This window comes from Muntiacus reevesi, chromosome 3, assembly GCF_963930625.1.
Source record: "Muntiacus reevesi chromosome 3, mMunRee1.1, whole genome shotgun sequence".
NCBI classification, from domain to species: Eukaryota; Metazoa; Chordata; class Mammalia; order Artiodactyla; family Cervidae; genus Muntiacus; species Muntiacus reevesi.
The window spans coordinates 185963459-186035547 of record NC_089251.1 but is presented as its reverse complement, the minus strand read 5'-3'; the positions used below and the strand labels follow the sequence as shown (position 1 = coordinate 186035547).

Below are 72089 nucleotides of genomic sequence, written 5' to 3'. Positions count from 1 at the left end.
CAGCAGCTCCAGTGTGGCCCCTTTTACCCCGTTCTCCTCTAGCCAGGTTTCTCCCACATTGCTCAGGCAAGCCAGCAGAGACAGATTGCTCCACAGGGCCCTTTAAAGCCTCCAAAGATGAGTCATAGAAAGCAACACGGTGTAGTGGACATTTGACTAACAAGAAAGAGATCTGGACTTTAACCCAGATCTGGCATGTATTATTTGGGGTACTATGAATAAATCAGATTCTCCCCCTGAGTCCCATTTCCTCGACAGTCAAATGAAGGAACTGAACTATGTGATCTTGAAAATCTCTTCATTATATGCACCTAATGTAGTGGGATAATAAAGTCTTAGAGGATGAAAGGCCTAGTTGTGGTCATGTCAAGAACCATTTAGACAATATAAGTTGAACCGTCGTGTGTAAACTCTAGGCACTACATCATAGCCAGCCATCCACTCATCCATCCATCCAACCATCCATCCGTCCATCCATCTATTCATCCATACATGTATTCATCCATCTAATAAATATTTAGTTAACACCAATATGTATCAATAATGTCAGATATACAGATGATACCACCTTTATGGCAAAAAGTGAAGGAGAACTAAAGAGCCTCTTGATGAAAGTGAAAGAGGAGAGTGAAAAAGTTGGCTTAAAACTCAACATTCAGAAAACTAAGATCATGGCATCTGGTCCCATCACTCCAAGGCAAATAGATGGGGAAACAGTAGAAGCCTTTTTTTGGGGGGCTCCAAAATCACTGCAGATGGTGACTGCAGCCACGAAATTAAAAGATGCTTGCTCCTTGGAAGAAAATTTATGACCAACTTCAACAGCATATTAAAAACCAGAGACATTACTTTGCCAACAAAGGTCCATATAGTCAAGGCTATGGTTTTTCCAGTACTCATGTAAGAATGTGAGAGTTGGACTATAAAGAAAGCTGAGTGCTGAAGAATTGATGCTTTTGAACTGTGGTGTTGGAGAAGTCTCTTGAGAGTCCCTTGGATTGCAAGGAGACCCAACCTGTCCATCCTAAAGGAAATCAGTCCTGAATATTCATTGGAAGGACTGATGTTGAAGCTGAAACTCCAATACTTTGGCCACCTGATGCAAAGAACTGCCTCATTTGAAAAGACCCTGGTGCTGGAAAAGATTGAAGGTGGGAGGAGAAGGGGATGACAGACGAAAAGGTGGTTAGATGGCATCACCGACTCGATGGACATGAATTTGAATAAACTCCAGGAGTTGGTGATGGACAGGGAGGCTTGGTGTGCTGCAGTCCATGGGGTTGCAAAGAGTTGGACACGACTGAGTGACTGAACTGAACGGAATATGTGCAAGACATTTTGCTTGGCAGTGGAGACAGGAAGATGAATGTTATCCAGCTCCTTTCTGTAAGATGTTCACAACGCACCAAGAGAAAACCATCTATTTACAACATTTGATAATTTCAATAAAAATATGTTCATATCAGAGGTGTATTTTGGTAATATTTTGATTTTCAGAATCTTATACAGAGAAAGAGGAAAATAATTCTTGTAGTCGAAACAACTGAATATGTGTACATTTAGAGCAAAGGGCATTTCAAAAAGTACCACATGGAGATATAGGAAGGAGAGATTAAAACTGTTAATCTCAAGCATTGTCCCTTTGGGAAACACATGGTCATCCTTTTTCCCTAGCCTATCATACTTCCAGTTATGTATTTCTTATGTGTAATAATTACTCAGCAAGCATTTAGAAAGAAGAAGAGGAAAGAGAAGAAAATTCTAACTCGACTCTCCATACAACTAATCTGGTAGCCACCAATTTTCCCTCTTAGAAGAGACCCAAACTGGGAAGCCACAAACTTTCTAAGCGAAGGATACATCATTTTGAATTGACCAAATTTAATTAATCCAATATTATTAACTTACTTTCTTCAGTGTAAAGGTGATGCCTTTAAACCTGAAGTTCATCTTCATAAAAAAGCATTTATTTTTGAAGTTTCTGTCATAAACACTAATATGTTTACTTATTAGCATCTAAATTCTCCAGAGATGGCTTTAAATCAATACATTTCTGTTTTCAAAAAAAAATTTTTCCTTTATTCTTTTCAGTTTTATCAGAATCACCCAGCTTTAGGTGAATTGATTAAAAGAGAAAAAACAGCTTATACCAACAGAAAAACTCTGACCAACACTTTTCATTTTTGTTCTCAGCTTATACAGTTGAAGAGAGAAGTAAGTGAACAGTATGTGTTGTGTGCTAAGTCGCTTCAGTCCTGTCCAACTCTTTGTGACCCCGGGGACTGTAGCCCACCAGGCTCTTCTGTCCATAGAATTCTCCAGGCAAGAATACTGGAGGGGGTTGCCTTGCCCTCCACCAGGGGATCTTTCCAGCCCAGGGATCTAACCTGCATCTCTTTTGTTTCCTGCACTGACAGGCGGGTTCTTTATCACTAGCGCTACCTGGCAAGCCCATAGGCCTGTTTTAATAGTTTATCCTTACGTGTTTAGCTATTCAACAGACCTGGGTGAAGTCTGCTCCCCTCTCTGACTTCCCCGAAGCCAGCAAGCCGGGTCATGTGGCTGGCTGACCTCCCAGCACCACCTACCTCCACTCCATGAGATGCCATCAGATCCCACCCAAAGGAGCCAGTCATCCCCATGAAACAATGAGCGATTCTTATAAGACACAAGTGGGGCTCTGTTACTGTGGCACAGGAAGGCTTGATAAGATCTCCCAGCCACAGCATTCTTTTGTGTCAGCAGATGCAAGTGGGATGTTCCTTCTGCGGCTCTTACGGAGCAAGAGGAAGCAGGCTTTGAAACACAATGTTCATTGAAATTGGCTTTCATCTAAGGAATCCCATGGTGGCTCCTGCTTCATGATGTGCATTCTGTCTGCAGCTGAGCTCTCCTGATGCATTTCCGTTGTTTGTTCTCGGGGGAAGGCAGCACCTTTATGAGGCTCACTCACTCTTAGTAGGTAAAGGGCATCACATTGTGCTGGACAAAGCATTAAGTGTCAGGATGTCTCCAGTGAGTCTGGAGCGTAGAAGGAACATTACAAATAAAATTTAAAAAAAGTCAAAGCCTCCGCCATCCTGGCTCAATGATGAAGCACTAGCTCTGTCAGAGAAGAGACATAAAGCCTCCGGGATGACCCTTGGGCGGCACATGCATGCTTGGTGACTTCTGGAGCAGGAAATATTTGTTGCTTTAGTTATGACAGTGGGCACAATGCCACAGGCCACAAATAGTGGTACTTAACTATAGTCTGAATGCTGTGGGCACTCAGGGAATCTTCCCAGAAGCAAGTCCACCTTCATTATTTACCAGGGGGGCAACTCTGGTTCTTAAAGGACAGGAAAGGGGAAGAGGAAGTAATCCACAGCATTAAATCATGAGTAAGAAGTTTCTTCATCCTATTGTCCTGGTTTATTAACAATTCATCTTCTTTTCAGAGAAAAACATTCAGGATTCAATAAAGAGTTTCTGATGAAGAAGAGGTCTAAATCAGTACATGAAACAAGCCAACGCTGTTTAGTCCACTTTTCCTTTTTTAGACACCTCCTCCCACCTATCGTTGTCCTTCTCTGCCATACTCCACCTGTACCAACCAACTTATAATACAAAGGAACCTAAACAGTTAACTCACAGTATGGATAGAAGAGTGAAGATGAAAATTTTCCACTTCCACAGGACTTTAACTCTGCAAAAATATTGTTTTTCTTTTGACTCTCTAAACAAGCTGGTGAAGTTAGGTAGGCATTGTCTATTTCAGCAGTAGTGGGAATCAGCAGAGAGATAGAACAAGGTCAGAGACCCTTAAATCTCATAAAGAACTGGCAAGCAGCTCATGAAGGAAAATTCATGCATAGGGTTCCCAGCCAAGGCCTTGATCATCAAACTGGTTCCCCTAGGCATGTGGACAGGTGATCATCAATCTTCAATCTGACCATCAAGGCTGGCTAAAGTCTGTATGAGTCTATATAAACACATATGTCTATGTGTTTATGTGAAGGTAGCTGTGACAGAGGTACATACATACAACAGATACTGATATTGGAAAACTCGAAAAACCTGAAAACTATTTCTTGGAGGCCACTATACTTGTTCTAATCTAAAAGAACAGACATCAATTTTATAAGTGATGCAGGACACAAGAAAATGACAACCTGGGCAGTTAACTTTCCCAGGAAGGGAAAAGATTCAAAAGAATCCTAAGAAATCAAAATTCTAGCTAAACCCCTTAAGTAAAGTAAGTAAAGTCCCTCAGTCATGTCCAACTCTTTGTGACCCCATGGACTCTGTCTGTGCGATTTTCCAGGCAAGAATACTGGAGTGGGTTGCCATTTCCTTCTCCAAAACACCATAAGTAGAATCTAAAACTGCTCTCTAAATAGCTTATCTTTAGCTGAGCTAATAATGAAACTCTTGAATACCTGGAAATTTTGTGGAGTCTTCTCTGGGATATCCTTGGTAAAAGATTTGCCCAAATCTAGGTATTGTAAAAGATTCTGGTGACCCTTCCCCTATATCTGACTTGAAGAGCTCATTCCTGATTTCAGTAGGTTTCTGAAAAAGAGAATTTTTATTGGCAGTTGGCTTTGGATAGAAAGCACACGTCTATCTAACTATCACTTTTTATCTATCATCCTTTTCCTTCAACCATGGTTAAGAGAATAAAAAAGAAATAAAATCATAAGATGGATCAGTTCAGTTCAGTTGCTCAGTCATGTCTGACTCTTTCCGACCCCATGAATTGCAGCACACCAGGCCTCCCTGTCCATCACCAACTCTCAGAGTTTACTCAAACTCATGTCCATCCAGTCGGTGATGCCATTCAGCCATCTCATCCTCTGTTGTCCCCTTCTCCTCCTGCCCCCAATCCCTCCTAGCATCAGGGTCTTTTCCAATGAGTCAACTCTTCCCATGAGGTGGCCAAAGTACTGGAGTTTCAGCTTCAGCATCAGTCCTTCCAATGAACACCCAGGACTGATCTCCTTTAGGATGGACTGGTTGGATCTCCTTGCAGTCCAAGGGACTCTCAAGAGTCTTCTCCAATACCATAGTTCAAAAGTATCAATTCTTCTGTGCTCAGCTTTCTTCACATAATGAATAGCAAAACTTTGTAAAGGGGATTTCTGCATTGAGTGTGATATTCAGAGGTTCTTTCTAATTTTAAGATTCTATGACTTTAAAAATCCTAGGAGAACGATGCTAGTGCATACAATTTCCAAACATATATCGGTGTTCTCTGGGTTAGGGCCACATAAATAATATCCAGAAGAGATATCATATATTTTTTTAAAGCACATCTGATTCAGTTAATTAATTGATTCAAGTTTTATTGTGATATAATTGATGTTCAGTACTATATAAGTTGGGGCTTGCCTGGTGGCTCAGATGGTAAATGGAGACCCGGGTTCAGTCCCTAGGTTGGGAAAGACACCCTGGAGAGAGGGAATGGCTACCCACTCCAGTATTATTTCCTGGAGAATTCTATGGACAGAGGAGTTTGTGGGTTACAGTCTACAAGGTTTCAAACAGATACAACTGAGAGACTAACACTTTCATTTTTTTTTTTTTTTACTATATAAGTTGAAAGTATGCAGCATAATGATTTGATCTACATGCATCATGAAATGATAACATATTAAGTTTAGTGACCATCCATCATCTCATATAGATACAAAATGAAAGAAATAGAAAAATCTATTTTTCCTTGTATTGAGAACTGTGAGGATTTACTTATGCTTGAGATGATACTTAAGGCTTGAGAAGCAATTATCTGGGTGAAGAAGATAGGGGAGGAAATCTAAATAGAAGGACTATTATGAGAAATGTAAGGGGATCTGAAACACCAGGCACATTTGAAAAACTATGGTGGTGGTTTGGTGGCTAAGTCGTGTCTGACTCTTGTAACCCCATGGACTCCTCTGTCCTTAGGACTCTCCAGGCAAGAATACTGGTGTGGGTTGCTGTTTCCTTCTCCAGAGGATCTTCCCGACTCAGGAATCGAACCCAGGTCTCCTGCATTGCAGGCAGATTCTTTACCAAATGAACTATGAGGAAAGCCCAAAAAACTACAAATAACAGTATTTCTGGAAAGTTGACAATAAAGTAGAAATGGGGCAGGGTACATCTATAGTGGCCAGGCATGAAAACTGCTCTCAGACTTTAAAGTTTCTGTTAGGATATGGGTAAAAGAAATCAGAAGAGGATTTAATTCTTAGCATTTTCTGACTCCAGGAATTCGACAGTGTGAGATTTGGGATCAAAGCAACTGAAAAGGCAAGACTGAGGTTATACTAAGATCAAATGATTTGCTTTAAGGCAATGAAAGGCAGCAGCTAGAATTGCAGGCAGGGCTAAAACATTATTGACATCTTGGTCAGTAGGTTGTGGCCTCTTATGAGAACTTGAAACAGCATTAATGATATGACTCATTTTTTTTTTTCTCTTAGAAACCAATAGGACATCTACAAAGTCCTATATCCTGACTGCAATTCTGTGTGTCTAAGAATAAATGAGAAAAAACAAGAACACAAGAAAAAAGAGAAAAGGAAAGGATCAAACTCTGCAGGGTATTTGTAGCATACTGTTAGTGACCTCAAATTATGAGATTAAAGATGGAATGAAAATGAAATGGTTTTGAAGGTAGATATTTGAATACAAGCTCTTGAACTTGCTCTGTGGGAAGTAATGAAAGCAAAGATAACTTAAATTTGTGTGTGTTTAGAAAATCAGAAACAAGGAGGAATATTGAGACCACTCTTTGGTTGGGAAACTGATGGAAACAATTACTATTAAAATAATTTCAGAACAAGGCAAGAAAGAACCTCATTAAAATCTTTAATTATTAAAACCTCAATAAATAGAGTCCACCAGGCCTTTGGAGAGAAGAAGCTTTATGGATTTCTCAATGCCTCACCTCCATTCCATTCTTCCCAAACTGCATCTCTTAATGACTTAGCAAAATGAATTAGCAGGCAGCTCTGGAGCAACGAGGATCAGCTATCTAATTTGCAGGGCCCAGAACAAAATGACAATGCAGAATCTCTTATTCAAAAAGCAGAAAACAATGTACTATCACATTTAGAGATGAAACTTTGGATATATTTAGATATAAAGCTTTCCCCTTTCTTCCACCATCTTTCTCTTGACTTGTCATGGTATTGTATTAATTTTTTATTTAATGCCATTATAAATTGAGAAAAGATAAAACTTTAAATTCTTATCATGAATTTTATCATTCATCTTTCTATTATGCATGCCAGTCTTAAGTACAAAAGTAAAAGCACTAAAGTACTTTTATTTTATGTAATTATGTAATTAGTATTTTGTAGCTCATACATGAATATGTATTTTGTGGAAGAGTGAAAATGCTACAGGATACTAACTCAACTGCTTTTATTTCATTTCTCAATATTCATACATTCTACTAACACGCTATACCTTCAACTAATAGATGGGTAAAAAAGGACTAAACAGAAAGGTAATAATAGATCACTCTATATTTCTGTTTCCTTTATGTCATGATTGCTAGCACATGTGATCAGCTAGACACGAGTAAGGAAGGATGTGATAGAGTTCCTTACCTGTTCTTGTTTCTTAGAACTCCATTGTTTTCCATATACATTTGAAGCAAGTTCTCATGCAAAAGGAAAGCAGGACCTCTCAAGGCTGTCAGACTGCCTCCCCCCATCACTCCCTTAGTCATAGACCTAATAATACACTTTTCTTGTACTTGCTTTGAGTCCCACTGAATCCCTATGCTTTGCTCAAGGGTCATCATGAACACTAGATGAGAATGGGGCAGAATCGAGTCAGCAATCATGCACACTATACGTATCTTCCCTGCTCGCGCACGTGTTCCACTGTTCTTTTTGGTTTCACATAAAAAACATGAGTTTGAGAATAAAATTAAGAATCTTAAATTGGCAAAAGTAGAGCATTAAACCAAGCCCAAGGCTCTCCTGAGCACTTTGCACACCCATGAATCCTGCCCTGGGGGCAAAGGACTAATACTCCTAACTCTTCCTTAACTGCTGTCTTGGGAAGCTGCTTCTTCCCAATAATTATTTCTTATTTTGACCACAGAGCTATTTCAGAAAATCTTTTTGGGATCAGCAAAGTCTCCTCCAATTTATAATCCTGCCTCACAGAAATAAGGCCGCAAGACTAACAGCAGGGCAATTTATAATTCATCCTCTAGAAACTAGGGAGTAAGGCTAACCGACTGCAGGGAAATACACATGGAGAAATTATCTAGCTACCTGAGTCGAAGACTTTTTATTAAATTAGAGATGAAGATAGAAATGATTTGCATTGATATCTTAATGACTATTACCAATTTTAACCTCAGTCACTCAGAATTCTACAACAATGATTGCTATAGCTAGTCCATTGTCTATTTCTTATTTTGGGCAGAGGAAATCCAAGCCCATAGGGCTCCCTCATCAACCAGGAATCGAGATGGAAGAACAGGGCAAGAGGAAACAGGCTAAAGGTTACCCCTGGCTTTTTTCAATACAGGGCATAAGACACTGGGGCACAGCAAGCCTCTTCTTAGGAGATCATAGAGGAATGTAAAGATTGCTTCTTTCCTCCTTTGAGTTGCAACAGCAGCATTTTTGAGGAATACTGCCTTAGAATGTGGCTTATTTTAAAGAAATTTCTTGGTGATAGTATCAATATCTTATATGGCTTTTTGTATATGCCAGCTAGCATCTATAATTTTGTGTATGTTAAGTTAGAATGCCCTGTGGAAAAAGAGCTAATATTGAAGTACCCAGCATAAGGCATGCTGAACACATTTCCTTATCAGGAAAAAAAAAAAAAATGGGAAGGCACTCATCCAGGAACTCATAAAAGACACTGCAGAGAATGTCGATTGACTGTTTTAGCCTCTGCATCTGGAGAGTTATTTATAGCCAAATCTTGATTATCAGTGGTAAAAGAGAAAAAGGAAAGAATAGAGTATTGGAAACCATGCATCATTTGCAAACTTCATTTTAAACAGTGGTTTCTGAATGTCATTTTTCTATCAAAATTTCCACCAGACTTAACCAACAAAGAATCAATTGACAACTTGGTGTTTAACTTCTTTTTATGTCATCTGCTGACCTGCAGGAATAAATGTCAAAGACTGGATCAGAGCATTGTCGGGTAGTCATAAACAAACAAGGGATAACAAACAAAATGAGCTATTGCACATTGCTATGAAAAAAATGACTAATTGACTTTGACTTTACATAACTACATCATACAGCTATAGGATCTCACAAAGAACATGAGCCTAATGTTTGGAGAATAGTTACTTCATTTACCACTTATCTTTTAAATTTCAAATCATACCTTATTACAGAAATGTGAATTCACTCAAAATTAGCAAGAAGTAATTGGCTAGAAAATAATTGCTGATTCTTTACCATTTCTTCCCCTGCTGAATCATGATGCATAACTGAAAGGCCAAGTCTCGATGATTTTAGAAGGAAAGTTTCTGAAAAATCTACTCTGTATTTTAAGTCAGCTTATAAGGAACAGCTCACAAAATGGACCACCTGTTTGGACCTTTGACAAAAACCTTTGAACCCTACTTGAATGACAGAAATTCTCCCTGGAATGCAGTCTTGCTTTAATATTCAAATTAATTAACAACTGGTGATGTTTAGAATACCACAAATTTGTCTAATGCCTAAGGCATAATGGATGACATTTAGGGTCTATTGCCTATCAGAATCAGAGTCAGTCTATGCCCTCTAAGTTGTGTCTTGAATCCAGAAAGTCACACAATGAGCACATGATTCTAAGATGTATATCCATTGATCTTAAACTCCTTACCACATTTCCAAGGAATCACTTTCAACAAGGTATTTGACTTAGGCGCTTGTCACTCAGTCGTGTCCAACTTTTTGTGACCCCATGGATTGTAGCCCACCAGGCTCCTCTGTCCATGGGATTTTTCAGGCCAAAAATACTGGAGTGGGTTGCCATTACCTTCTCTAAGGGATCTTACCAACCCAGGAACTGAACCCACATTCTCCTGTGTCTTCTACATTGCAGGCAAACTCTTTACCTGCTGAGCCATTTGGGAAGTCAAAAACAAGCTATGGATGCTGTATTCAATTTCTTTCCAGTTAAAGTACATTTGAATGTCATTCGCTGAAACTTATTTATATAGAAACATTTACTGAGTCTATTATATCCCATGCTCTGTGCTAAGTGCTCATTTAATATTGACTCAAAAACCCATGATGCTAGTTTTATTTTCACACTCACGTGCCAACGAGAAAACAAGGACTCAGTGAATTATATAGTTGGCTAAGAACGCACATCTATAAAGTGGTGGAGATTGGACGTGACCCCATGTTTTCTTACACTGGGGCTTGAGCTCTTACTCATAGTTCTACATTGAACCCTACTTCATCGTACAAGAAGATGCTGTATTTGGTAGCATCACACAGGCTAGGGATAATACATTTTCAACAAACAGATTACTGAACTGTATAGACATCTTTCTCCTGCAATACTGGAGACCTGGGTTGAGAAGATCCCCTGGAGGAGGGCATGGCAACCCTTTCCAGTATTCTTGCCTGGGAAATCCCATGGACTGAGTGACTAAACACAGCACAGCATAGACTACGTAGGTCCAAAACGTTGGAAGATGCTACTATCAGAGCCTAAAAAGGCAAAATCAGGAAAAAGAGGGCAAAGGAAACAAACCATTGGCTCTGAGCAATAACACATATTTTTGAGAAGGTAAGTAGGTAGGTTGATTGATCAAGAAAAGAGAGGAGGTAATGGGTCTCCAAAAAGAATTGGTAGCTTACTACACACATGCTTGAGATGGCACTGGCATGATTTTTATTGCCACGGGGGTTGATTGCTAGTATAAGTACTTCCTCACTCTTGTATCTGAGAGTAGGTCACCAATATGAAATGTCCAATTTTCTAAAAGCAAAAAGTCACCTGTATTTCCCATTTCCCACTTCTCTTTCTCCACTCTTTCTAATTCCTACTGTTGTTCCAAGTCTGTTCAGAATAAAATGAATCTCTGATCTAGCCCACAGATAGAGTGGACACACCACTTATTCAAAGTAGTTAATCTCCAATCTAAAAAATTCATAAACTAAATTTCAGCCCCTAAACTATCGTGAAATCGATTAGACTCTCATCAATAAGACTCTTGTCAAAAGCTTAGGGTTAGTGTTTATTTGGCAGGACTACAAATCTAAGGGCTTCCCAGGTGGTGCTGGCGGTAAAGAAGACATCTGACTATGCAGGAGATGTGGGTTCTATCCCTGGGTTGGGAACACCCCCTGGAGGAGGGCATGGCAACCCACGTCAGTATTCTTGCCTGGAGAATCCCATGGACGGAGGAGTCTGGCAGGCTACAGTCCATGGGTTGCAAAGAGACGCGACTAAAGCAACTTAGCATGCACAGACCTAAGTGGCACCATCATTCCTGGTATTATTTCTCTCAGATAAGCAAGTTTTCAGGATTGAGAGTATTCTCTGGAATTATATTTTCAGTCCAAAACAAGAAAAAATGACACATAAATTTTGTGTCACAATTTTGATGAGATAAACGAATACTGAAGCATAACTTAGTAGCATGAGAATCTTTTGAGAAACTTGTTTTTTACTTGAAGAGAAATAATAGAGCAAGGGTAATTTCTGATCACTGAATGTAGAAGATATTATAATTATCAGTGTTTCTCCATACATGGATAAAACTCTAATTCTAGGCTGCTGGTTTAGAATGTGAGCTGTAAGTGGGCGATTTCTGTACATTCTCCCACACAAAAACTCTTAAAACAGAAGCAGAGGGATTGGGAAGTGAAAAGCCTTATGTTCAGATAGTAAGCTTTCATTTTGGTAATTTTACTTTTATTGGCCACATGATCTCTCCTAAAAAATGTAATTCATATTTACTTAAATTGTTTAGGTCCTAAAGTTATTTTTTAGTGAAAGACAGTGAATGTCTGAAAGAGTTGGATTGGGATCCAGATGGGTGATGGATTAAACTATAAACAGATATTCCTCTGTGGTTAGAAGTAATTCAGAAGTTGGACCTGACTTATGCTTGAAAACTTGCAGAGTTTTCAATACTGTTTACAGTAACATTATCATATAATTGTGGAAACAGCTTCAGTTGGTCACAATCTCAGCATCTGGTGTGACTTGTTTTATTTTTTCATTTTTTATGATATTAAGTGATAACATTTTGTAAAGTCACATTTCACTGTGGCTGACAATATCTTCTGAGCACAGAGCTTAACAAAACAAAGATGCAATAAGCGCATTGGCTTTGTTTCATATTTCATTTCCTTTTCATAGCTTATTGTTTTTAAGAATGGCGAGCCTTCTGATATTCCTTAGAATATAGAATTAACCAATTAACGTTAGATTATAGAATTAAGGTACGGTTTGCAAACATTTATACTAAAGTGAGTGAACAAATGACACTGTGATTTTTAACAATAATTAAGTAGCCATTTCATTGTTTTAAAAAATTGTTTAAAGCTTCTGTTTTTCAGGGAGCTGATTCTTTTTTGGCTGCTTCAGGTCTTAGCTGCAGCATGCAGGGATCTTCACTGCGGTGTGTGCGCTCTCTGTCGCAGCACATAGGCTTTTTTCTTGTTGTGGCTTGCTATCTTAGTAGTTGAGGCATAAAGGCTTAGCTGCCACAGCACGTGGGATCTTAGTTCCCCTACCAGGGATCGAACCGGCGTCCCCTGCATTGGAAGGTGGATTCTTAACCACTCGACCACCATGGAAGTCCCAAGTAGCCCTTTTGAAGCAGGCTTCACTTCTTTCACTTTCAGAGTAAATTAAGCTTGAGTTAAGATGGCTTGATTTTTCAAAATTATTTGACTCAATTTTTCCTTCTTCCGATTCTGAGATAAATATCACAACTTTCTTTTCATCCTTTCTCTGTTACATCAAAGAGTACCTATTTCAGAATAAAATATTTAGTGAAATAAAATAATGGTTGAAAGGTTGTGTTTCACAGAAAAACAAAATCACTGAGTTGTTAGAATTTTGCCATGTGCCGACTGAAAAAGCATTCACTGGATTTTAAGTGTATTTTCCACTTATGGAAAAAAACATTTATGGAAAAATAGCATTCACATGGGAAAAGAGAAAAATCAACTCATCACTGCTTCATCATCTCTACACAGAATGATAGATTGGGAAAAAGTACTCATTATTTTCCTGGCAAATAATCAAGGAAACAGAGAAATTCTAATGAAGAATATTTCTGTTTTAAAAGAGAAAGAAGAGGTAAAGTTTGAAACTACTGAAGACTAATTTCTGTGTAAAAGTCAGCTGCATACACTCAATAGCTGAGCTTTGTTCCCTCCTGGAGTCAGACCAAGGTTAGAAGTTTCAGTTTTGATTCCTCACTTACTGAAAATTGGGACACATTTTGTTTGTGGGAGTCCAGATACCTACAAACCTATCAATTTTTTAGCAAAATCAATGTTCTTGCCTATTACCTATGAAGAAAGAGCATAGCTGGAGGAATTCTTATAATACATTCGAACACAATCCACCTCACCCCACTTTATCCTTCTTTAGGTCAAACTACTGAGTCCCTTTGGAAATCAAAACAGACAACTACCACCACTACAGTAAAATTTAATAAGATATGTGAATGCATAGCAAAAATACATTTGCATTTTGATGTAAGTTATCTTTAAGACTTTCTCCAATATCTGTCCTCTTAGGGTTTGTCTCACAGTCTCAAAGTCAAATACTAGCAAGTGTGAATGTCAAACTATTTAAAAATAAGTTTAAGTTATAGTGATGAAAATAGAAATCGGTGAAAAATTTTTGGAGGGCAACTTGTCAATATTTATCCAGGTATCTCCACTGCTAGGAGATTTCTAGTTTCAGATCTGATGTGGAAAGACCTTGGAAGTGGTCACTCTCCTTTTTACAACAAGATAAAGCAGAACAAACTGAAAGTCAATGACTTTTCTTGGACTCGTTAGAGAACTGAGGTCACGGAATAGAGAATCACGTTTGCTTACCAGGAGCAGGTGCCACTGAAGTCACAAACACTTCCATGACAATTTTGACACATTGCTGGAGGCTGAGTGTGGCCTCGCCTGAAAGAGAGAAAGTGCTGGGAGCTGCAGAGTTAGAATTGAAATCTGCAAACTCTGAGTGCAGAGCATTTGGGGAGAGCCATCACTCAAGAGGGAAGTCAAAAACAAGAAGACCAGAGAAATTCAAAGTCCCTGGCATCTATTGCTACTTCAAACATGAAACACAACACAACTCCCTAGCAAATCAACATAAAACCTCACCCTAGGGGCCAACACACCTCAGTTCCTATTTATTGCCCAATATGATGTGTCTGACTTTCAACAAAAAATTATAAGGCAAGCCAAATGCAGGAAAAAACACACTCTAGAGAGACAAAGCAAACATCAGAACCAGACTGAGGCATGACACAGATGTTGAAAGGATCTGTCATGCAAGAAGAGACGGGTAATGTAAATGGGGAGATGTAAATTCTAAGAAAGAATAAAAATTAAACACTAAAACAAAACCATTGTGTTATGAAATAAAGAATAATTTTGAGAAGCTTACTAGCTGACTGGAAATGGCTGAGGAAAGAATCAATTAGCTTAATGTTAGGTCAACAGAAACTTCCCAACTGAAATGCAAAGAAACAAAAAGAAAAAAAAAAAAACACAGAATATAACATCCAACAACTGCAGTATAATTTTAAAAAGTGTAATATACATGTAATTGAAATATCAGAAGGTGAAGAAAAAGTGGAGGTACAGGAAGAAATATTTGAAATAATAATGGAGAAGTATTTTCCAAAATTAATGACTAACACCAAGCCACAGACCAACAACTGATAAAACAAACAAACAAACAAAAAATGCAGGATAAATACCAAAAAACAGACATCTTGAAATAGAAAAAGGACATTAGTTAAAAACTACAGAAGCCTGAATAACGTTTGCACTTTAGTTAATTTTAATTTATCAATATTGGTTCATTAATATAAAATAGACCACACTAACGTAAGATGTTAATGGGCAATATATGAGTTGTGTAGTATACGAGAATTGTCTATACTACCTCCACATTTTTATTTTTAAAATAACTAGTCCAAAATAAAAAGTGTATTTTTTAAAAACTGCAAAACATAAAATAAAACCCTTTTTCAAACAATCTTTTAAAAATGCACTACTAGCTATTTATCCTAAACATACAGAAATAAAAATATGCCATGAAAGATTTGCCACTAAGGCTTTGTAATTTAAAAAAATCTGACACCAAACTGAATGTCCATTAGTATCAGCTTGGTTAAATAAATTACATTTTATCAATAAAATAGCTGATTAGACAGTCATTAAGAAAAAGAAGTAGATTTATCTGTACTGCTCTGAAAAAAACTTCAAGGTGTAGCAAGTGAAAAGACAAGGTGAAGAACAAAATGCATTGTAAGATATCATTTAAGTATATTTAATTTTTTTTAATTTTATATTTAAATATTAGACAAGGCTTCTCACAAAAAATAGTCTATGTCCCATTCTTTATCATTTACTCTATCCCTGTGACAACCACTTACTTTTTTATAGCTTATTTCCCTCCATTTAAAAAGGTAATATGTTTATGCTGCTTTTTCTTGATTTTTTCAATCTCAGATATTTTCATTAATTTCATATTGTGGATGAGGAAAGTTTAACTGTCTTTCATCCCTATCCCACTTTTCAAGCATACTTTACTTCCTTCATTTTCTGAGTGAACTGAGAGAATATAGCAATTGCTCACCCTAAAATAAAGACACTTTTAAAGGGCGTAAAGCCAAAGGCCAAAGAGCATGGGTGGATTCACTATGAAACTAATGAAACCTAAATTTCAGAGCACCGCTTCCTGGGCTCTGGGAGATCTAGCAATGTGTCCATGTTGTCATATATTTTTGCAAGATTTGCAAAAGTAAGCCTTTTGTTTTTGTTTAATTTGAAATGCTGTGTCTTTCTACTCTGATTTCTCCTTCACCACAGTGTGCCTTATATTTGATGGTGACTATGGTCATTTTTGAGATCGGGTTAAGGAAGTTTATTTGCTTCAGGATGCATATTCCTGTGTTCCTTTTTCCTTCTACTTGAAAAGTGAGAAGTAGAATTCTCTTTTCATATTTCATCATCTAAAAATAAGAAAACCTGAATATATACATTAGCTGGTAAAGAAGCCTTGGACTCACCTTTCCCATTGGTCCACTGACGGAATTTTAGTTCTTATCTGTGCACCTGTTCCCAGATATTTGGTGTCAAATAGCTAAATCATTTCAAATAAACAACTCAGCTTTCAATCTTTCAGGCAGATACTGTGGAAAGAACCTCCCTGGATTTGAGAGCAACTTGAATTTCAATGATTTGTACTGTTGGTAAATTATTCCATTTGCTGTGATTCATTCATGCTGGGAGAGAAAATGCAATGTGCCTATTTCAACCTCCCCATGTTCAACAGCACTGATTATTGGTATTGACCCCTTCCTTTTCCATCATTCTTCTGCACTGCAATGAAATCAGTTTCAAAAGCTTTCAAATAGATTTTTATTTACTGAAGACTTTTGGCAACTGCTGTCTATATTATTCTATGCTTTTACTTCATTAAATAATTATACTGCTTGATTGTTTATTATATTCCTATACCAAATGTGTTGGGGATTAGGAAGGCAGTGTTTACAACATACTCTTTATAGCTAATTTAGGTAATCTATTTTTGAATTTTCTTTGCAGTGTTTTCATTGACTTTTCTTGTTAGAATACTTTTCTTCTTGGGACATTCCAGTTGTAACACAGTCTCTCTTTGTCCCTTTTATGAAAATGTCAATAGGATAGCTCTAATATTTCCTTGAAGTTCACCCACATTATAGCATTTTGGTTATATTTCCTTTTGTCTGAATTACTTCTTTGAATAAAAATGACTTTTCACAATCTGATCAGGAAAAAATATACTGAAATATAATGTGATTGATTGATAGACATGATGGTTTTGTCATTCTGGTTGCCATGTAAGTGGTCCACAGCAAGTGCTTAGTCAGGACAGATACTCTTGAACCAGGGACTAATTAAAGCAGTGGTCAGAATATTTCTCAGATTATTTTCTTATGTATTTAAAGTGTGAATTGACATGCCCAGGGAACACTCCCATCCTCCCAGTCCACCTCCCACTCACCCCTACCTTCATATATATATAACCCTTCCATGAGCTCTTCTCTGATGTTTTATCTTAACAAAAGGTATAGCTCTGTATCTTGAATACAGAGACAACTAGTACCTATGTAACACTGTGGTCATGACACAGATAAGGACTGAAGCTGACAAGCTCTAGGCTGTAAACAGCCCAATAGGAACACTGTTTGTACAACCTGTCCAACTTTTGGCAGGATTCAATACTGTGAAATTAGCATATTACAGCACTTCACTTTTAAGTAATATAATAATCTCCAGGATGCTTATTTAGAAGGGAACAGCTTTATGTAATTGATCGCCAATCTTAAACTAAAGCTCATTATCAGACCAAACTCATACTCTTCTATGAACACATAAACCCACTTGGCCTTTGGGTCATAACTGGGCAGGAAATGATATGCTACTGGCAGAATCCTATTTCTTACATTCCAAGACCACACACAGAAAATAATTATAACTGATCACTGATTGAATCCTGTGTGTCATGTTTGCTTCACAGGTTAATTTTATTCGGAATAGTATTTTGTAATAAGCTATCAGAATTATCCAAAGTATTACGTGCTCTTTTTACAAATCTCTGTGATTTTTTTGTAATTATGACCAAGCCTTTGGTCTTAACTAGGATGCATTGCTAATAACTTGCCATAGCACTTACTGTGTTCCAAGCATAAGCAGTAATTTCTGGCACAAAGCAGGATTCCTTCTTTTCAGTCAAGCATACCAACCATCCTGGGATCTCTTTATTCCTGTATCCTTTACCTTTAACCTGAGACTCTTGCCTGAGAACAATTCAAATCTGGAAACCTTTAGAGTAACTGTTTGATGACATCCTCGGGGAACTAAACCACAGTTGAGGGAAAAAAGAACCATGGCTATGGAGGTTCCCTTAAAAAACTAAAAATAGAGTTACTATATGATCCATCAATCCCACTCCTGAGTATATATCTGGAAAAGGACTCTAATTCAAAGATACATGCAACTCAAGTGTTCATTTCAGCATTATTTACAACAGTCAAGACATGGAAGCAAACTAAATGTCCATCAACAGATGAATGGATAAAGATGTGGTATACACATGCACCCACACACATACATATATATAATGGAATATTTACTCAGCCATAAAAAAGGAAAAAAACGCTATTTGCGGTCACATGGATGGACTTAGAGATTATCACAATAAGCAAAGAACATCAGACAAAGACAAATATATGAAATTACTTACATGTGGAATCTAATAAGATGATACAAATGAACTTATTTACAAAACAGAAACAGACTTATAGACATAGAAAAAAATATTACGATTACCAAAGAGAAAAAGGTGGGGGAGAGGGATAAACTACAAGTTTGGTATTAACAGATACACACTACTGGATATAGAATAGATAAACAACAAGTACTTACTGCATAGCACAGGGAACTATAGTCAATATCTTATAATAACCTATAATGGAAAAGAGCCTGAAAAGAATATACATATGAATAATTGAATATACATATAACTGAATCACTTTACTGTACACTTAAACATTGTAAATGAACTATATCTCTCTCTTTTCTTTTTAAAGAACCATGGTTGGTTTGAGTCAATTGATGCTATGGAAAAGAAATGAAAAAAAGAATATAAGTCCTTCCACTGTGAAGAAACAGTTCACACTAGGATAGAAGTGGGTAACAGTGGTGGGGAATGAAGTAATTTTAAGACACTCTTGAGGCAAAAATTAATATTCTCCAAAGTATTTTGGTAACAGGCACATTTAAAACTTTCCTGTGTAAGTGGGTTTTTGCAAATAAAAAACTAAGCCCAGAGGTCTGAAATTATGGGAACAAATCTAGTTTGTTTTATATTGTTTCCATAAACCTTAAAATATTACTATGAGAGGAAAAAAAGCTCATGGCTTTAATCTATCAGCATCACTGCATGGTAGATTTAAAAGGTTTTAGAGGATATCTTAGGGTTCTCAGACAAGATGAAGTCACTTCCTTCCTTTATATGACAGATAAACAGGCATTCCTTGGATTGCACAAAGTTTAAGGATTGTAGTCTAAAGGAAAGTGGCTAGACATTTTGTACAAAATAATGATATTGGATTTGCACCTAAGTGGGTTTGGACTTAGTTGGAAGCTGGCTGGGCAATGAATTGAGTGTGTCTGTCCTTTACAGATGATTTCTCTACAAAAATAGCTGGCGGCAGAGATGTGGTCTTGTTTGAGTTCAGTCTCACATCAGCAAAAGACTCTAGAAAATACAGGGAACTAGTGAAAAAAAGATACGTGTTCTTTGGGGATATCACAACATGTTTACTTCAGCTCTTTCTTTAATCCAGTAAAAGCATTGGCAAAATGTTTGGTATTTGAGGCAGGGTGGTGGGAGTTCAGTCACGATGTAACTAAAGACGGTGGGAAAACCAGTTTGAATAAAATGAGTTCCAATTTGAACCTTTGCCCATGCCTGGAACTAAAACTAAGTCAACCCACTGTTAAGTATAAAAAATGTTGAGTCATTAGCCTCATTTTTGTTTCATCTGTTTCAGAATATTTATAGGTATCCGCTTTTCTTTATACTCTTAAAAAATAGACTGGCTTGTGGTTTACCAGGTGCAGTTCTTAGCTTGCCCTACATCCTCCTGAACTTTAAAGGGATAAATATTAAATAAAAATTCTTATCAAAATATACTGACAAATTCAGTTTTTATTTGGTTCCCAATATACTTCTCAGAACTCTTCTATGATTTTTTATATATATTCTGGAAACAGTTAACTGCAATGAAATCTGCTTCGGTGGGTTTCATTTTAGAGACCATTGAATAATGGAAGGCTGAAACATACTTAGTATGAATCCCAAAGCCACTGAGTAACCACGAATTTTTCAGCACTGCAAAATAAAGCTTTTCAGTTCATCTAATTCTGTCTCCCTCTTTCCTTTTTCACATGAGAATATTACTTTTCCAACTTTTTGATTTCCCTTTTGATCCCCTCAGAGAGGCAAACTATCTCAGAGAAAATCTGCCCCAATCTGAGATAATGACCACTACAAAAAACCCTTATCAGAATTGGGTAGAGAGAACTTAACTGTGTGAAAGAGAACCTCAAGGGGGGAAATGGTTAATTTATGCCAAAGCAGGACTAAAGTTATTGACATGTATCTCCGCATATGTCAAGCAGCCATCCATTAATCAGTTTGAAGAATCCCTTCTAAGAAGTACTGTCCATTAAAAGGATGTCTACATCTTCTGAATAGAGGAGGTATAAAGGGATTTAGGGGGTCAGAGGTGTTTATTGCTTTTTATAGAAATAGGCTCATTTGGCGGGACTTCCGGCCGGCCGCACCCCACGTGCTTCCGCCCTGCCCCGGCCGCGCGCGTAACTAGGAGGCCCGCAGAAGATCTCTCCCAGGGCGCAGGGTTGAGATGGGCCCACTCAGGGCCCAGCAGCTGGCCGCAGAGCTGGAGGTAGAGATGATGGCCGACATGTACAACAGAATGACCAGTGTCTGCCACCGGAAGTGCGTGTCTCCCCACTACAAGGAAGCAGAGCCGGCCAAGGGCGAGTCCGTGTGCCTGGACCACTGTGTCTCCAAGTACCTGGACATCCGTGAGCGGATGGGCAAGAAGTTGACAGAGTTGTCTCTGCAGGATGAGGAGCTGATGAAGAGGGTGCAGCAGAGTTCTGGGCCTGTGTGAGGTGCCCGACAGTACACCCTAAGGTGCACCCCATCCTTTCCCACGTGTCTAATAAAAGCCCCCCCCCCCCCCCCCCCCCCGTTGGGTGTCATCTGTGAAGACTGCCAGGCCTGGGCTCCTTCCCGAGAGTCTCCAGGAGCCTGGAGTATGATGGAGCCCTTTCCTGGGCGGAGAAGGGTATTTGTCACAATGGCCTGTGACTGTGTGTGTGAGTGTATATATATATATATATATATAAACAAAGTTGTTGACACCAAAAAAAAAAAGAAAGAAAGAAATAGGCTCACTTATGGCCAATTTTACTTTAGCAAAGTAAGATGCATTGAAATCCCACCTCCCTCTCTGCCACACACATGTGCCTGTGTGCTTGTATGCACCCACCCACACACACAAGAATATTACTCAACCCTAAAAGAAGAATGAAGTCTTGCCACTTGCAACAACATGGCTGGACTTAGGTAAGTGAAATAAGTCAGACAGAGAAAGACAAATACCATATGATTTTAACTATATGCAGAATCCAAGAAAAACCAAACAATAAGCACAAAACAGAAAGAGTCGTAGACAGAGAAAACAAACCAGTGGCTGCTAAGATGGGAGCTGGGGAAGAGTGAAATAGGTTAACGGGATTAAGAGGTACAAACTTCTAGACATTCATTTACAGATAAATAAAGTTGTTATAGAGATAAAGCATGCTTGACTTTGAGGACTTACAGCTTATTATATCCCCATAAATAACATTTCAAAGAAGTGGGTCTTCCTCAGTTGTAGTGCTTTAATGAAAAGTAATAGAGACAAGTCACCAGCTAACAAACTTTCAGATATTCCTAAGAGTCTAAATCTCTTTCATATCTACCCAATTCAGTATCCTAACTTGGAAGATTTCTAAATGTTTAAGGATAATGAATAGTACCACCTTTGTACTTTCTAAAATATCTGCAATGACATTTCACATTTTATTTAGTTTGTTCATTTTTTACAATGAGTGCTATATATATATAATATATATTCCTATTCCCAATGAGTGATATATAACACACACATATATATATACTTATCCCCAACTTCTGGGACAATAGGAAGATTTATAATTTAATTATATTACATTATATATTAATATAAATATATAATAATATATACATAAACATATATTATTTGATTACAAATCTTCCTATTATCCCCAGAAGCTGGGAATAAGAATCACCCATATTACAAGCTTTTTGTCCTGTGGCAATAGAGATTTTATTCTGTACATGGGGAACAAGAATTGGCTTGCATTAAACCAAATCCATGGTAGAGAACATTTTCTAACAGAGTCCCATTGTATTCAGAAATCAAGATCACTAATAAAGACTCCAATAGAAACTATTCAACCTCCCGTTCAAATATTTTCTAAATTATTGGTCTCTCAGTGAGAACATTTTCCTTTGGCATAAACAGTGGCCATGAATAGGATGAGTGTTTGAACAGCACAAAAGTACCAGGTTTCTTCCTGTTACCCAAACAGCAATAAACACCACTGGTACAGAACCCACAGAGCAGCCTTGGTCACACAATGGGGCTTACACACGAGGGGCCAATTCTCTGATAACATGAATGTCCCAGCTGGGGAGACACCAACAGCCAAAGTTAACAGTCGCAAAAGAGCCATTGAACAAAAATGGAAGGGGTCCTTTTCCCTCCAAAGTCATCGCAGAATCCCAGAGAGCTACATCTGGGTGTCTGGGAATGAATCAAGTTATTGTATTAAATTGCTGAACACATGCTCTGTTACCCTTCCCCACCCCTACAACCAGTTCCCAGGGACACTGTCCTAATTTGTTTATCTTATCAAGGCCACCTGTCTGTACATGTCAGTGTCAGTGATGGAAGAAAACAAGGAATGAGTCTTTAAAAACCCTCAAGAACCCCTGATTGTCTTTTCCTCTTTTCTTTCCTTCTTTCTTTTTTCTTTTCTGGCCATGACATGTGGCTTGCAGGATTTTAGTTCCTACACCAAGTATCGTACCTGGGCCCCAACAGTAAAAGTGCCAAGTCCTAACCACTTTAGGACCACCAGGAAATTCCTAATAACCTCTGATTTTCTTCAAAGTCATTTGAAAGAAGTTAAGTGCAGAAATGATGACCTAATCTTTATTTATTGTTTTTCTCACTATTTTGAAATTTTTATTTTTATTTTTTGTTCTTCAAATTTTATTTATTTATTTATTTTAATATAAATTTATTTATTTTAATTGGAGGCTAACTACTTTACAATATTGTATTGGTTTTGCCATACATTGACATGAATCTGCCATGGGTGTACATGTGTTCCCCATCCTGAACTCCCCTCTCACCTCCCTCCCCATCCCATCCCTCTGGGCTGGTGCACTGGGATAACTTAATCTTTAAAAAGCATTAAGCACTTAGATATATCTTTTAAAAATATTATGTGTGTGTGTGTGTGTATAAACTCCAGAGGTAGCTGTCATTGTTTTCTCCACTTTTTCAAATGGGGAACTTAGTCATAGAGAGGTTAAATGAAAGATTTGTGACTGGGGTGTCAGCTCACATGTGTCTGGTTCCTGATTTTCTTCTGGGAATTAGGAAGATGACAACGAGAACAGTGACTTTCACACTTTATTTTTTGGACTGCAATTCACAAGAAGAAAGTATTTTATACTGAAACCTAGAACACAATTCATGTGCGTGCATGTATGTGTGTGTGGTGTGTGTGTGTAACAAAAGTTTTATGATATAATAAGCTTTCCTGCAGGCTGCAAACATGAATATTTCTAATTTATTCTCTGTAAAGAGAAAAAATACTATAATGATCTACTAAGCTGGTTTTACTCTACGAATCTCAAATAGGTCTTGAGTCAGATTTAAAAGACACTTCACAATACCTCCATCAAATGGCCTTGTGTGAACACTCCTGTTATAGGAATCTGATTTCTTTGTAACTATTTGATTTCTGAACATGTCTATGTGTGAAAGCAGGTCTATGTTTCTGCTATTTCCATGATAGCCTTCTAGATCCTAGGAAATGCTATCAAATCTCTCAAGAGTTCTCTCTTCTCTAAACTGGATACTCTCACTTTCTTTATTCCTTGTATGATAGATAAATCCAAAAAAGTTAGCCTAGGTACCCAACTAACACAATTGGCTATATAGTACTGTATTGTAATAGGTTTATAACACTTTTTTCACGGGGCTTCCCTTGTGACTCAACCGGTTAAGAAACCGCCTGCAATGCAGGAGATCGGGGTTTGTTCCCTGGGTTGGGAAGATCCCCTGGAGAAGTATTCTTGCCTGGAGAATTCCATGGACTATATAGTCCATGGGGTCGCAAAGAGTTGGACATGACTGAGTGACTTTAATACATGCACTTTTCTCACAAATAATATATAAAAAAGCAAACAGAAAAAATAAAGTGTTTTTTTATCTCACAGTACAGTACCTTGAAAAATACAGTAGTACAGTACAATAGCTGGCACACACAGGCTGGCATCGAGTGAACAGGCAAGAAGAGTTATTGACTGGAGGAGGGAGGTGGGTGGGAGACGGTAGAGCTGAAGGATTGTCAGCAATAGAAGATGGGGCGCAAGCTGCAATATCACGCACCCCTGACTTTGCTAGTATGGGTTCTGGTTCCTTGCTGAATTCAAATCTATCTACTCTCTTGGAACAAATGATCCAGTGGTGTCTGGGTGCTATGCTGTTCTTAGTTGCTCAGTCATATCCAACGCTTTGCTACCCCCAGGGACTATAGCCCGCCAGGCTCCTCTGTCCATGGGGACTCTCCAGGCAAGAATACTGGAGTGGGCTGTCATGACCTCTTCCAGGGGGTCTTCCCAACCCAGGGATCGAACTCAGGTCTCTCACATTGCAGGTAGATCCTTTACTGTCTGAGCCACCAGGAAAGCCCTGGGTAGCAGCTCCCTTATTCTCATCATACATGACACAGTATCATTGGATTGTATTATGAATGGCTGCTGCAACCTTCATGTACCATTCTACATTTTGGTCCTATGCCTCAAAAACTAATAATACCTCCTCAAATAAAGAAAATCCCCTTGCCATTTCCTGCACCATTAATCTCTTTGTCTCTTTAGTTGCTTCTTTTTCCTCTTGTCTCTCTTTGTCCTTTCTCTGGGCCTCCCATTCCAACAGGTCTTCATTAGTAAGCTTCATGTTAGCATCTTTGAAAGTTCACAATTTGAAGGTTCATATATAGGGGACTTATTGCAATTTCTATTCTTCCCACTCATCTTAGAATACACACAACTTTAAGATATTCCAGCTGTATGATCAGGACTCCAATCCTTTGTTTTAAATACCAAACCTATATTGGAATTAAGAGCAAAAATAGACAAATGGGACCTATATAAATTAAAAGCTTTTGCACAGCAAAAGAAACTATAAGCAAGGTGAAAAGACAGCCTTCAGAATGGGAGAAAATAATAGCAAAGGAAACAACTGACCTCTCAAAAATATAGAAGCAACTCCTGCAGCTCAATTCCAGAAAAATAAACGACCCAATCAAAAAGTGGGCCAAAGAACTAAACAGACATTTATCCAAAGAAGACGTACAGATGGCTAACAAACACATGAAAAGATGCTCAACATCACTCAATGAACTCATTCAGTTCAGCTCAGTCGTGTCTGACTCTTTGCAACCCCATGAATCGCAGCACGCCAGGCCTTCCTGTCCATCACCAACTCCCAGAGTTTACTCAGACTCATGCCCATCAAGTCGGTGATGCCATCCAGCCATCTCATCCTCTGTCGTCTCTTCTCCTCCTGCCCCCAAACCCTCCCAGCATCAAGGTCTTTTCCAATGAGTTAACACTTCCCATGAGGTGGCCAAAGTACTGGAGTTTCAGCTTCAGCATCAGTCCTTCCAATGAACACCCAGGACTGATCTCCTCGGGATGGACTGGTTGGATCTCCTTGCAGTCCAAGGGACTCTCAAGGGTCTTCTGCAACACCACAGTTCAAAAGCATCAATTTTTCAGCGCTCAGCTTTCTTCACAGTCCAACTCTCACATCCATACATGACCACTGGAAAAACCATGGCCTTGACCAGATGGACCTTTTTTGAGAAAGTAATGCCTCTGCTTTTTAATATGCTGTCTAGGTTGACATAACTTTCCTTCTAAGGAGTAAGCATCTTTTAATTTCATGGCTGCAATCACCATCTGCAGTGATTTTGGAGCCCCAAAAAATAAAGTCTGACACTGTTTCCACTGTCTCCCAATCTATTTCCCATGAGGTGATGGGACCAGATGCCATGGTCTTAGTTTCTGAATGTTAAGCTTTAAGCCAACTTTTCACGCCCCTCTTTCACTTTCCTCAAGAGGCTTTTTCGTTCCTCTTCACTTTCTGCCATAAGGGTGGTGTCATCTGCATATCTGAGGTTATTGATATTTCTCCCGGCAATCTTAGTTCCAGCTTGTGCTTCCTCCAGCCCAGCGTTTCTCATGATGTACTCTGCATATAAGTTAAATAAGCAGGGTGACAATATACAGCCTTGACGTACTCCTTTTCCTAGTTTGAACCAGTCTGTTGTTCCATGTGCAGTTCTAACTGTTGCTTCCTGACCTGCATACAGGTTTCTCAAGAGGCAGGTCAGGTGGCCTGGTATTCCCACCTCTTTCAGAATTTTCCACAGTTTATTGTGATCCACACAGTCAAAGGCTTTGGCATAGTCAAGAAAGCAGAAATAGATGTTTTTCTGGAACTCTCTTGCTTTTTCGATGATCCAGCAGATATTGGCAATTTGATCCCTGGTTCCTCTGCCTTTTCTAAAACCAGCTTAAACATCTGGAAGTTCTCAGTTCACGTATTGCTGAAGCCTGGCTTGGAGAATTTTGAACATTACTTTACTAGCATGTGAGATGAGTGCAATTGTGCGGTAGTTTGAGCATTCTTTGGGATTGCCTTTCTCAGGGATTGGAATCAAAACAGACCTTCTCCAGTCCTGTGGCCACTGCTAAGTTTTCCAAATTTGCTGGTGTAATGAGTGCAGCAATTTCACAGCATCATCTTTCAGGATTTGAAATAGCTCAACTGGAATTCCATCACCTCCACTAGCTTTGTTTGTAGTGATGCTTTCTAAGGCCCACTTGACTTCACATTCCAGGATGTCTGGCTCTAGGTGAGTGATCACACCATCGTGATTATCTGGGTCATGAAGATCTTTTTTGTACAATTCTTCTGTGTATTCTTGCCACTTCTTCTTAATATCTTCTGCTTCTGTTAGGTTCATTCCATTTCTGTCCTTTATTGAGCCCATTTTTGCATGAAATGTTCCCTTGGTATCTCTAATTTTCCTGAAGAGATCTCTAGTCTGTTCCATTCTGTTGTTTTTCTCTATTTCTTTGCATTGATTACTGAGGAAGGCTTTCTTATCTCTCCTGGCTATTCTTTGGAACTTTGCATTCAAATGGGAATCTTTCCTTTTTCTCCTTTGCTTTTAGCTTCTCTTCATTTCACAGCTATTTGTAAGGCCTCCTCAGACAATCATTTTGCCTTTTTGCATTTCTTTTCCTTGGGGATGGTCTTGATTCCTGTCTCCTGTACAATGTCACAAACCTCCATCCCTAGTTCATCAGGCTCTCTGTCTATCAGATCTAATCCCTCAAATCTATTTCTCACTTCCACTGCATATTCATAAGGGATTTGATTTATGTCATACCTGAGTGGTCTAGTGGTTATCCCTACTTTCTTCAGTTTAAGTCTGAATTTGGCAATAAGGAGTTCATGATCTGAGCCACAGTCAGCTCCCGGTCTTGGTTTTGCTGACTGTATAGAGCTTCTCCATCTTTGACTGCAAAGAATATAATCAATCTGATTTCGGTGTTGACCATCTGGTGAGGTCCATGTGTAGAGTCTTCTCTTGTGTTTTTGGAAGAGGGTGTTTGCTATGACCAGTGCATTCTCTTGGCAAAACTCTATTAGCCTTTTCCCTGCTTCATTCCGTACTCCAAGGCCAAATTTGCCTGTTACTCCAGGTGTTTCTTGACTTCCTACTTTTACATTCCAGTCCCCTATAATGAAAAAGACATCTTTTTTGGGTGTTAGTTCTAAAAGGTCTTGTAGGTCTTCACAGAACCGTTCAACTTGGCCGAGAGGAGCTACTCCACGTTCAAGGTCTGGAGGGGCGGCCATAAGAAGATACCCCTCGTCCAAGGTAAGGTGCAGGGGCTGCGCTTTGCTGGAGCAGCCGCGAAGAGATACCCCACGTCCAAGATAAGAGATAGCCAAGTAAGATGGTAGGTGTTGTGAGAGGTCATCAGAGGGCAGACGCAATGAAACCATAATCACAGAAAACTAGCCAATCTGATCACAGGAACATAGTTATGTCTAACTCAATGAAACTAAGTCATGTCGTGTGGGGCCACCCAGGATGGTCGGGTCATGGTGGAGAGGTCTGACAGAATGTGGTCCACTGGAGAAGGGAATGGCAAACCACTTCAGTATTCTTGCCTTGAGAACCCCATGAACAGTATGAGAAGGCAAAATGATAGGATACTGAAAGAGGAACTCCCCAGGTCAGTAGGTACCCAATATACTACTAGAGATCAGTAGAGAAATAACTCCAGAAAGAATGAAGGGATGGAGCCAAAGCAAAAACAATACCCAGTTGTGGATGGGACTGGTGATAGAAGCAAGGTCTGATGCTGTAAAAACAATATTGCATAGGAACCTGGAATATTAGGTCCATGAATCAAGGCAAATTGGAAGGGGTCAAACAGGAGATGGCAAGAGTGAATATCAACATTCTAGGAATCAGCGAACTAAGATGGACTGGAATGGGTGAATTTAACTCAGATGACCATTATATCTACTACTGTGGGCAGGAATCCCTTAGAAGAAATGGAGTAGCCATCATAGTCAACAAAAAAGTCTGAAATGCAGTACTTAAATGCAATCTCAAAAACGACAGAATGATCTCTGTTCGTTTCCAAGGCAAACCATTCAATATCACGGTAATTCAAGCCTATGACCCAACCAGTAACACTCATTATTAGAGAAATGCAAATCAAAACCACAACAAGGTTGCATTTCACGCCAGTCAGAATGGCTGCTATCCAAAAGTCTACAAGCAATAAATGCTGGAGAGGGTGTGGAGAAAAGGGAACCCTCTTACACTGTTGGTGGGAATGCAAACTAGTACAGCCACTATGGAGAACAGTGTGGAGATTCCTTAAAAAATTGGAAATAGAACTGCCATATGACCCAGCAATACCACTCCTGGGCATACACACCAAGGAAACCAGAACTGAAAGAGACACCTGTACCCTCAATGTTCATCGCAGCACTGTTTTTAATAGCCAGACATGGAAGCAACCTAGATGCCCAACAGCAGATGAATGGATAAGAAAGCTGTGGTACATATAAACAATGGAATATTACTCAGCCATTAAAAAGAATACATTTAAATCAGTTCTAATGAGGTGGATGAAACTGGAGCCTATTATGCAGACTGAAGTAAGCCAGAAAGAAAGATACCAATACAGTATACTAACTCATATATATGGAATTTAGAAAGATGGTAATGATAACCTTCTATGTGAGACAGCAAAAGAGACACAGATGTATAAAACAGAATTTTGGACTCTGTGGGAGAGGGCGAGGGTGGGATGGTTTTGGAGAATGGCACTGAAACATGTATATCATATGTGAAACGGATCGCCAGTCCAGGTTTGATGCATGAGACAGGGTGCTCAGGGCTGGTACACTGGGATGACCCAGAGGGATGGGATGGGGAAGGAGGTGGGAGGGGTGTTCAGGATGAGGAACACATGTACACCCATGGCAGATTCATGTCAATGTATGGCAAAACCAATACAATATTGTAAAGTTATTAGCCTCCAAAAAAATAAAGAAAGACAGAAAAAAAAGAGAATAAAAATAAATTTAAAAATATCAAACCTAGCTTTTCCTGTCCAGAGCTATATTTCTATTTCATCTTAAATTACGTTAACTTTTGGTGGTTGCATTTTCACTGTGATGCTTAATGAACTTGCCAGCTACAACCACAAAGTTTACTTGCTATGACAACGAAGCTCACTGTAGCCTAATGCCAACCTGATATAGTTATTTTCAATTATAAGTTAAATATTGACAAATTCTGAATATAGAACTTGTGCTACACATGTCAGAATATACAAAGGACAATCAAATCTTCACTTTAATCATTACCTTATTTTTGAGATTAAACAATCCCCTTTAGGTTTCCCCATTGCCTCAGTGGTAAAGAATTCACCTACAATTCAGGAGCCACAGGAGAAGCAGGTTCGACCCTTGGGTCAAGAAGATCTGGAGGAGGGCATGGCAATCCACTACAGTACTCTTGCCTGGAGAATTCCAAGGACAGAGGAACCTGGTGGGCCACATTCAATAGGATCACAGAGAGTCAGACAGGATTGAGCAACTTAGCGCAAACACACACACACACACACACACACACACACACACACACACACACACACACACACAATGCATCTTATCTTGGAATGATAAGTCAAAATGATGCCTGCCATTTATACTATTTTGTAGGTCAGCCATGCATACTTCTTTTTTTATAAATATGCTTTCAATATGCTTTTGTGACTTAAATTTTCCTTGCTTTTTCCCCTTTAATCAGGATTTTATTACTAAGGCAATTTTATTAGTAATTTTTCTTTCATTTTGACATTGAAACATTGATTTGATATTTCATCTTAGGGACTGTGCTTTTGTTTATACACATAGATGATTAATTCATATGCTTTTAATCCCAAAATCTTGAGATTGCTTCCCAGTAGAACTTCCCTTTTCTAAAAATAATATTTTTTTTCTGTTCTCAGTATGATACTGTTTTCAACAAGGAAGGAAACACAGATATATTCCAAAGATACTGATGAAAAGTTCTGTGAAATCCTTTTATTTAAATCACAAAATCTCAGGATAAAATTGGTGTTTAAAACTTGAAGCCATCAGTATTTTTAAGGGATTTTATTTTTTAGGGAATCTAGTTCACGTGAAAGGGGCTTCCCTGTTGGCTCTGCAGTAAGAAGTCCACCTGCCAATGCAGGAGACATGGGTTCAATCCCTGGGTTGGGAAGATCTCCTGGAGTAGGAAATGGCAACCCATTCCAGTATTCTTGCCTGAGAAATCCCATGGACAGAGGAGTCTGGTGGACTACAGTCCATGGGGTTGTAAAATAGTCAGACACAACTTAGAGACTAAACAACAACAGTTCACGTGAAAAGTAAATTTTGGATAAGTTCCCCACCTAAATAAAACTGTGGGAAAGTAAAATTTATAGCCTCTCCATGAGTGAAATCTCTCTCTAGTAGTTATGAAAAGACTGCGTGGGCTGAGGCTCACCCCCAGCCTCTCTCCACCTTCACACCACCACATTCTCTCCTGCCATAAAGCAACTCAGATTGCCAGTGGGAGTGATATCATAAGAGTGACAACTCTAAATTTGTGGTATTTTGTTTATTAAGAAAAAAAAAAAAAAAAGATTTCCCAAATGTTCTTGGCACCCAGTTTATAGCTGATGGCAGCACAGAAGTTTGTCATGACATTGCATTTGTCAGATTGGGAAATGCTGAGTCAGACAGTTATCCAAAGTTCTCTTTGGAGTGTCATTTGTGTACTAGGCACAAATGACAAACTACTCTGCATTCAACTTTTAGACCCAGGGTTGGTCCTGCCTTTAAACACAGACAGTCAGGGTCCTACCCCTTAGAGACACCCTCCTCTGGCCTCCATCCTCCCTGCAAGGTGAAGGAAATGTGTTTGCCCAGGTCCCACTCCTAAACCAGACCGTACTCCAATTATTTCAGTTCAGTTCATTTCAGTCACTCAGTCGTGTCTGACTCTTTGCAACCCCATGAACTGCAGCATGCCAGGCCTCCCTGTCCAGCACCAACTCCTGGAATCTGCTCAAACTCATGTTCATTGAGTTGGTGATGCCATCCAACCATCTCATCCTCTGTCGTCCCCTTCCCCTCCTACCTTCAATCTTTCCCAGCATCAGGGTCTTTTTAAATGAGGCAGTTCTTTCCATCAGGTGACCAAAATATTGGAGTTTCAGCTTCAACATCAGTCCTTCCAATGAGTATCCAGGACTGATTTCCTTTAGGATGGACTGGTTGGATCTCCTTGCAGTCCAAGGGACTCTCAAGAGTCTTCTCCAACACCACAGTTCAAAACCATCAATTCTTCAGCACTCAGCTTTCTTTATGGTCCAACTCACATCTATACATGACTACTGGAAAAACTTTAGCCTTGACTATATGGACCTTTGTTGGCAAAGTAATGTCTCTGATTTTTAATAATGCTGTCTAAGTTGGTAATAACTTTTCTTCCAAGGAGCAAGCATCTTTTAATTTCATGGCTGCAGTCACCATCTACAGTGATTTTGGAGCCCCCAAAATAAAGTCTTCCACTGTTTCCACTGTTGCCCCATCTATTTGCCTTGGAGTGATGGGACCAGATGCCTTGATCTTCGTTTTCTGAATGTTGAGCTTTAAGCCAACATTCGCTCATTAAGCCAACTTTTTCACTCTCCTCTTTCACTTTCATCAAGAAGCTCTTTAGTTCTTCTTCGATTCCTGCCATAAAGGTGGTGTCATCTGCATATCTGAGGTTATTGATATTCCAATTACTTGGGAACAGGAATCCCTACCTAATGAGCTGACCCCACTCCCAGGGATGGTCTAGCCTCTCTCAGGTCTGCCTTCCATAGTAAGAAAGCCCTTCTGAAAATGCTGGCTCTTATGGCCAAAGGACAGTCAAGGAGTGACTGCAGAATAAAGAGAAGGAGGAAGAATATTGGACAGAGTTTGGATGTGCTCTTATAAAGGATGAGGAAACCAACCAAGACTGAGATGACAAGGGGAGGTAGTCAGGCTGGGGTGGTACCTTTATTTCTATGGTTGCTTTACTCCTGAGCTGCCAGGAATTCACCAATGATTATTTCTGCTCTCAAGAAGTTTTCAGTCTGATCAGAAAGATAAACACATAAATCAATCATGTTAGCCCTACACAGTGAATACTATGTTTAGGATTCTTTGAGATACCAGAAGAGAGCTGCTTAAGCCAGTCTGGCATGAAGATGTAGGGATTGACTGGGAAGGATCAACCTTAAAGGATGAACAAGGTAAATTAGAAAAGAGGGAATTGGGGTGAGAGGACAATGGGATTGCAGAAGTTCTGAGAAAGAATACTACTAGGAAAGGCGCTGAGACACGAAACAGGAAACTTTCTTACCCTGCAAGGCTGGGCTAAAGGCCCCCCCTCTCTGCTCTCATATCAAAGTTGTGTGTTTCCCACACATCTGGGAAAGAGTAGCAGCTGAACATAGGCGTGTTTAATTGACACAGTCGTGATGTAGGAGGTTCTTGGAGCAAAAGTCCTAGGTGGAAAGAGTGACATGAAGAAGGGTAGAGGTCCTGGCACATCTTGGCAAAAGTTGTTTCCAACACCTTAGAGATTAACCTTATTTTAGGAATGAGAGCTTTAAATGTGAGGCTGACACGACTGGATTTCACTTTAGTAAGCAGAGTGAAGGATTATTTGAAAAGCACTCAGACACAAATAACCAGTCAGTGGGCAATTATTATAGTCCAGGAGAGAAATAGCAAGAGCTTGCCTACATTGAAATCTCAACATATACATGGCCATATCCCTTGCTTGCCATACAGTAGGTGCTCAGTAATTAATTGTCGAGTGAATGAAGTCAGTAACAATAAGAATGGAGAGAGGAGGATATATTTAGAAAATATGGAAATCATAGGGATCAAATACAGGATTGACAGGGTTAGTGGTCAAAGATACCCTCAGGATGTCATGTTGAGTCTTGGACAGATGATGCCAATGACCATGAAGGGATGTCTTCTGAGGGTGAGATGATGATACAAGTTTGGGACAAGTTCAGGTCTAGGTGCTTGAGGATCACCCAGTAGAGATAACTCAGACAATAAATATAAAACTTAAAAAAAAGGTTACAAATGATGTTTTGTGTCAGAATGTCTGGACATTTGTTAAAGCACAGATTCCTGAGTCTCATTCCCAGATAGTCTAATTCACAAAATATAGGATGAAGTCTGAGAATGTCCATTTTGAATATACCTCCTAGGAGATACTAGTGCAGGCTATTAACACTTTATTTTTCTTGAATTTTTTTTTTTTTTTTTTTTTTTTTTTTAGAGTTTTGTTTACTGGTTAGAGATCTAGATTTGGGAACCAATGACATAAAGATAATAACAACAAGCACTGACTACTTGCAACGTGACAAACTGTTATAAGCACTTTACTATTGTAACACATACACACTTCACACCTCTATCAAGTAGGTATTAGTCTCTGCATTTTGCAGATTGAAAAACTGAGCCTCAAATAGGTTTGTGAGTATGAGAGATGAGAGTTGAACTTAGGCAGCCTAAGTTCATGGCCAGAGTGTGTGTTCTTAACCATTACACTAGTCTAGCCTTCAGATTACTATCATATTTGCTGAGACTAATTAATAGTGGCACAGGGAGGGAGGGAGGTTACTTAAGAAGGTGTCACATACACGGGCTAAATACTGAATCCTGGAGAATCAAGAATATGAGTGGCAGATGAAGGTAAAGGATTAGAAGAGGTTGAAAAATATTTGAACCCATACTGGCTTTTTTTTTTTTTTAATTTTATTTTTTTAATTTTTTTTATTTTTCAGTGGGTTTTGTCATACATTGATATGAATCAGCCATAGAGTTACATGTATTCCCCATCCCGGTCCCCCATCCCACCTCCATCTCCACCCGATTCCTCTGGGTCTTCCCAGCCCACCAGGCCTGAACACTTGACTCATGCATCCCACCTGGGCTGGTGGTCTGTTTCACCACAGATAATATACATGCTGTTCTTTCAAAACATCCCACCCTCACCTTCTCCCACAGAGTTCAAAAGTCTGTTCTGTACTTCTGCGTCTCTTCTCCTGCCCTGTATATAGGGCCATCGTTACCATCGTTCTAAATTCCGTATATATGTGTTAGTATGCTGTAATGTTCTTTATCTTTCTGGCTTACTTCACTCTGTATAATGGGCTCCAGTTTCATCCATCTCATTAGAACTGATTCAAATGAATTCTTTTTAACAGCTGAGTAATATTCCATGGTGTATATGTACCACAGCTTCCTTATCCATTCGTCTGCTGATGGGCATCTAGGTTGCTTCCATGTCCTGGCTATTATAAACAGTGCTGTGATGAACATTGGGGTGCACGTGTCTCTTTCAGATCTGGATTTCTCAGTGTGTATGCCCAGAAGTGGTATTGCTGGGTCATATGGTAGTTCTATTTCCAGTTTTTAAAGAAATCTCCACACTGTTTTCCATACTGGCTGTACTAGTTTGCATTCCCACCAACAGTGTAAGAGGGTTCCCTTTTCTCCACACCCTCTCCAGCAATTATTGCTTGTAGACTTTTGGATAGCAGCCATCCTGACTGGCATGTAATGGTACCTCATTGTGGTTTTGATTTGCATTTCTCTGATAATGAGTGATGTTGAGCATCTTTTCATGTGTTTGTTAGCCATCTGTATGTCTTCTTTGGAGAAATGTATGTTTAGTTCTTTGGCCCATTTTTTGATTGGGTCATTTATTTTTCTGGAATTGAGCTTCAGGAGTTGCTTGTATATTTTTGAGATTAATCCTTTGTCTGTTTCCTCATTTGCTATTATTTTCTCCCATTCTGAGGGCTGTCTTTTCACCTTACTTATAGTTTCCTTTGTTGTGCAAAAGCTTTTAATTTTCATTAAGTCCCATTTGTTTATTTTTGCTTTTATTTCCAATATTCTGGGAGGTGGGTCATAGAAGATCTTGCTGTGATTTATGTCAGAGAGTGTTTTGCCTATGTTCTCCTCTAGGAGTTTTATAGTTTCTGGTCTTACATTTAGATCTTTAATCCATTTTGAGTTTATTTTTGTGTATGGTGTTAGAAAGTGTTCGAGTTTCATTCTTTCACAAGTGGTTGACCAATTTTCCCAGCACCACTTGTTAAAGAGATTGTCTTTTTTCCATTGTATATCCTTGCCTCCTTTGTCAAAGATAAGGTGTCCATAGGTTCGTGGATTTATCTCTGGGCTTTCTATTCTGTTCCATTGATCTATATTTCTGTCTTTGTGCCAGTACCATACTGTCTTGATGACTGTGGCTTTGTAGTAGAGTCTGAAGTCTGGCAGGTTGATTCCTCCAGTTCCATTCTTCTTTCTCAAGATTACTTTGGCTATTCGAGGTTTTTTGTATTTCCATACAAATTGTGAAATTATTTGTTCTAGTTCTGTGAAAAATACTGTTGGTAACTTGATAGGGATTGCATTGAATCTATAGATTGCTTTGGGTAGAATAGCCATTTTGACAATATTGATTCTTCCAATCCATGAACAGGGTATATTTCTCCATCTGTTTGTGTCCTCTTTGATTTCTTTCATCAGTGTTTTATAGTTTTCTATGTATAGGTCTTTTGTTTCTTTAGGTAGATATACTCCTAAGTATTTTATTCTTTTTGTTGCAATGGTGAATGGTATTGTTTCCTTAATTTCTCTTTCTGTTTTTTCATTGTTAGTATATAGGAATGCAAGGGATTTCTGTGTGTTAATTTTATATCCTGCAACTTTACTGTATTCATTGATTAGCTCTAGTAATTTTCTGGAAGAGTCTTTAGGGTTTTCTATGTAGAGGATCATGTCATCTGCAAACAGCGAGAGTTTCACTTCTTCTTTTCCTATCTGGATTCCTTTTACGTCTTTTTCTGCTCTGATTGCTGTGGCCAAAACTTCCAATACTATGTTGAATAGTAATGGTGAGAGTGGGCATCCTTGTCTTGTTCCTGATTTCAGAGGAAATGCTTTCAATTTTTCACCATTGAGGGTGATGCTTGCTGTGGGTTTGTCATATACAGCTTTTATTATGTTGAGGTATGTTCCTTCTATTCCTGTTTTCTGGAGAGTTTTAATCATAAATGAATGTTGAATTTTGTCAAAGGCTTTCTCTGCATCTATTGAGATAATCATATGGTTTTTATCTTCCAATTTGTTAATGTGGTGTATTACGTTGATTGATTTGCGGTTATTAAAGAATCCTTGCATTCCTGGGATAAAGCCCACTTGGTCATGGTGTATGATTTTTTTAATATGTTGTTGGATTCTGTTTGCTAGAATTTTGTTAAGGATTTTTGCATCTATGTTCATCAGTGATATTGGCCTGTAGTTTTCTTTTTTTTGTGGCATCTTTGTCTGGTTTTGGAATTAGGGTGATGGTGGCCTCATAGAATGTGTCTGGAAGTTTACCTTCATCTGCAATTTTCTGGAAGAGTTTGAGTAAGATAGGTGTTAGCTCTTCTCTAAATTTTTGGTAGAATTCAGCTGTGAAGCCATCTGGTCCTGGGCTTTTGTTTGCTGGAAGATTTCTGATTACAGTTTCGATTTCCTTGCTTGTGATGGTTCTGTTAAGATCTTCTATTTCTTTCTGGTTGAGTTTTGGAAAGTTATACCTTTCTAAGAATTTGTCCATTTCATCCAAGTTGTCCATTTTATTGGCATAGAGCTGCTGGTAGTAGTCTCTTATGATCCTTTGGATTTCAGTGTTGTCTGTTGTGTTCTCACCCTTTTCATTTCTTATTTTGCTAATTTGGTTCTTCTCTCTTTGTTTCTTAATGAGTCTTGCTAATGGTTTGTCAATTTTGTTTACTTTTTCAAAAAACCAGCTTTTAGCTTTGTTGATTTTTGCTATGGTCTCTTTAGTTTCTTTTGCATTTATTTCTGCCCTAATTTTTAAGATTTCTTTCCTTCTGCTAACCCTGGGGTTCTTCATTTCTTCCTTCTCTAATTGCTTTAGGTGTAGAGTTAGGTTATTTATTTGGCTTTTTTCTTGTTTCTCGATGTAAGCCTGTAATGCTATGAACCTTCCCCTTAGCACTGCTTTTACAGTGTCCCATAGGTTTTGGGTTGTTGTGTTTTCATTTTCATTTGTTTCTATACATATTTTGATTTCTTTTTTGATTTCTTCTATGATTTGTTGGTTATTCAGAAGCGTGTTATTTAGCCTCCATATGTTGGAATTTTTAACAATTTTTTTCCTGTAATTGAGATCTAATCTTACTGCACTGTGGTCAGAAAAGATGACTGGAATGATTTCAATTTTTTTGAATTTTCCAAGTCCAGATTTATGGCCCAGGATGTAATCTATTCTGGAGAAGGGTCCGTGTGCACTTGAGAAAAAGGTGAAGTTGATTGTTTTGGGGTGAAATGTCCTATAGATATCAATTAGGTCTAGCTGGTCCATTGTACCATTTAAGGTTTGTGTTTCCTTATTGATTTTCTGTTTAGTTGATCTATCCATAGTTGTGAGTGGGGTATTAAAGTCTCCCACTATTATCGTGTTACTATTAATTTCCTCTTTCATACTCGTTAGCGTTTGCTGTACATATTGCGGTGCTCCTATGTTGGGTGCATATATATTTATAATTGTTATATCTTCTTCTTGGATTGATCCTTTGATCATTATGTAGTGTCCTTCTTTGTCTCTTTTCACATCCTTTATTTGAAAGTCTATTTTATCTGATATGAGTATTGCGACTCCTGCTTTCTTTTGGTCTCCGTTTGCGTGAAATATTTTTTTCCAGCCCTTCACTTTTAGTCTGTATGTGTCTCTGGTTTTGAGGTGGGTTTCTTGTAGACAGCATATATAGGGGTCTTGTTTTTGTATCCATTCAGCCAATCTTTGTCTTTTGGTTGGGGCATTCAACCCATTTACATTTAAGGTAATTATTGATAGGTGTGGACCTGTTGCCATTTACTTTGTTGTTTTGGGTTCACGTTTATACAACCTTTCTGCATTTCCTGTCTAGAGAAGATCCTTTAGCATTTGTTGAAGAGCTGGTTTGGTGGTGCTGAATTCTCTCAGCTTTTGCTTGTCTGTAAAGCTTTTGAATTCTCCTTCATATCTGAATGAGATCCTTGCTGGGTACAGTAATCTAGGTTGTAGGTTATTCTCTTTCATTCCTTTCAGTATGTCCTGCCATTCCCTTCTGGCCTGGAGGGTTTCTATTGATAGATCAGCTGTTATCCTTATAGGAATCCCTTTGTGTGTTATTTGTTGTTTCTCCCTTGCTGCTTTTAGTATTTGTTCTTTGTGTTTGATCTTTGTTAATTTGATTAATATGTGTCTTGGTGTGTTTCACCTTGGGTTTATCCTGTTTGGGACTCTCTGGGTTTCTTGGACTTGGGTGGCTATTTCCTTCCCCATTTTAGGGAAGTTTTCAGCTATTATCTCCTCAAGTATTTTCTCATGGCCTTTCTTTTTGTCTTCTTCTTCTGGGACTCCTATGATTCGAATATTGGGGCGTTTCACATTGTCCCAGAGGTCCCTGAGGTTGTCCTCATTTCTTTTGATCCTTTTTTCTTTTTTCCTCTCTGCTTCATTTATTTCCACCATTCTATTTTCTACCTCACTTATCCTATCTTCTGTCTCCGTTATTCTACTCTTGGTTCCCTCCAGAGTGTTTTTGATCTCATTCATTGCATTATTCATTTTTAATTGACTCTTTTTTATTTCTTCTAGGTCTTTATTAAACATTTCTTGCATCTTTTCAATCTTTGTCTCCAGGCTATTTATCTGTGACTCCATTTTACTTTCAAGATTTTGGATCTTTTTTATTATCATTATTCTAAATTCTTTTTCAGGTAGATTCCCTATCTCCTCCTCTTTTGTTTGACTTGGTGGGCTTTTTTCATGTTCCTTTACCTGTTGGGTATTTCTTTGCCTTTTCATCTTGTTTAGATTGCTGTGTCTGGAGTGGGCTTTCTGTATTCTGGAGGTCTGTGGGTCCTGGTTAGCGAAGCTTGCGTCGGTGTTCTGGTGTGTGGATCTTGATTTCTTCTCTTTGGAGAGCAATGGAGTGCCCAGTAATGAGTTTTGAGATGGGTCTATGAGTTAGGTGTGACCTTGAGCAGTCTGTATGTTGACGTTCAGGGCTATGTTCCTGCGTTGCTGGAGAATTTGCGTGGTATGTCGTGCTCTAAAACTTATTGGCTCTTGGGTGGTGGTTGGTTTCAGTGTAGGTATGGAGGCTTTTGGACGGTCACTTATTACTTAAAGATCCATGCAGTCAGGAGTTTTCTGGTGTTCTCAGGTTTTGGGCTTAAGTCTCCTGCCTCTGGATTTCAGTTTTATTCTTCCTGTAGTCTCAGGACTTCTCCAACTATACAGCACTGATAATAAAACTTCTAGGTTAATGGTGAAAAGTTTCTCCCCCTTTAGGGACACCCAGAGAGGTTCCCAGAGTTACATGAAGAAGAGGAGGGGGAGGAGGGAGATAGAGATGAGCAGGAGGAGAAAAAGGGGGGACTCAAGAGGAGAGAGACAGATCTACGAAGTTGTCTGATCCCAGAGTGTTGTCCGTAGCCCAGACACCCACAAAGATTCACAGAATTGGATTAGGAAGAGAAGGGGAAAGGAGGAAATAGAGGTGTTCTGAGGTAGAAAACAGAGAGTCAAGATTGGGAGAGAATAATCAACTCACTCCTGAATAAAAATGGGAGCTGAATATTGGATTCTTAAATGTTCACAATTTATATCATATACTGAAAAACAAAAATTAAAAATCTAGAGTAGAGGTTAGACTCTTAAAAATACTATATTAAAAACAAAAACCAAAACATACAAAAAAAATTTAGAAATATATATGGAGTTCGGTTTAAAAATAGGGCTTCTCTCTTTTTTTTTTCTTTTCTCTGTAAGGTTATAGTGTATTGAAAATGAAAATTAAGGAGTAGTAAGAGGAGTACTAGAGGATTTTAAAAGAAATGAGAGAAAAAGAAAAATAGGGAACAGAAGACAAGAAGAAAAAAGAAAAGAAAAAAAAGAAGAAAAAGAAAAAGAAAATAAAAAAAGAAAAAAAATTGTTTTACCTAATTAAAAAAATCGTAAAAAAATCTATGAAAATGAAAGTTAAGGAGTAATGGGGGAGTAATAGGGAATTTTAAACGAAAATAAAAGAGAAAAAAGATTTAAAAAAAAAATTTTTTTTTCTTACTTAAAGAAAAAAAAAAAAAGAAAAAATATATCTAGGAATTTCTCTGGAGCTGTTGCGGTCAGTGTGGGTTCGGCTCAGTTTCAGATAGCTCCTCATTCCAGCTTGCACTTCTCGATATCTACAGGCCCTTCCAGTATAGTCAGTGTTTTCTTCAGGGATTTTAATCTGTTGCACCGGTCCCTTCTGAAGTGGTTCCCTTTGTTTATTTGGCTTCCGTTGCCGGTCTCTTCCACGCCTAATTTCCGCCCTGACACAGGCGGGCGGAGGTGGACTCTTATTCAGGTAGCTAGTTCCGTCGCGCTGCGGGGAGGGGCTGGCGCTATTTTCTCCGTCTGCGCTGCTCAGGCTCCCGGCTGCTCTGCATGGAGCGCCTGTGCTGTGCGCGGTTCCAGCCCTCGGGTGATTCACAAAAGCGCGGAACACAAAGTTGCGCCTGCGTTTTGTCCCTACGCCGCCCGAGTGGCTCAGGCAGCCAGGCGCTTGTCGGGCGCTCTCTCCCCGGGTGCGGCACGTCTTCAGCCCTGCGTGATCCCAGCCTCAGTTTCCGCCCGCGCCAGTCGGGTGCGTGCGCCTTCTGCCCTCCGCTTCCCCAGCCCCAATCCCCGCCTGCACCGGTAGGGTGCATGGGCCCTGTGTCTAGCCGCGACCCTCCCGGCAGATGCCGACCATCCAGAATCTCCGGAGGTCTTTGATTAGAGGGCGGAGGCCCGTTTGCAGTGTGGCAGGGGATGCGGTCCTTGGGGCAGAGCCTGCCCCCTTCCCCTCCCTCCTGCCTCCTGCCTCCGGCGGGGCTGGGCCGGTCCGCAGCCTGCGAGCTCTTCTCAGGACTTTCTCGGTTCCTTTGTTCTGCGAATGGCCGGCAGTGTATTCGGGCTGGTTAATTTTCTCTCTCTTGCTCTCCCACAGTTCAAGCTGGGAACTCACAAAAGCTCCCTCCGATTGTCCTCAGGGCCCTCAGGCCCGGACCCTGCCCCAAGCAATGCCGCCCGCTCCTCTCCGTTCCGCCCCCACTTGCTGGTGGCGGATGCAGGCGTCTGGGGTACTTTTCTGCTGGGAGTTGCTTTTAGGCTTGTAATCTGTGGGTTTTATTATTGTTTCTCTCCCAGTCAGGTTGCCCTCTGAGATTCAAACACTTCCCCCAGGCCCGCCAGTGCGAGGGTTTCCCGGTGTCTGGGAACATCCTCTATTAAGACCCTTCCTGGGACGGATCTCCTTCCTTAGCTCTTTTGTCTTGCTTTTTATCTTTTATATTTTGTCCTACCTCCTTTCGAAGACAATGGGCTGCTTTTCTGGGCGCCTGATGACCTCAGCTAGCGATCAGAAGTTGTTTTGTGACGTTTGCTCTGCGTTCAGTTATTCTTTTGATGAATTTCTAGGAGAGAAAGTGGTTTCCCCATCCTACTGCTCCGCCATCTTGGCTCCTCCCCATACTGGCTTTTTTAAAGAGTACTAGATTTCTTAACAAAGAGAACAAATGCAAGAAGCTCTTAATAAATGTTTTTGGTAATAATATTGATGATGAAAAGTTGTGTCCTCAGGTATCCTAAAGGACTACTTCCTTAAGTCATCCCTCAATGCCATATTATGATGTTTCTTCATATATTTTCAACTACACTGGATTTTTTACATTTTTAAAAATGGGAGAAGCAATCTAGAGACAAGACAATCTATATTTTTAATAAATATATTTCATACATAAATGTTAAATAATGGATATCAATATGAATAACTGCTTTTATTGTTGTTGAGTCTTCTACTTCTAATGAAAATAAGCATCAGAATGGAGATTTAACTTCTGGTCTTTTTTGCCCAACTCATCCTCAGTGTTTCGACTTGATCTCAAACTTGAAAATGAAAATGGTTTTCTTGATATTAGCAAATGCTTGGAACTTACTAATTCTTGGTGTCCACAAGCCTCGCACAGCCTTAAGGACATATGGTTAACCCGTTTGAATTTCCTTTCATTTGTTACTGAGCAGAGCCTTACAGTGCCTTCAGGATTTTGTTGATTTATATGTTAGTAGATATATTTAGCCTTTAGAACCATTTTCTGGCAATAACCCTAGTCAATCAAAGAAACAAATTTTGAAGACTATGAAATCATTTGTTCTAGTTGCATATTCCTTAGTTTTCTAAATTGTTCTTGTTTGAAAAAATTTTCTTTCACCTTCTGGGTTCATATGAATCCTTGGGTATGCTAAAAGCTTAAAGAAGCAATCAACTTATTTTCCATTATCCCGTCTCTACTCAGTCACAGGATAGCCTGGACTCATTTGTTTAGTGTTAAAAGAATCTCTTTTGCCTAGAGGGAGGTCCACCCCAAAAGGATATTCCTTATTATAACTTTGCTGGACACTTTTAAACAAAGAAACAAGAAAATGCTTACAGTAAGCATCTGTGTCAGACCTCAAGATAGCAAAGCACAACATTTGTATAAAAGCCTGTTAGAGTGGCTGCTTTTGTCTTAGTGACTTATCTCCATCTGCCTTTGCTAGAGGACAGACAAGTGATGGATAGGTGTTTTGACACAGTGCACGTATGGAGGCTGGAAAGATAGGTGAATGCTTTTAAAACACATTTTGAATATGACCTGCCACTAAATGAAGAGATTTGAAGTCGGAGAAAAACAGTATAGAAATGATATTAATACAGTGAGGAGCAAGACCATCTTTTGATCATAAAGATGAATGCAGATCTGCAGCAATTTGCAAATAACACATAATTAGGGATAGTTTTTGTAATGCAAAAATAAGCCCTCTAATTATATATAGAACTGATTGCAGATAATGATAGTGATCTACTAGGAATACATTAAGAGACTGAGATCACCTTTTCCCCTCTCATTCAAGCATTGAGGTTTTCTGCCTTGACCTGTAGAAACAGCATTAATGGGAGACACTGGAGAGAGACTGTCTGATTGTTGCAGGGGTGTGGTTTACACATTCACCAGAAGAGTCTGCGTTAGCAGCCTTTTAGAACACAATCATTCTCAAATCCTCAGCATACCCAATATCTAATCAAAAAAGAGAGAAACGAACAGGCCACTTACTTGGATCTGGTTTGTAAGACCCAGAGGTTTTATAACTTCGGACATTTATCAGAAAACTTTTTTTCACTTTCATTTCCACCACTTCTCTCCCACCTCTCTCCCTTCTTCCTTTCTTTCCCCCCGCCTTCTTACTAGTTTATTCCTTGACCCTACACAAACTCCATCAGCTTTTTTTTTTTTAATCCCCCTAGGTAAATCACGAAAGGAAGAAGTATCTTGAAAGTACTCAAAGTTCTTTGGAAAACAAAATTATCTTGGGAACTCAAAATAGTCTTCTTTCCCATGAACTATCGTAATATTACTCCCTGACATAGCAAAGTATTCTTGTATTCAAAAAGAAAAAATAAATTTGTGTAATGGCCTTGGCAAGGATATATTTTTGTTGTAGGCTTGAGTTTTGAGGAATTCTGATAATTGATGTCTGTGTAGAGAAAGATCAGCCTGGAATAGAAAAATGGAGAAGTGATCAAATTCTTTAGAAAAAACCCCAAAGTACTTGTAATATAGTGAAAATTAAGGGCATAGGATATTTCAAAATGAATGGATATCCAAAATTGAATGATAATGAGAAGATAAGGAAGACTAAAACTAAAAATGACTATAGGATTTCTTGACAACGAGGTCTTTAATAACCTTGACGAAAGAAATCTGGTGGAAGGAAGAGGGTAAAAGTCAACTTGGAGTGAAAAATCGATGAAAAAATTAAGACATGGAGATGATAATTGAAAATAATTCTTTTGAGAAGCTTGAAAGGAAAGCAGGATGATGAAGGTTAGCAGAGCTGAGGGGTTTTATTCATTCATCTGCTCATTCATTCATTGCTTAATATAGTTATAGGAGGGTAATTGTCCTTTTTACTTTCTTTTTGCTTTGCTTTTTTTTTTTTAAAGAGGAGAAAGACTTTTATGAAGGAGAGAGAGGTCAAAGCATGAGTAGAGAAATGGGCCTTTCATAGAAAGGGTTGTGTGTTTTCTTAACAGGAAAAACAGAGATGACGCACATGCACATGATTGGATTGGTAGTTTGGTAGGGAGGTATTCAGGGAACTGCTGTTTGGTGTCTTGTTTTCCTTGGATGTCTGACTGCAATAATTCCAACTTACATAAAATAATAAGATCATGAGAATCGTCTTTGATGTCCACAGAGAAATAAATAGTATTTTCTATACCAAAAACAGAGCAAAATTATGTAAAATGGAAGAGGGCTTTGTTGCAGTCCTTTATATGAAAAGTCTTACAGTAGTATGGAAATAAAGGCATGCTGGGTTTTACAGTTAACTAACACTTAACTAATTGTCTTAATTGAAAAGAAAAAAGTTATCTAAAATTAGAAGGTGTTCTGGAAAATCAAAGTGGGCAGATTCTTTTTCTAAAGTGATACAAAATCCCAGCGAAAATGGCCTAGGAGAAAAGATACTGTTATTATTACTGCAGTTTTCAGGATTAGAGGATGGTTTCAGCATGTCTGTAGTCAGGCCCAAAATAATATCATTGAAACATCAGTTCTGCCTTCAGATGTATTACTGTAGTCTCAGCTAAATTACAAAATAGCAGCAGTGAAATCCTTTATCTTCTTAGATCCATTCAGTGAAAAGAAGGTCTAGGACACCTTTTGCAGAAGACCTAGAAAAATTCCTTTGTCTTTAACTGGGTTATGTGCCATTCTCTGAAATAAAAACTGAGTTTAGGGAGTCTGAGATGCGTGGATTGATTGAGATTTGTGGTCCCTGATGAGGGTAAATGTGGAATCACATGGCCTACAGTGGGAGTCGATAGATCACCAAATGGTCAAGGAAGTTCAAATTCTGATTATTTAAAAAGTGCAGTCAAATTAATTAACAATTTCATTTTTTTATCTTTTATATAAAATTTCAGGTGACAGCACATAGATATGACAAATCACTGATCTGAGTTTTTCTTCTGCTTCTTTTCATTATAAATTTGTGCTAAAGGTGCTGGAACCCAACAAAATAACCAAAAGAAAGATGGTAGATGAATGAATTCTGAATCATGGTGAATGGCTTATGTTAGTAACTAACAAGAAAAAAATCATTTTTAGCGGGAAAAAACATTGAAAGTATCTCTCTTAATTTAATCTTGAACATGCGGTGTTAGTTGCTCAGTCATGTCCGACTCTTTGCAACCTCATGGACTGTAGGCCTCCAGGCTCCTCTGCCCATGGAATTCTCCAGGCAAGAGTACTGGAGTGGGTAGTCATTCCCTTCTCCAGGGGATGTTCTCGACCCAGGGATCAAACCCAAGTCTTCTGCATTGCTGGTGGATTCTTTACCATCTGAGCCACCAGGGATACCCCATGAACATGCAGACTTCACTATAATTAAAAACATGAAAAGATGCAATTTCAGTGTTATTAAACATAACTCCTTTAGTATATATTTATCTGGGTATTATCCTCATATGGCACTTTCCTCAAATTAGTTTTTAATCAACCACACTTATTAAGCATAGTTTGGTATATGGCATGATTTTGTTTACACTTGCAAATACACACAGCAAGCCCTCTATTTGGTAAAGCTTTTGGTCTAGCTCAAGGTAACAATATAAAAACTTTAGCAGTAACAGCTCTAGTACATGGTGAGTTCCTCAAGAATCCCAATTAAGCATCATTCATTTCTTTGTTTCTTTGCCTAGCTCTAAGCTTAGAATGTAGCAGGCATCGATAAGGGTATACGGATTTGATATTTTAGCAGGCCCTCCATTAAGGATTCACAGGCATTATCATTCCACTAGTTTAGGCTTTTAAAACAACATTTTGGTTCGAATCTTCTTGATGGGTTAACAATGTCCTTCCCTGTCTTTCTCCCTACTGTTATCTGCATATATGTATCTCTTTCTCCTGAACTGCATGCTTCTTTCAGAGCAGAAATCATACCTTAAATTATAAATTCATTGGCTCATTTACTTATTCCAAATATATTCAGTAGTTGTCCACTACATGTTAGGATCACTAAGTTTGAAAATAAATCAGACACAACCCCATGAAAACACAGACTGATAAGCTTTAACTTTGCCTGCTGTTGCTTCTTCCTATCTCTGCCATAATAACTACAAATGATGTGGCACATAGTATTAACAGAAGTTTCAGAAATGCTTGCTTAATTGAATCAGGAGAGTTGTGCCAAATGTAACCTGTATCTGTAGCTACAAAATCAAATCACAAAGTGTATTATTCCTTCATTGCCTTCAATTAACAGTTAAATAATTACCATCATTTATTCAATATCTATCATACTAGAACCTTGCATACATTATTTTTTAAAACGTTACAACAACCTTGTAAAATTTTTCATTTTATTCAAGAGAACACCAAAACTGGAAGAAGCTAGAAAAGTCTTACACATTGAGCAGCAAAGCTAGGATTTGAACCTTGATATGTCTGGAAATGAAGTCTATAATTTTACTCTTTAGCACATATTGGTTTTAAACACTCTTGAAATACACACCATCTCAGGCCCTAAGTTCCAATATGTAGATTTCAGAACCTCTCATTGCCCCCAATGTACTTCAACTTTTGACAATGAAGACCTAATATTTAAACCAGCTCTTTGTAAATTTGAGTTTGATTATGTCAATAACCACAGAACCTTTGCTGTAAAGAGTGCACATTCATCTCTGTTTTTAATAGATGGGTCATAAAACCACCATTTTATAAATTTGTTACACCTCTACCTGTCTGGGCTAATGGGAAAAGGGCAAGTGTTTTAAGTGCTCTTAAGAGAAGACCTCTCTAGGTTTATAGTTCCAAACCTCAGGCAGGTAATCAAACAGTGGATGGAAGCAGTCACATGGTAACCTCCTCCTCAGATGGGAATCCCATTCTTGTTCCAAATAGGCTCTTTGAACTATGAATGTTCCTGATTCTTCTTTCTCTTTAGAGGTTCAAGTGCTTAAACATAGTCAAGAGAGCTTTGTTCTCATTGTTCTTTTCATGCACAATACCTATATCTTTTTCTCGTTTACAAAACCTATTATTATAGCTTCTATGAGGCCCTTTTCATTCTGAAGTATCATCTCAGTGCTGTAGTGGGAGCAGATTCAACTGAAAACTGGTCTTATTTTAAACAGTATAAACATGGATTCCCAAAGTCTGGTTGCTAAGCTATCAACACAAAGAAAAATACCCACATCGGGTTTATCACCAAAAGAAAATAAGAGACCAAGGTGATGGAAAAAAACATTAATAGCCAGTGGTTCCATTGAAAGGCGGTCTCTGAGGTCAATGTCAACAAGCATCTTCATCACTGACTTTTTGAAAGGTTAAAGTTTGCCAGTCCAAATGTGGGAACAAACAAAAGAATGTATACCCTGGAACAATACTCTGTAGAGACAGGACAACGCCAGAAAGACAAAGCCCGTTCAGCTGTGTTTCCTGATAGCCCTGCCCAGCACACTTCCACCTCAGGCCGACAGCTGAGTTTCTAAAGAATAATTATATCAAGTGATGTCATGATGGATAGCTTCTTTCCAACAGCTTCATGGCTTATCTTTTGGGACAGAGACTTAGGGGAGATAGCGGGCTGTGAACCGTTGTCACAGTTTTATAAGAGTGGGGGTGGCAGACGACATTTCAATGTCTGCTGTTCTAACTCCCTTGGGAATGCAGGGTCTGAGTTCCACCCTCTAAAATTAACCCTGCATTGATGGCACTTTTTGAATAAAACAAATTTCCATGTATGATAAAAGTCATTTATGTATGTAAATTTTACCCAGTCATTTTGTAGTATAAGATGACATTCACAGCACTTTATCTATATTTACTATTTTAATCATTCTTGCAACCCAACACTGCAAGTAGTAATGCTTCCATGTTATAGGTGAGGAAGCTGAGCTAAGGAGGTGAAGTGACATGCACAGGTCACATCAGTTCAGTTCAGTCGCTCAGTCGTGCCGGACTCTTTGCAACCCAATGAAAACGCAGCATACCAGGCCTCCCTGTCAATCACCAACTCCTGGAGTCCACCCAAACCCATGTCCATTGAGTTGGTGATGCCATCCAGCCATCTCATCCTCTGTCATCCCCTTCTCCTCCTACCCTCAATCTTTCCCAGCATTAGGGTCTTTTCAAATAAGTTAGCTCTCTGCATCAGGTGGCCAAAGTATTAGAGTTTCAGCTTCAACATCATTCCCTCCAATGAACACCCAGGACTGATCTCCTTTAGGATGGACTGGTTGGATCTCCATGCAGTCCAAGGGACTCTCAAGAGTCTTCTCCAACACCACAGTTCAAAAGCATCAGTTCTTCAGTGCTCAGCTTTCTTTATAGTCCAACTCTCACATCCATACATGACTACTGAAAAAACTAGCCTTGACTAGATGAACCTTTGTGGACAAGTAATGTCTCTGCTTTTTAATATGCTGTTTAGATTGATCATAACTTTCCTTTCAAGGAGCAAGCATCTTTTAATTTTATGGCTGCAATCACCATCTGCAGTGATTTTGGAGCTCCAAAAAATAAAGTCAGCCACTGTTTCCACTGTTTCCCCATCTATTTGCCATGAAGTGATGGGACTGGATGCCATGATCTTAGTTTTCTGAATGTTGAGCTTTAAGCCAACTTTTTCACCCTCCTCTTTCACTTTCAGCAAGAGGCTTTTTAGTTCTTCACTTTCTGCCACACATCACATAGTAAGTGAGTAAAGCCAGGACTCTAACACAATCCCAGAGACTGACATTATCTACTCATAGTGCTGCCTTCACAATGATTTAAAAATTATTATTTCTTGTTTTGGCCCTGGAAAAAGAGAGGCTTGGGCCATGGTCCCCCAGAGAACAAACTGGATTTGCACTCTGGGCTACAGTCCATGGAGTCGCAGAGAGTCAGACATGACTAAGCAACTAACGTACATGCATACAGAGTGAAGAGAGCATCTCTCCAGGGATGAATCCTATGATTTCAAAGAATCAAAGGATCCTGAGTGGCCAATGAGAGAAATTTGTGGTTAAAGGATCCACTTACTACTACTTAGCAAAGGTCACCAGGTGACCTTGGAAATATACACAAAATGCTGTTAGATCTTGCCAGAGGTGATTTTTATTAGACAGCAAGTTGAGGCCCATAAAATTTTGTTAGCTGTTTCTTTCATATCAGGGAGGACAATCAAGACAGCTACATTAAAAAAAAACTTATTATTTCTAATAAACTTTTGTTATTATTGTTGCTGTTTAGTTGCTCAGTTGTGTCTGACTCTTTTACTAACCCCCGGACCAGAGCCTGCCAGGCTCCTCTGTCCATTGAATTTCTCAGGCAAGAATGCTGGGAGTGAGTTGCCACTTCCTTCTCCAGGGGATCTGTCCAACGCAGGGATTGAATCTGTGTACCCAGCATTGCAGGTGGGTACCTGCAATGCTTTTTTAATATTTTAATATTTTATTTATTTGGCTCCACCAGCTCTTCATTGTAGCACACAAGATATTTCTAAAATATTTTATTTATTATTTATTTATATTTTAATATTTTATTTATTTATTTAATATTTATATTTTATTTATTTTAATGATTTATTTAATTTTTTAATATTTTGTTTATTTATTTGGCTCCGTCAGCTCTTCGTTGTAGCACACAAGATCTTTAGTTGTGGCATGTGGGATCTAGTTCCCTGACCAGGGGTCGAACCCCAGCCCCCTGCATTGGGAGCAGGGAGTATTAGCCACTGGGCCACCAAGCACGTCCTGTAGGTGGATTCTTTACTGCTGAGTCACTAGGGAAGCCCCCAATAAGCTTTTAGACAAAGCTTACAAAAACAAATCATCACATATTTCTTAACAAAAATTCAGTCATAAGTTTTTGTTACAGAACAGAAACCAAAACACACAACTTTTTGATCTGAAACAAATAAAATTAAGTTGGTTATTCTTTCCATATTCTTATGGGGTATAAAGAGCATAAACATCTCTTGGGGACTACAACATTCACAAAAGCATCCCTGTAGACACAGCATTATCTCAGGTACTGCACATAGCTTCCAAGGAAAGGAGAAGGAATACTTTTAACCCATTAGCATCTTCCAAGAAAATGTATGTATATTTTTCTCATATATATGTGTATGTGTGTGTGTGTGTGTGTGTGTGTGTTTAAGAAAGAAACTAGTATCTGGGTCTTTTCATTTAGTACTTCAGTTTCCAACAAGTATAATCCTCACCAATTCAAACAGGTAGGCTTATACAGACCACCAACAAAGAGTCAATCTTTGTGTAGCCAATCTCTGGATAAAAGGAGTTGGAACTGTTATAGGGTCACACAAATAACTCAAGTTTTGTTTTCACAATTCCCTGTAAGTGAACCATTGAAGGTATAAAACATTTAACGCAAAGTGTCTGTTGACTTTGATGGTTTGCAAAGTCCAGACACCCAGCTCCGTTTTCTTTCATTGCAACCTTACTCCCCCTACATTTTATAATCCATGTGCAACATTGAGTGAATGTTCTACCCAACACCATGGGCCATGCTGCGAATCAACCTGGTGAGACATGTAGATGCTCTTTTCCTGTAGATGTACACTTAACCTTTGAACAATAGGCAGTTGAACTGTGGAGTTCCACTTATATTCGGATATTTTTAATAGTAAATATTTAGTATTGGATCTGCGAATGTGGAAGAATCTCACATAAGGAGAGTAACTAACTTATATACTCAGATAAACCTTCCCCCTTATTTTTCAAATATCAACTATAGTAATAAAATCTTTTCAAATTTTCATGCTCAAAAAATCCATGAAGCACACAGAAAGTACCAAATTTTTGTCTGTTACTAAAAACAACAGATTTTTTTTTTTTAATTAACTGAAGACTTCATAGTTATACTTTTAACTGTTGATTTCTTAAAAATGTTTCCTAAATTGGAAAGTTAAACTCCAAGAAAGTATCAATAAATGCAGTTTAAAGGAAACAAATAAATTACAATGGAAAAGAAACAGAGACTACATTCAAGGGAAGCATAATTATCCAAATATTTTTATTTAAAGATTTTGTTGGTCTAAATAACAGTCATCTTTTAATTAGTGTTTCATAAATCTGTTGTTATACATAATACTCTACTTGTAGCCTATTTTAATACACTCTTTGGTCATGTTATAAAATAACAAATGCAATGTTATTATTACCCAACAAGCACATAACATAACCAATCTCATATAAACATCAACAGCGGGGAAAGATGCATGCCTTTACTATGACTAACAGTAGCAGCCCAGTAACTTCTAGGAGCAAGCAGATTTATGCATCACCCAGGTGCATTTACAAATTGAACTTCAAAGTTTTGCAATAGGCTCCATCCAGAAGGAGGCGGAGGAATGTGGGCGTGTCCTGGGAAAAGAGCTCCAGCTTAGCCTTGGGAAAGGCGGGGGTGTGGTCATTGTTTTCTATCTATCTTCTTCCTCTTTCCTCCATTATGTCTAACTAAACCTTTTAGGAAACTGTAAACTGAAAATTTCGACTGTAGGATACACAATTGTAAGGCATTAAATATATTTTTTTAAATAAGGAAAATTGTTCAAATTTGAAAAACCTTCTAACAGACTGTTACTGGATCAGAAGCCTACAGAACTTTACTGTTTTCATAAATGTTCTTTGAACTCTAAGGAACTGAGACTCACTTGACTCTGGGGAAGCGAGGTGGGTATTATCTGAAGTTTTCACACAAATCAGAAAGGATCATAAATCACAGGCCCTAGATGTTACCTAGTTTTGGGCACTGATCTTTTTCTTTTTTCCCTTGGTCTTTTTCATATTGCTTTGCTGGCTTCTCTCTAACTCAGATTCCCTCAAGTTAATCTTTTCCTAAGCATTTTTTTTTCTCTTTTTCAGGCCACTTCATAATTTCATCTTGAACATAGCTTTTCTTTCTCAATTTGATAGGGCCAGTAAAATGGCTTGCTGGCAATTCATTCCTTTTTTCCTTACTCTAAATCCCCAAGAGGAAGACTCTAAGTTAGGCCAGCTCATCTCTGTAGGCCAGACTCTGAGTAGTGGTAAGACTATAAATTGGCTTTCCTTGGGTCAGGCTTGTCCAATCTCTGTGTGTTTTAGGTTAGGGTGTGTAATTGACAGCATGAACCAAGACTTTATGGAGCAAAGGGCATGGATAGAGTCCATTCCTTGGAAAGACATACAGCAGACCTGACACTTACCATATCTCTAGAATAGTTTACTTTTTATATCTTCTCAGCTCTTTATTCAAATATTGAGTTATTCATTCATTCAACATTTTATTAAGCAACTCCAATGGGTCAACTGTAGGGGGCAAATGACAATGTGAGGTGGAAAGTGAGGCTACTTAAGAGTACTTGCTCCCAAGTGACTGCTTTCATTGCAATGCTCATCTCACCCAGACCTGCAGAGGTTTAGGCAATTGACATTCATCACAGCAGCACATTTTTAATTTGACCCTCTCTAAAATGCATTCGTTTTGTCAATATGAAAGAAAGAAGTCTTTATGTGTGTAATATCCCCCTTGACATAAAAGTAGCTTATGTCTTCATAGCACAAAACTCTACATGAGAGCTTCCAAATAGTTCTGGGGGGTCTATGGCATTTTACATTCTGAAATAACATAAATATGAATATCTCACTAAGATAAAATAAAAGCAAATATTGATGCCAAGGAAGGGAGGGCTGGAATAGATGTGTATATGGAGAGAAGAAGAAGACAGGCTCACGTGAAGAGCCTGTTTTCTTACTTAGTAAATCCCAGGAGTCACAGATAAGAGCCTTGTCATATTTGTTTGTTTGTTGCATATCGCCATGTTTGTTAACTCTTTTCCTTAGCAGAAACGCAAGTCATCAAATGTTTTAAAATCATCTTTCACTTTCTCAGCCAGGTGGTCAAGGTTAACATCAACTGATGATATGGTGACAATGGCATTTTACCCTTGTGGTCTTTCCCCAAAACTCATGACCCTAGACAAATCACAAGAGACACATCAGATACATCATCACCATGGAGGAACATTCTAGGAAATACCTGACCAATACTCCTCAAAGCAGCCAAGATCAGCCCAAACAAGAGAAGTCTGAGGAATTGTCATGGCCATGAGAGGCCAAGGAGGCATGATAACTAAGCGTAATGTGGCATCCCTGATGGCGTTCCAGAACAGGAAAAGGACAACACGTAAAACTAAGGAAACATGAGTAAAGTATGGACTTCCATTAACAATAATTTATCAGAATTGAAATATACCATATATCATGTTAATGTAAGATGTTAATAAGAGGGAAAACTGGTTACAGAGCACATTAGAACTCTATATCTTATTTTTCCAATTTTTCTATAAATATGATGCTCTTCTACACAAATAAAATTTATTTAAAAAAATCAATACCATTTTAAAGAACATGAAAAAGTTCTTTTTTGTTTTTATGAAAAATTTTAATATGATACTTCTCATGTGCTATGCTTACACTTCAAAAATTTTCATAAATTCCCTGGAGTCATGATACTTCATTAACTCATCTTACTTATAGGCTCTGGAAACTAAAAAAGAGAGAGGGACTTCCTTGGTGGTTCAGTGGCTAAGACTCCGTGCTCACGATGCAGGGGGCCTGGGTTTGATCCCTGGTCAGGGGTGTAGATTCCACATGCTGCAGCTAAAAGTCCGAACGCCGCAACTAAAGATCCAAGATCCTGCATAGTGCAACTACCCAGCACAGCCTAATAAATAAGTAAATAAATACTAAAAAAAAAAAAAAAAAAAGAAGAAGAGAGAGAAACAGGGAACCAGGGAGTGGAAAGGGGTTATATTCCTCAAAGATCTTATTCTTCTATCAAATACACAGAATTTTTGAAAAATCAAATATTTAATGAAATAATCATTATGGACTAGGCTCAAATTCACTCATGACGAGGTTCCATTTTTAAAAGCAATGCAGTCATATAAAAACTTGCAAATATATTTTAAAAAGTTCCCCCGTTCCACCCATATAACAAATAACTCGTTAAAATTTTTTTCTACATTCCTTCCTACTTGCTGCCAACATAGTGTTGATTAAATTGGACATTCTGATTTTTATACTAACATTTTATCATCAACATTTTATACTAACACTTTATCATAAGGTTTCCCAGGTGACTTCACAGTCTTGAAATTTTCAGTTTCAAAGCCTGCACAGTAGTCCGTCAGGAGGTCATACCAAACTTTAATTGGCCAATTCCCACTGCTGACATTTCAAAAAACCATTTCTACAGTGGAAGAACCAACTCCCCCTATCCTTGCAGTGTTCCTCGCTTAAAGCTAAGGTGGTGACTGTGGTGTATTCATTCCTTGGAAAAACATCCAGTGTCTGAACTCTTGACCCAGGGAGGAGGCATACCGAGCCCCAGTCAGCAGTCTTCAGGATGCAGAGCAGCAACTCCTTAGCTTCAGGCACTGCCTAGGCCTTCTCTTTCCCTAATTATCACTGTGCCTCCTTCTCAATAGAAGCTATCTGGCCTCAGGCATTTAAATACCACCAAACCTGCTCATGAAAGAGAAAAGGAGAGTTGCTGCTCTTAATTTTATGCATCACATATCCTAAAAATGAAATCTCTTCATGAATAGGATTCAAAAGAGGTAATAATAACAGGTGGGAAAGGCAAGGCCAGATAATAAATCACAAAGCTTCGAGGTCTCTGGAAGGCGGAGGTAATGTGTATTTATTAGATGTCATCATGCTGAGATCACCACTGAAACCTGTCAACTCCAAGGAGATAAATGCTAGATACACCTGGCTTGTGTGTGTGTGTGTGTGTGTGTGTGTGTGTGTGTGTGCATGTGTATACTTAAAACAAAAGCAATTAAATGAGACTTATTACTCTTCCTAACTTTAAGTACTAGCTCAAGTTTGGTCTTGCTACAGATGGAGAAGTAGACGTATCATTAAGTTAAAACAGTTGTTGGCAAAAGGCACAGGAGACGATGGGGCTGATGCTAAAATGTGTAGGAATACTCAGCACCAACTCATACAAACAATCGCCTAATTGGCAGAATTTACATCAGGAAGATGAAAAGCGATGAGGGATGTCCTTGTCAAAAAAGGACATTCTGGACTGTTCCATACAAATGAGCAATAGGAGGAGGCCAGAGTACTCTATGACTCTATGAATAAAGTCATGAGTAAACAGCCCTGAGGTTGGGCCCAGCAAAGAGACACAGGCAGCTCCTTTCTTTGTAAATTGAAACCAACAGATACAGCCCATTGCTCACCAAAGAGAAAATGGAAGAGCCCCCAAATCAGAGATGAACCAGGTAACGTCACATCAGTCAGCTCTGACCCTCTGTGGTGACAAGAGCCAAGATGCATGCAGGGGTACATATGATGTGGAAGGGCAGACAGCTCAGATCACCGTCGCCTATGATCTGAAGTAGAAAGCATTTCAGGGTGAAGGGTCCTATAATATATTGGGATTTTCATAGTGAGGCATAGTTACTGTCTTTTTTTGCTCCTGTTGTTGAGTTGGCAAAGTTCATCTTACGTAGGTAGAGTTAGTTTTTATGTCAATAGACCTTAATCCATTGAAGTCTTGAAAAGCCTATACATCGCTTTTCCCCCTTTGTCTTTTTATCTGCTGCATATTTTCTTGTTTCCAGATTCTTTCACTCTTTTCAAAGTTCTGGTCACATTTTGATATGTTTAGATGAATAAAAATCAGACAACTTAAATGTTCTTTTGTGAAGTTCAGTTGACCTTGTAATGCCAAAGCTTCTCTTTCTTCACAGAAAATCAATTTGGGTGTTCAAAAACCTGCTTGATTCATAGTCGATCTTAGATTCTAGTCCATTCGAGTAAATCAGCCTCCAAATCAGGTTTGGTGATGATGTGGAAAAATATGTTTTTTTATTTAACATTTCAGAAACATCAGCTGGTAAGTTCCCAGGACATAGTATCGACTTCCTCCATCTTTGTGTTACTCATAGGGCTTCACTGGGATCTTTGTCCTAACAAGAGTCCAATAACCTTGAATAAAGTAGAAAATTATAGTGTTGATTAAGGTAGAAAAAGGAAAGGAGACATAGATGGAATGTGAATGTAGGCTAAAAATAGAACCCCAACACACATTTCTTTAAGGAGCATTTCTCAGGACATCCTCTCGCCTGTGGTGATTATGGGGGAGTCTGCTGCTGTCACCACAGACCTGACTCCCTGTCTCTGACTGCCTGGGCTGGGTGTGGGGGCTGGTGAGGAGGGAAGGGCTTGAAGGCCGGGCAAAGCAGAGGTAAGTGTGTTACCAGAACACATAAAGACCTCCATGGCCGTGAGTCCTTTAGAAGGTGACGATGTCACCAGGTGGAAGCAACCTTGGCCAGAGAATCCGGGGCTGGGGTTTACCCTTGTGCGTCCTCTCCGTAGGTCCCCTTTACAGTGTCCCACAACACAATCGTATGTGAGAGATCTGCCAGGCCTCGTGGTATTAATAGGATGTATGAGAAGTAAGATGCTCCAGGCAATGGAGCAGAGGGACATCAGGCAATGAGAGGGGACAATGCCAGCTGTTCAGGCTGGGGACCCTGCTCAGCTTGAAGTGAAAGTCGTTCGGTCGTGTCTGACTTTTTGCGACCCCACGGACTATACAGTCCCTGGTATTCTCTAGGCCAGAATACTGGAGTGGGTAGCCTTTCCCTTCCAGGGGATCTTCCCAACCCAGGGACCGAACCCAGCTTTCCCACATTACAGACGGACTCTTTACCAGCTGGGCCACAAGGGAGGCCCTGCTCAGCTTACCTAGGTCTTTTTTGAGTGTCAGTTAATCAATGAATCCACCCAAGAGGGACTATCACAGAAGGACACTCCTGATCCTGCTGAACCAGAACTCTGTCTTCTAAACTCAAGTGGTCCCAAGAGCAGAATTGAAGGCAGATTCATGAGACCCTTAGTTTTACTGGAGCTGGGAAAGAGAGATGTCAGTGTATGTCTCTTTAGACATGGTCTTCCCTCCTTTACTGAAGGACTGGGTGGTTTTCTGGCAGTGCTTCTTCAGGCTGGGAAACTACCCACTTCCAAGAACAGGCATCTGTGGGCTCATTCTGCAGTATTCGGTAGGAAGGCAGTGGGTTGATTACATTGCATGGGCAGCTTGTGTATTCGTCTCTACGGAGGGGGGTATCCTAGCAGTGAAACGTCCTGCTCAGCTTCTGATCCACACTTTCAGCCTTTCACACAGGTCAATGTGTTTGGGATGCAGGGGCTGCTGATGGTAATTCACGTGGTAGCAGCCCCCCGGGGACTTTTCTGAGCGGTGACTGTAGTGCTGAGCGAGAAGGAGCCCCATTAACTGAGTGATGGACTGTCTGCCCAGTGCAGCCTAACACAGACCTCTGCATTTAGTTTGTTTGAAGCCCTTGGCTATTTCTGAGTGGTTTGGCAATGAGTCCTTAACAGACACGTCTGTTAGCTATTTAGAGTGACACGTGGATTCACCACTGGCCACTTGAGAGAGGAGAAAGAAATATGGCATTATCATGTGATGTCAGTATCATATGATATCCATCTTTTTCAATCTGCCTTACCTCACTTTGTACGTCACTTATAAGTGGAATCTTTAAAAAAACAAAAAGATACAAATGAACTTAATCACAAAACAGAAATAGATTCACAGATATAGAAAAAAAAACAAAAACCTGTGGTTACCAAAGGGGAAGGAAAGGAGAGGAATAACTTAGGAGTTTGCGATTAACGTATACTCACCACTATATATATAACAGATAACCAACAAGGACCTACTGTATAGCACGGGGAACGCTACTTAATATTTTGTAGTAACCTGTAAGGGACAAGAACCTGAAGAAGAATATCTATAGGTGAGATATGCTACCTAATTTAACAAATGCTAAGTGAACACAACATATTAACTGTAACACTAGTATCTTAAAATGGGAGAAATACTAAAGGTGAACAGAATGTTCTGGGAGAGGTCAGGGGTCTTTCCTTTGTCCTGAGCTCAGTCTGAAGGAGCTCTGCCTAAACTGTCTGTGTAGGGAACCTCAAGCCATGGAGAAAATAGGTATGGAAAAATGCCAAAATAATACATGTCATAAACTTTCAGTTTGGTCTGCTTCCTTATTGCAGTAAAAATAAAATCTGGCTCTATTCCTTAACCTCCTAGAGGCCCTAAAAATAACCTCCCTGTTTTTCTTTTTAAAACAATACTGTGTGTTCATTGTACTCTTGAATTATTGTTTATTTTGCTTCTAGTTTTATATTTTTCTAGTTTTCTATCACTTTATATTTTTATTTCCCCTTTCTTTTTAATCCTAGCATTTATTTTTATTTTTCATTATCATTTTTCTTTTAAGTTTCTTTGACTTTTCATTGCTTTATGTATCACTTCTAATTTTTATTTTTCATAATTTACAAATTGACAGGAAGGAAGTAAGCTTAAAAAGAGAATGACTATAAACATACCCCTGTAGCATCTCTTGGAAAGAAAATAGTCCTCCAGGCATACCACTCTTTCCCCTTGTCCAGTACTAGCCAACCCCTATGAGCAGTTACATAATATTAATTTATTTACTGGACAGATCAGTTTCAAGGCAGAGAGACCAGGGTCAATAGAGATGCTTCATTTAAGAAACTTCATCAATGTAATTTTCAATTTCATCTTACAAAGCACCTGCAAGGATTGATTTTTCTAATATTACTCCTTTCAAGAAAGTACAATAAGATTTAAGATTTGTAGCTAGGTTTCCAGAGTTCAGCATTCAGTCTTTGTACCTCCAACTTGCTATTACTGGTCTGATTAGCTCCTTCCAAAATGGATAGAGGAGAACGACTTGAACCACTACAGTGGTCATAATGGCAGGTTTTCTTAGAAATAGAACATAGATTTATCATTTGAACCAGTAGTTCAGTTCAGTTCAGTCGCTCAGTCATGTCCGACTCTTTGAAACCCCATGGACTACAGCATGCCAGGCTTCCCTGTCCATCACCAACTCCCACAGCTTGCTCAAATTCATGTCCATCGAGTTGGTGATGCCATCCAACCATCTCATTCTCTGTTGTCCCCTTCTCCCCCCGCCTTCAATCTTTCCCAGCATCAGTCTTTTCCAATGAGTCAGTTCTTCACATCAGGTGGCCAAAGTATTGGAGTTTCAGCTTCAGCATCAGTCCTTCCAATGAATATTCAGGACTGATTTCCTTTAAGATTGACTGGTTTGATCTCCTTGCAGTCCAAGGGACTCTCAAGAGTCTTCTCCAACACCCCAGTTCAAAAGCATCAATTCTTCAGCACTCAGCTTTCTTTATAGTCCAACACTCACATCCATACATGACTACTGGAAAAACCATAGCCTTGACTAGATGGACCTTTGTTGGCAAAGTAATGTCTCTGCTTTTTAATATACTGTCTAGTTGGTCATAGTTTGTCTTCTAAGGAGCAAGCATCTTTTAATTTCATGGCTGCAGTCACCATCTGCAATGATTTTGGAGCCCAAGAAAACATAATCTCTTACTGTTTCCATTGCTTCACCATGTACTTGCCATGAAGTGATGGGGCCAAATGCCATGATCTTAGTTTTCTTAATGTTGAGTTTTAAGCCAACTTTTTCACTCTCCTCTTTCACTTTAATTCTTCTTTGCTTTCTGCCATAAGGATGGTGTCATCTGCATATCTGAGGTTATTGATATTTCTCCTGGCAATCTTGATTCCAGTTTGTTCTTCATCCAGCCTGGCATTTTGCATAATGTACTCTGCATATAAGCTAAATAAGCAGGGTGACAACATACAGCCTTGACGTACTCCTTTCCTTATTTGGAATCAGTCTGTTGTTTCATGTCCGGTTCTAACTGTTACTTCTTGACCTGCATACAGATTTCTCAGGAGGCAGGTCAGGTGGTCTGATATTCCCATCTTTTGAATAATTTTCCACAGTTTGTTGTGATCCACACAGTCAAAGACTTTGGTGTAGTCAATAAAGCAGAAGTAGATGTTTTTCTGGAACTCTTGCTTTTTCAGTGATCCAGTGGATGTTGGCAATTTGATCCCTGGTTCCTCTGCCTTTTCTAAATCCAGCTTGAACATCTACCAATCTACTCCTAATCTTACCCTAGAAAAATGAGAACTATGTTCACACAAAAACCTAAATGTGTTTTTGGCAGTTTTTGTTTGTAGGTGCTAAAATATAGAAATAACACAAATGTCCTTTAACTAGTGAATGGCATACTCAAATTCTAATATATCTAGACAATGAGTACTGTTTAATAACAGAAGGAACTATGACACATGAGACAACACAGTTGAAGTTCACAGATGCATGATAGTAAGTAAAAGAAGCCAGGCCTCAGAAGCTAAATATTCTATGACTCCATTTATATGACATTCGGAAAAAGGCAAAATTATAGAGGCAAGATCAGTGGTTGCCAGAAGCTGGGTATGTGAAAGGGGGTTGGCTACAAAGGAGAGGAGAGAACTTTTTGAAGTGATGGAAATGTTCCACATTTTGACTGTGGTGATAGTTATCCTACTGCATGTATTAGTCCAAATTCACGGACCTGGACGCTAAAAGTGATGAATTATTCAGTATGTAAATTACACCTTTAATAGAAAGAAAAATTTTTTATAGGCCAGACTTTGGAATCAGACTGCATCTAAACTTGGCTCCTCCACATTTCAGCCATGTGAAGAGAGTTTACATAACCTTTCTGTTTCTAATTTTCTTAACTTGTAAAACAGAGCTAGTAATTGCAGGGGGTTGTTGGGAAAATTAAATAAAATGATGTATGTAATTGTTTATCACAATGCCAGGCCACACAAGTGCTTAATAAATGGTAGCAATTATTTTATCCTCCATTAAAGAACTAAGAGGTTGCTTAGGGCAGAGGTTTCTAGATAGAGTTGTGTGGGTTTCTCTTTTAAATGGGAAAGCAAAGTTTTATTAGAGAACTTTTTTATGAACACCAGAGCCCCATTAAAAAGAGTGTCTCTTTTACTTCCCAAGCAAACTCTTATTCCCCAAAAAGAATTATTTTCTATTCTTTTTCTAAAATATTGAGGATGGTCTCTAGATGTCATGTGTTCATCTCTAATGGCTATCTGGAGTAAGTTTGAGTTCTGGAAAATAAACTGAGTAATAAATAGATAAATAACCTTTAGAACTTTGACCACAGCATTAGTTTCTGAGATATCATTCATTCACTCATTCATTCAACAAAATATTGACTGTTCTAAGTGCCGAAGATCCAGCAGTCACCCAAGAGACCCAGAGTCACTATCCATGAGGAGTTTTGACTCTATCAATACATTGAATGAGATTCACAGAGAAGATTCCATGCATCCCATCCATATATTTGAATGATACCCCTCAAGTCCCCAGTCACTTGGAAACAGTCATGAACACATCTTCCTCAACCACCCATACCATTCTATTTAGTCCACCACGTGTATTATTATTTTCTCCCTCTTAGAATTTAGATCGCTTCTGATTATGCCTTATATCTTCCTTTATTGATTAATTTTTATTTTGAAATCATTATCGACTCAGAGAAAATTGCAAAAATAATACGGTGAGTCCTATGTTCCCTTCATTCAGCATCCATCAATAGTAAAATCTTATGCAATGTAGTACAATAACAAAGACAGGAAATTGACAATTGTACAATATTGTTAACTAGACTACAGATCAGATTCAGATTTAAACCCACATTTTAAATTTTTACTTTTTAAAACATATAATTGATTTACAATATTGTGTTAGTTTCAGGTCTACAGCAGAGTGATTCAGTTATACATGTATATTAATATATCTATATTATTTTTTCTATTCTTTCCATTATAGTTTGTTATAAGATATTAAATATGATTCCCTGTGCTGTACAGTAAATCCTTCCTGATTATTTTATATGTAAACTTCATTTTCTCTCAATTTATCAGTTTCTTCTGAAACTCAATTGCTTTCCTATTCAAACTGGCATCTTGGTTAATGACTAGAATTCCTCACCAGCAATCAAGTGGCCAGACACTCCCCTTCCTACACTCTATGTTCCCGTTAAAATCCCAACACTGCATCACAACCAAAGTCTGTGCTTTTCTTTTTCTGTGGCTAGAATGTTTAGCACTGCGCAAATATGTTCCAAGCAATCAGGTTGGTGTCACTACAGGTTCGTGATCTCCAGCTGAACTCTCAATGTCATTCAACACATCGCTTTGCTTGTCCACTGTAATATACTGCTTTCTCTCCAGTTCGTAGCAACTGTGCCAAACCTTCATCATTCTGTACAGTCTCCCTATCCACACTGTAATGTCACCACTTCCACTTCAAATTGAAAGTGAAAGTGAAACTCACTCAGTTATGTCTGACTCTTTGCAACCCCATGGACTCCATGGGATTCTCCAGCCCAGAATACTGGAGTGAGTAACTTTTCCCTTCTCCAGGGGATCTTCCCAACCCAGGGATCGAACCCAGGTCTCCTGCATTGCAGGTGGATTCTTTACCAACTGAGCTTTTAAGAGGGCATTCTGATAGCAATGAAGAGAATGTTTAGGTAACCAGCCTTTGAGATTATCTGGGCGATCCTGGAATTCTGTTCCTACTCTGTTAAATTCACGTTTGTTAAATGGAACACACAAACGTTCCTCTGAACAAACAGGATGCCAAGATGCTGGTTGATAAGCCAAGGTTCAACAACAGATGACAGGAGAAATTATAAGAGAAAAGTTTACTACTACCCAGGAGAAATATAGGGAATACCTCAAGGGATCACATAGGAAGGTTAAGGTTGTGTTCAGATAGAGGTCAAGACCTGCAGACAGGTAAGCCCAATGGAGGTCTTATTAAAAGAAGCATAAAGTAGACAGGTGGTGGGAGCCAAGGGAGACTGCTGAGAGGGAGGGCTGTTTGGGAAGTCATATAAGGAACTTACACGTGCTCTGTGGGCTGCTGTGTGGGGCATGCGCTTGCATGCGGGGCTGGTGGCAGTTTCAAGTCTCTGCAGGCCAACTGGCCAAACAAAACGGGTACTAAGGCAGCAACACCATGGAGCAGCTTGGCTAAACTTTGAGCACCTTCATGCCCTCAGTGTTTCCTCTCTCCAACAGACTGCATGATAAATGGGGTCAGTGCATGTGAGCTCTGAGGCTAGGTCATAACATGAATTGGAGCCTCAGTTTAGGCATCTTGAGGCTTCCCTGGTGGCTCAGATGGTAAAGAATCTGCCTGCCACGTGGGAGACCCTGGGTGGGGAAGATCCCCTGTAGTAGGGAATGGCTACCCACTCCAGTTTTCTTGCCTGGAGAATTCCCTGGACAGAGGAGCTTAGCAGGCTACTGTCCTTGGAGTTACAAAAAGTCAGACACAGCTGAGCAACTAACACACTTTCTTGACATTTTGGATCATTTGCTGTGGTAGAAGCCAGGCGACCAGGTCATGGGGTGATTCCAGTCACCCTATGAAGACTACTGAGCAGGAATCCCAAAGAGGAACTGAGGCCTTACACCAACAGCTGCAACTTATGGGCCATGCATGGGAGCCATCTTGGAAGTGGATCCCCAGCCCCCAGTCAAGGGTTCAGTCAACGGCAGCCCCAGCCAACATCTTGACAACAACTTCAGCACAGAACCACACAGCGAAGCTTTATCCAAATTCCTGACTCACAGGAACTGTGAGAAATAATGTTTTACTATTATTTTAAGTTACAGGCATAAGATAATTTGTTTTTCAGACATAGATAACCAGTACAGATCTACAAGAACAAGACCAGAAGCAAGGAGACTGCTCAGGAGGTCATAAGATAGTCAAGGTAAATGCTAACAAAGGCCTGAATTATGACTGTGGGCTACAGATGGATGGAAGAGGAAGATCTGAGAAATATTCAGGAATAGAAATCTGCATGAAATTGAGTGGATGTGGGTGTTCTAGGAGCATATAATTATTCTCAGCTTTCTAGCTTTGGTGGCTAGATGCCAAAAATTAAAATAGAAAGTGCTGGAGGAAGACTGTGATCAGAGAGAAGGATGATGAACTTGGGACTGCGACCTTAAATTTGAGATGCATTGGGGTTCTCAGTGGATATACCACAAACACCTCCACAGTGCCCACTTCTGTGGTCTCTTTTCTGTTCTTAGCTTCCTGGGGGCTTCTGCTGCACTTCACAGGGTTAACTACTTATTTCTACAAATTGTCTACAATCTTGGTTTAAGACTCTTCTGGTTCTTCTCAAGCACTTACGTTTTCTTCTCAACCTCTCATTACCTTCTTTGGTCATCCAAACATCAGTGTTCTACAGGACTCCCCCTCCACCCAATACTCAACTTCTTCCAAATGCTCTGCAGTGGGTCTCCCAAAATCTAAGTCTTTCCTCCTCAGATTCAGCAAAATGAATATTTAGAAACAAATAAAATGATTTATTATCTCCTTTAATGGTGACAGAGTCAAATTTCTAATTGACATAACAGTATTGCCCTGCACATCAGTTCTCACTTTCTGTTGTTGTTTGTGATATTGCCACTTATGATAAGAAACACATATTTGGTTTTTGTCTCTGTTTCTGGCTTGCTGCTTCCCAAGACCTTGTAATTTCCTAAGTAATTAGAGAAACAGGGGCACCTTTTTTTTACAATATTTTGTTTCATCCTCAATTCTTGAAATAGCTCCAGAGTGATAAAGGTAAAACAGGTGCTTTTTTGTTATTCATAACAAGTCCTTTTCAATTACAACTGAATTTATGTTAATGAGGCAACTTTTGAAAAGCCCCTAAGGATGGAGGTTGGTTGCCAAGGGAACACCAACCATCTGATTAGAGAGTTGGGGCTGTCAATATCACCTCCTGACCCCCTTTCTTTTGAAAAGGGTTGGAGGTTGAATCCCTGAGCTGTAGGTTCAGAGAGCTTCTTGGTTGATGACTATGTGGAGGTGCTGAGACAATAGAGTGCCCAGAAAGAGCAGAGGAGCTCTGCACCCCATCCCATATACCACATCCCACATGTCCTATAGTTGTGATTGGCCCTGACTATTATCTTTTTATAATAAATGAGTAATCAAGGAGTATGTCAAGGCTATATATTACCACCCTACTTATTTAACTTATACACAGAGTACATTATGAGAAACACTGGGCTGGAGGAAGCACAAGATGGAATCAAAATTGTCAGGAGAAATATCAATAACCTCAGATATGCAGATGACACCACCCTTATGGCAGAAAATGAAGAAGAACTAAAGAGCCTCTTGATAAAAGTGAAAGAGGAGAGAGAAAAAGTTGGCTTAAAGCTCAACATTCAGAAAACTAAGATCATGGCATCCAGTCCCATCACTTCATAGCAAATAAATGGGAAAACAGTGGAAACAGTGGCTGACTTTATTTTTATGGGCTCCGAAATCACTGCAGATGGTGACTGCAGCATGAAATTAAAAGACGCTTACTCCTTGGAAGAAAAGTTATGACCAACCTAGACAGCATATTAAAAAGCAGAGACACTACTTTGCCAACAAAAGTCTGTCTAGTCAAGGCTATGGTTTATCCAGTAGTCATGTATGGACGTGAGAGTTGGACTATAAAGAAAGCTGAGCACTGAAGAATTGATGTTTTTGAACTGTGGTGTTGGAGAAGACTCTTGAGAGTCTCTTGGACTGCAAGGAGATCCAGCCAGTCCATCCTAAAGGAGATCAGTCCTGGGTGTTCATTGGAAGGACTGATGTTGAAGATGAAACTCTAATATTTTGGCCACCTGATGCAAAGAGCTGACTCAATGGAAAAGACCCTGATGCTGGGAAAGATTGAGGGCAGGAGGAGAAGGGGATGACAGAGGGTGAAATGGTTGGATGGCATCACCAACTTGATGCACATGGGTTGGGGTGGACTCCGGGAGTTGGTGATGGACAGGGAGGCCTTGTGTGCTGTGGTTCATGGGGTCACAAAGAGTCAGATACGACTGAGTGACTGAACTGAACTCAACTGAGTAAGTAGAATGTTTTCCTGAATTCTGTGAGTCTTTCTAGCAAATCAATAAGACCCCAAGAGAGGGTCATGGGAACCTCCAATTGAGAGCTGATTGGTCAGAAGCATAGGGTAACAAGCTGAACTTGGGATTGGCATCAGAGGTGGGGGTGGAGGGGTGGGAATTGCAGTCCTGTGGGATTGAGCCCTTAACTTGTAGGATCTGTGAGATTTGACACTGTCTCCAGATATATGATTTCCCAGGTGGCTCAGTGGTAAAGAATCTGCCGGCCAATGCAGGAGACACAGGAGATGTGGGTTTATGCTTGGGGGAGATCACCTGGAGAAGGAAATGGAAACCGCTCTGGTATTCTTGCCTGGAAAATGTCATGGACAAGGGAACCTGGCAGGACTACCGTCCATGGGGTCATCAAGAGTCGGACATGACTGAGCATTCAACCACAAAGCATACGTCCCAGGTATACAGTGTGAGACCTAAGCTAAAATTATGGGACACCCAGCAAATGTCTTTAAAACCTGAGAACTTCTTGGGGTGGGGAACACGCCCGCAATTTGGAGCACAGATTAGTGCTGTGAATATAATGAAGGAGAACAGGAGAGTTTTTCTTGAACATTGCTGTCAGGTTGTACATGAACTTTTGCAAATATATCTGATGCCCTTCTGGACTCTTTATAGAATTGAACTTCCAAACCTCTTTATCCTTTAAAGTATGGTCATTTCTCTTCTTTTGACCAGTGAAACATGAAGAGAAGTAACATATGTATATCTTCTTCAGGCGCACATTAAGAGCAATCATTTACCAAGTTCTCTTTCACTTTGGTTCTAGAAAATGAAAGTGTTTGTCACTCAGTCGTGTCCAACTCTTTGTGACTCCATGGACTGTAGCCTGCCAGGCCCCTCATCCACGGAATTCTCCGGGCAAGAATACTGGAGTGGGCTACCGTTCCCTTCTCCAGGAGATCTTCCCAACCCAGGGGTCGAGCCCTGGTCTCCTGCATTGAAGGCAGATTCTTTACCTTTTGAGACATCAGGGAAGCCACTGGGCATGAAGTTCTCTACTGATGTGCATTAGACATGAATATGGGGAGAAATAAATTTTCATTGTAGACTTGTTGATTTTTTTCTTGCTATCATATTACTTAGCCCATCCTGATGCAACTGCAATAAAATTCCAGGCAATGTAAGAGTGTGTCTCTTCAAGTTCTGAGACCCCTTGTGTCTAATAAGTAATATCTGAAAGATAACAATCTCAAATACCTAAGTTAACTAAACTGATGGTCTATATTAATGCTCTTCAAGGTGTTACAGATCAGTCCCAGAAGTGGAAACTGAAGACCTCCTCCTCCTGTTGTCAGCTTCAATGAAGGGGAGATCATTCATTGGTTTAAAATCATTTATTTCAATTTCAATTGTAAAACTTAACCCAAATCTTGGAGATGGGAATGACAACCCACTCCAGTACTCTTGCCTGGAAAATCCCATGGACAGAGGAGCCTGGCAGACTACTCATGGGGTCACAAAGAGTCAGACATGACTGAGTACACACACACACAAGCCAAATATACAGGATACTTGAAACCTCTTTTGAATATCCTTTAGGCTATGAAGAGGACATAAAGTCTCCAAGACACCACCTAAATGTACAAGTTCCTTGAAAGATATAGGAAACATTTGGTTCCTTAGTAGTGGTATGAGTAAGGTATAAGAAAACTTATAAGAAAATAATTTTAATATATTTCTTCTATTATCTCTATATATTTACTAAATATCACCTTTTTATGAAAAGCTGCTATTGTCAGTTGTTATTTATCTAGGTAACTTTGGGCAATATTGGTCCTGAGAAACTTGTGTAATGCCAGTAATTCATGTTAAGATGGAGTTTTCTAAAAGTTTCCATCCAATGTTACATGTGCATATGCTAAGTTGCATCGGTCATGTCTGACTCTTTGTGACCCCATGGACTGTAGCCCACCAGGCTCCTCTGTCCATAGGATTCTCCAGGCAAGAATACTGGAATGAATTGCCACGCCCTCCTCCAGGGGATCTTCCTGACCCAGGGATGGAAATTGCGTCTCTTACATCTCCTGCATTGGTAGGCAGGTTCCTTACCACTAGCACCACCTAAGCCAGCCCTCTAAGATCAGTATCAATATGTATCATTACATACACTTCACCTTTTGGCCAGTTGCCAAATAAGGAAGTTATGTTCCTGGGTTTCCAGCTTGTAGATGGCAGATGGTAGATTTTTTCAAACTCTCATAATGAATCTCTTTCTATATGTCTCTAAGCATTCTGTTGGTTCTGTTTCTCTGAGGAAACCTAACTAAAACAGACAGAAAGAAAGAGGAGATAATGTTAGATTTGATAATAAATAAATGACTAAGTAAATGCGGGAAAGAGGGCTATGAAGTGAACGGAGGGATGATGAGGCTGAGATTTCAGGCAGCAAGGCCAGGGATGGCCTCATGCGAAGGTGACTTTTGAGCAGAGGCCTGAAGCTGGGGAGGCACCCAGGAATCTGGAGGAAAAGCATTCAGGCAGAGAGAACAGAAAGTACAAAAAGGCCCTGAGGCAGGTGTGTGCCAGGGCTGTTTGTGGAACAGTGAGATAGGCGGGGAGGTTGGAGCACAGTAATGAAAGAGGAGAGACACAGCAGGAGAATCAAAGAGGTCCTGGAAGAAGGAGACAGGCCATGCGAGGTCTTCTGGGTCATGTCTTAAGTAAGGTGGTAACGCTGGAAGACTGAACACAGGAGTGGCAAGAACTACCAAAGCTTATTCTTAGTGCTGTTTACAGAATGTTAGGGGGGGGTGGGAATGGAAGCAGAGTTGGTCCACAATAGTGGGGGTGATGAAAGCAAGTAAATTCTAACTGTGCGGCAAATGTAGAGCTGACTGGGAAAGACTGAAGGTGGAAGGAGAAGGGGACAACAGAGGATGAGATGGTTGGATGGCATCACAGACTTGATGGACATGAGTTTGAGTAAGCTCCGGGAGATGGTGAAGGACGGGGAAGCCTGGCGTGCTGCAGTCCATGGGGTCACAAAGAGTCAGACATGACTTAGAGACTGAACAAAAACAAAAGCCCTGAAATTAGAAAGGATCGCTGATGGTGCCCTAAATCTAACTCTCCAGCCTTGTCCCATATGCCTTGCTGAGACGAGAGGCTCCCTCAGTGTTTTATGAAGCAAGTTCCTATTACAGATCAAGATTCTTCAGACAGGCAGGAATGTGATGATACATCAGCCAGGATGCTACATTCAGGGCACCACAGAGATATAAAAATGCATACTTCCCTTGGGGAAGGAAAAAAAGGTCACGATGCCACAAAGAATGTGAAGTGTGTTCTGAGGATCAAAGGAATCTCAGTCCTTCCCTCTCATCCAAGACTGCTTTTCTGGAGCAAGTCTTTCACAATCCACTTGAGCGCAACTTCCTGTGAGCCTGGGACCCCTCACCAGTCAGGGAGAACCTACAGCCTCTGCTGGTGACAGCCCAGTTCTCGACAAGCTCGTGTTCACCTCTGAGTCAAGCCTTAGCGGATTGTCCAGGTGCCAAGCACATCGAGTCTCCACAGCAGGGAAATCGTGCCCATTAACATAATAAGATTAACTAGGAAGACAGGTGAGGTCACCTGTGACTTGGTGCCAATCTGGCAACCCAGGTGGGTGCTAGTGAGATTAAAAGGCCCTGCCTAGCAACGACTCGGATGTCGTGTCAAACTGGCTGGAGCTGCTTGCTTAACCATTGTTCAGAAAGTCCTCAGTGGCTCAGTTCAGAAAGAACACTCAGGTAAGATTAGAGGAAAAGGTCATCGGTCCCCGAAATTCTCTTCAGGAGATCAAAGAGCTAAAGTCACACAGTCTGAAGAAAACCCTTTGGGAAGTCTATAAGAGAGCATGATAAACAAGCAAGCCAGAGGAGATCTTTCCCTTACTGGTGTGTTTCAGTGTAATTGATAAATATGGAGCCATCTCTCCAGATGTTGAAACCAAAGGATGCCCCCAAGAGTCCACAGCTCTGAAATTTGCTCAGAGGTCAGCCTGCCATTTAATCTGAGCATCTTCTCCTCTGGGGTGTTTCTGTGTCTGCCCTGCTGACCTCCATCACAGCCTCCTGAGAGAAAAACTCGCCTAGCGCACCTGCTCCTGGGCTCCTGGATGATCCCTCTGTCTGAGCCTCCCAGGCAAACCTGAGGGACTGAGGCAGCTTGTCTATTCCTTTTGTTTCCTCAACAGGACAGGTTCCTCACAGAACCAGACGGAGGACTGCAAGCTCTTGTTTAGGATGCCAACTTGTTATTCTGCAGGGTTGTGGTGGCAGTTATAAATGGTGCCTTTCAACAGAGAAAGGAGACGAGCAGGGTGAGTAACCAAGTGGTGGGTAAAAGCTTTAAAAAAAAACAGACAGGCAATTCCATTAATGAAATCAGAGCAAATGTCCTAAGACAGAACACCTTCCTCTGAGCCCAGCCAGGTCACAAGCAAATTGGATCTGGGATCCCAGAAGCTCTCAGAAACGGAGCCACTGCTTTACCCGTTCCCCTTGCACGGCCGCATCTTAGGGGTCTGCTTCTCCTGCACACCCCTTCCATCTTCCTGGCTGCAGCTGCCTCCTGGGCTTCCTAAGAGAAAAGCCATTGCTTAAGAGATTGTGCAGACTCGAGTGAGAATGATCTTACCTGGGTTGCTTCCAGCTCTTATCAGTGGTGCAACACTGGGAAAGATATCACATCCAAATCTTTGTTCCCTTATTTCATAATCAAGATGGTGACATTACCCACCCAACAGGCTTCTCACCTGGTGCTTGGCACATGCAAGCCTCTAAAGTGTTAGCTACTCTTTTGGTTGTTGCTGTGTTACTATTTCTAGTCACTGCTTCCATTCAATGCTAGTTTGCCTGTAACTTTGGTCAGCTGCAAGCCACTTCCTCGGTGACCTTGCAATCTGGTTTCCCCAGAGAACCACCTTGGTCTTATTACATGCTGTATTCCCAATCACACTGCCACCATTCCATCAGCTGTAGCTGGAGATGGTGGCTGCACTGTACATGATAGTCACCTAATCCCCCAGCTTCAGAAGGGTCTGTTGCTGAGGGATGATCCTAAGGAAGCATACTTTGAATGAGACACACCTCAAACCTACCTACTAAATTCTTTCAGGAACTTTAAACAAAGCTATTTTCAACCTCCCATTTTTCCTATT

General features: G+C 39.5%; 1 pseudogene; it reads left to right on the top strand.

The window, feature by feature from the left end:
• The first annotated feature begins 20629 nt into the window (after positions 1-20629).
• LOC136163336 (mitochondrial import inner membrane translocase subunit Tim10 pseudogene) lies at positions 20630-20902 on the top strand (annotated as a pseudogene).
• The last annotated feature ends 51187 nt before the right edge of the window (positions 20903-72089 follow it).